This window comes from Camellia sinensis, chromosome 2, assembly GCF_055761805.1.
Source record: "Camellia sinensis isolate YWXY chromosome 2, ASM5576180v1, whole genome shotgun sequence".
Taxonomy (NCBI): Eukaryota; Viridiplantae; Streptophyta; class Magnoliopsida; order Ericales; family Theaceae; genus Camellia; species Camellia sinensis.
Window position 1 is genome coordinate 208,193,684 of NC_138962.1, and position 72,089 is coordinate 208,265,772.

General features: G+C 38.0%; 2 protein-coding genes and 1 pseudogene across 3 annotated transcripts; all 3 read right to left on the reverse strand.

Annotated features, from left to right (window-relative positions):
• Positions 1 to 28,790: 28,790 nt before the first annotated feature.
• LOC145819396 (serine/threonine-protein phosphatase 7 long form homolog pseudogene) lies at positions 28,791 to 30,439 on the reverse strand (annotated as a pseudogene). The gene is made up of 3 exons (XR_014360227.1): positions 29,623 to 30,439; positions 29,337 to 29,543; positions 28,791 to 29,249 (listed from the first exon to the last, which is right to left on the reverse strand). The product of XR_014360227.1 is annotated as a serine/threonine-protein phosphatase 7 long form homolog pseudogene (transcript).
• A 13-nt stretch (positions 30,440 to 30,452) lies between these two features.
• On the reverse strand, positions 30,453 to 33,810 carry LOC145819397 (uncharacterized). The gene is made up of 3 exons (XM_082913382.1): positions 32,989 to 33,810; positions 32,322 to 32,863; positions 30,453 to 30,474 (listed from the first exon to the last, which is right to left on the reverse strand). The coding sequence occupies exons 1-3, from the start codon at positions 33,808 to 33,810 to the stop codon at positions 30,453 to 30,455; spliced, it is 1,386 nt and encodes a 461-aa protein (XP_082769508.1).
• Positions 33,811 to 64,235: 30,425 nt separating this feature from the next.
• On the reverse strand, positions 64,236 to 71,303 carry LOC145820575 (putative disease resistance RPP13-like protein 1). The gene is made up of 3 exons (XM_082916671.1): positions 66,765 to 71,303; positions 66,306 to 66,399; positions 64,236 to 64,501 (listed from the first exon to the last, which is right to left on the reverse strand). The coding sequence occupies exon 1, from the start codon at positions 71,179 to 71,181 to the stop codon at positions 67,039 to 67,041; it is 4,143 nt and encodes a 1,380-aa protein (XP_082772797.1). The 5' UTR covers positions 71,182 to 71,303; the 3' UTR covers positions 64,236 to 64,501; positions 66,306 to 66,399; positions 66,765 to 67,038.
• Positions 71,304 to 72,089: the final 786 nt, after the last annotated feature.

Below are 72,089 nucleotides of genomic sequence, written 5' to 3' on the forward strand. Positions count from 1 at the left end.
GTACAACTCTTACATGGAAGTAATGTTTTGAAAATCAGACTAGTGAACAAATCAGAAAATAGATTGAGTGGACGAGTTATCGGTTCAATCGTCGGGTTAAAGTGGTCCAACCGTGATGTCATAATTATATTATATAATTATAAATTATAAATAAATAAATAAATAAATAAATATATATAGAAATACTCAAATAAAAATAAAAATTGTTACATAGTATTTATTAATAATATTTAATAAGGTCATAATTGATAAGAAAAAGTCACTTGTTTTAAATAAATTAAATTTTTTTAACATGCCTTCCAAACAAATTGATTGAATGTTAGATTTAATTTTGGAGAGAAATGAAATTTTCAACTCTCCATCCAATCAATATGATTCAAATAATTTGATTGAATCCCACATAGAATTTCTCTTTGAAAAATCTTTTTTATAAATAATAATAGACTTTCATAATCCCCTCCAGCTTCTAATAAGACTCTTCCTTATGATAGGAAACTCTTCAAATAAGAGTTTTTAGTCAAAATTTTGAAATATATATATATATATATATTTAAGAAAGAAAGAGAAAAGAAAAGAGGAAAACTTTAAAAAAAAAAAAAAAAAAAAAGTTAAGGATTTTCCAACCGCCGGATCATCTCATAACTGGTACCCGGTCACTGGTTTTCTCAGTTGACCCGATAGTTCTACCGGTTTTCGTAATCTAGGCTGGTTTTCAGCCTACTCCAGCTTTTGGGGTTCTTCCAGGAAGAAACTAGGCTCGGGTCCCCGATTCCATCGGTTCGACCGCCCAGTCCGGTCTGGGTTTTAAATCATTGCATGGAAGAACAATTTGCATCACACACCATGGGAAAGAACTGTTATGATGCACATAGAAAACGACTTTGTTTGGGATAAAGGTTTGGGTTAAAATAGCCATATAAAACAAAATAGGCTATTTTAGTTAAATAAGAAAAAATGATACATCCAACCCATAATCATTTCATTTTTTTTCTCAAAAAAGTCAAAAAAGCCAAAAAGCCTATCTCAAATGAGGCTTTTTAACCCTAGGCCAAAAAGTCAATCCACATCCAAAACGAAGGCTTACACTATCATAAAAATAAATTTTTATTCTCACTATACCACTTAAATGTAATTTCTTATTTTTTGTTCATAAATTTTGTTTGGGTAAAAAATTGGAAAAATTGTACTTTACACTATTTATATTTGCCAATTTTTCTACTCTAATCTTTGGGGAAAAAAAAAATTCCTTCACTTTGACCTTTAATATTTCAAATTTTTTTCCAATATACTCATAAACTAATTTCTGTTTAAAATTAGGTAAAAAATGTCACATAGCTATTACATGACATAAAAATATATACTATTATATTAGGATTTAGATTTGTTTCAAATATGTGAAGTAATAAACTTTTTTATGTTACGTGACTATCAATGTGTTATTTTCTATATTATTTTGGACATGAGTGGAAAAATAAACTTTAGGACCAAAGTAAAAAAATAACTAAACATAAAAAGTCAAATTGTAATGCATCCTAAAAAATTTGAGAAAATATTTGCCTAAAGAAAGAAAATAAGAAGAAAAAAAAGAGAGAACAATTTGTGATCACTACTATGCCTTGAGCGAACAATGAACCCAAATCTCAATTCTTAACTTCAATTTTTCTTCCGGAGGATTATATCAACGGTCCCTCTACTTTGAAATTTATGTTACTTTAATTTCTTACCTTTCAATTGTAATACATTTGACTCTTAAATTTGAATCTAGTTCCAAACAGAGACAATTGAAGATACTGTTGCTCCATTTCAAGAGCAAAATTGTCAATTTAATAAAATATAACTGGTTTGATAAAAATAAATGTCAAAAAATATTTTTGAATGTCAAAAAATTATTTTTGAATGATAAAAAATTATTTCTACGCACCAAAGATAAAATTATATAAAAATGATAAATCTTTTACATTTTTTTTTGTACCAAATTAATTTTTAGTATGTGTTTAGATGATGACCATGTAATGGATGGTTGTTTTTATTGATATTTTTTAATAGTTATCATGTAATCGATAGTTGTATTTATTGTTAATAAATATTTTTGGATGATTATCATGTAATAGATGGTTATTAGACTTTTAAGTGTAATCGATATGTTTAATATATGAAATATTTTTAGTTTTAGATTTTTTGATTTAATAGATTGGTTGAGTAATGACATCGAAGTTGTTGTCATATTTGACTTTTGAAAAAATAGAAACTAATTTAACGAAAATAAATATTAAAAAAAATCATTTTAAAAATTATTTCTACCCTTCCAAAAAATAAAATTATATAAAAATGATGTGTTTTTAATTTTTTTCCACTAATTTAATTTTTAGTTTCTTAGAAAAAAAGGTTTGAAAATAGGTTCTGAAAATCAAACCAAATAGAATTTCATAATCAAGAAAGTTCTAACATTATTCACTAGAAAAAGGCCATTACATTTCAAAAAATATACAAATTAACCAACATAGAATAAGTTTTATGACGACTTTACCCTTGAAATGGACCATTTGCAAAGGAAACATTTTTTATTGTCTTTATTTAGAATAAGATTCAAAATTTAAGATCAAATGTATCACAATTGAAAAGTCATAGACTAAAGTGACACAAATCTCAAATTATAAGGACGGTTAGCGTAATTTGCCCTTTTTCTTTTTATTTTATATATATATATATATATATATATATATATATATATATATATATATATATATATATATATATATATATTCATACCATATATCTAAAGAGTTAATGTCCAAAATATGAAAAAATTGAGTATTTCTATGACTCGACCACCTAATCAATTTTGTTGCACTTAATCATATTAGAGTGGTTTAGCAGTATTAATTAATAAAATAATGAATGAATATAGCGACCCCGGTCTTTTCCCACTTGATTATTGTATCCGGACTTAGGTTCCGTAGATTCTGTCATTGAATAATGGTTGTTGTTGTCCCTTATTTTCTCATTTGGAATTATAGGATGTGTTGGGCAGGTTTGTTTCAGGTTGGTTGGGTTTAGAAATCAAGTGTTGTTGTCCAGTATTTTGGATCTTCGCTCGAGCGAGGAGTTTGTCGCTCGAGCGAGCGGTTGTTTTTGGTTCTTCGCTCGAGCCGGGGTTTGGTTGCTCGAGCGAGAGTTTGCGTCTGGTTTGGACCTGTAGCCTTGCATTCTTGGCTCGAGCGAGCTTTTCTTTGCTCGAGCGAGTTAGTTCATCCTTCGCTCGAGCTATAGTTCCTTCGCTCGAGCGTGTGTCTGGGTTCAGACCTGAGGGTTTGAGTTCTTCGCTCGACCGAGCTTTCTTTCGCTCGAGCGAGCTTTTGAGTTGTTGGCTCGAGCAAGGCTTCCTTGGCTCGAGCATAGTTTCTTTGTGTCTGGTCGCTCGAGCGACAAAGTCTTCGCTCGAGCGAGCTTGTCCAGTTTAAATACACAGCAGCGGGATTTGATCAGTCTTTTTCATATTCATTTGATTCAAAACCCCAGGTTCGACCTCTCTCTCTCCCTACTCACCTTCTCTCTTAGGTTTGATCTGTTTAGAGAGTGTTTCAACCCTAGTTGCTTTATTAAAAAGATAGAGGGAGTCGAGGGCTTCCATTTAATCTGAGCATTTGGCAATTTGGAGCACTTTTGTATTTGGGCATTCATCTCCATCTTCTCCATTCGGGTTACTCTCTTCGAGGTAGGGATTTCCTACTCCATTTTATAGGTTTTGTTCTAAGTTTTGGTATTTTGACATGTTGGGATACTTTGGTAAATTTTGGGAAAACCCTAGTTGTATTATTGAATTAATTTGTATAAGAAATTCATGTAATTGGGAAAGGAGGGTTAAATTCATGGAATTTATTGATTAAATGGCGTAATTGGGTGATTGGTATCATTTGTCTAATGAATTGTTTACATAGTTATTTTCAGTTTAGAAATAACTGTTTTGGGCTATCGGTGGAGGATAGTCGTGATTGTTGTAGACATTGCATGTGGATTAGGAATAACTGAAACTAATCACATTGGTTAAGTCATTAATTTTGACTATGGCATTGATACAGAAAATACGTGTATTGATTGAGCATTGCATTTGCATACATTATTTTGTGTGTGTGGGAGGAGATAGGGGATGTACTCCACGGTTTAGGGGAAGATAGGGGATGGACCTCTAAACCGGATTTTGTTTGGGAGGAGATAGGGGATGGACTCCATTAGCATCACTTTTATGTGTGCTTATTTATATAGAAGTGTTTTATTGATACAGCACTAAAATGTGTATCAATATGGAAGTATGAAGTGTTTGATTTGAGCTTGAGTCTCATTTGTTTGTTGATATTGGAAGGATGTGAATAATATATATGTGATTCACTGTTGTAAGTTTGGCCAGGTTCTGAGCCATGTTGATAAAATTGGAAAGTAAAACGTATCTTTGGCAATAGTGTCATAAGACTGTAAAATGATGTAATTGATTATTTTGGTTGACCATCTGTTGAATGCTATTGCTTTATTCATTGCTTATATGTGGTTTAGTATATTTCTATTGGGCTGTGGCTCACCCTTTATGGGAACATCATTTTCAGGTTCAGGCGATAGACTACCTCCAAAGACTTAGCTTGGGAGGGTTTAGCTTCTGGATTGAAGAAGACTACCATTAGTTAATAGTGGTTATTTATTAGTACATGTAAACATTCAAGCCTAGGGCTTTTCTTGTATTGAGATAGAACTCATAGTTTTGTATCCAAGTGTTGGCTTGGAAAGATGTAAGCCTGTAGGGCATTTTATTAGATGTTACATGTAATGCCTTATTTAGTAATACTCTGATGATTGAATTAATAAATTGTCTTCTTTAAATAATGCATGTCAATGATATATAATGGGTTATTTTTGAGGGCGTTACAATGAATATAAATTCCAAAATTATTCAATTTTGATAAATAAAATTTTAAAAAAAAAACATAATCATTTTTAGCATACTAACAAGTACTGGAGAGATAGCCCAATCTTCTTTACTGAGTTATTTATATTAATATTTTAGTCCATATAATTGGAAAATTCTATTTTATAGCATTTCTGGTTTAGACCCGACCCATTTTGTATTCTGGACTCAGGTTTCATAACCTCGTATGGTTGTTTATGTCTTTTCCGTCTTATCCTTCCTTAAATTTGGTTATTGGTTTGTAGTGGTTGTGTTTGGAACAGGTTGGTTGCTTAGTTTTCAAACCCTTGTTGCCCAGATTTTTGCTCCTCCACTCGAGCAGCACTTCTTGTGCTCGAGCGAGCTTTGCAAACTCTCAGTACTTTGGCAGGTCTGGAAAACTACTGGGAGAGTGTATTCTACACTCAAGCGGTATTTCCAACGCTCGAGCGGGTGGACGCTCGAGCGATGTTCTTCTGTCTGCAAAACTACTGGATGTGTGTATTCTACGCTCAAGTGTCACTTCTTGCGCTCGAGCGGTAATGCCCTTTTTATTTTTGTCTTGGTGCTCGAGCATCACTTCTTGCACTCGAGCAGACTAAGCGTATATCAGTTCGCAGCACCTTTTATATCACTTTTTCACATCTTTTTCTCTCAAAAACCCTAGATCGAGACCCTCTCTCTCTAAAACTCTCATTCTCTCTACATTTTCACCTAGATCTAGTGATCTTTCTACTCATGTGCCTTTGTTAAAAAGGTAGTGCGTATCAAGAGCTCTTTTTTGGTTCGATTAAAGCTTGATTTCAGCGTCTTTGAAGTTTCTTCACCTCTTTATTTGGTTTTCTAAGCTTAAGGTAGGGATTTTCTACACTATTCTATGAGTTTTAACTTAAATATTTGTTGATGTGTAAGAAACGTTAGGATTTGAGTTGATTTTGAACAAACCTAAAGTTTTAGTTTAAAATCAAAAGAGAGGTTTTTGAATAAATGTACGGGAAATAGTTATTGGGGTGGAGGGTAAATAAGAGCCTGTGCTATGCTAAAATGATTGGTTGTGGTACTTGGAGTAGAATTTGGGAAAAATTGGGAAATTTGCCCTAGAATATTCCAAATAATTATTTTGTATAAATAATGGAATTGACATTGGGAATATGAAATTGAATTGATGTCTATATGAACGATGGAGTTTGATATATATTCCTTCTCACCTATGAAAATTTGGATAATTTATTTGTCCTTAGGGTTGTATATCTGTTTAGAAATATCTGTTTTGGGCTATCGGTGGAGGATATCTATGATTGTTGTAGAAATTGTATGAGGATTAGGTAAATTGAAACTAATCTCTTATTGGTTGTCATTGAATATGATTGTATTTCAAATACATTGTATATATATGATGTTTGGGAAGAGAAAGAGGATGTACTCTATGTTTGGGAGAAGAAACGGGATGGACTCTATTAAATTAAGTTGGCCTGTGTGGCTAGGGTGAAAGTCCTGAAAACCGCGCGTATACATAGGTGTCGATCCCGCGGACAAAATTTCCGTAAAATGACAAATTGAAGTGTTTGTATAATGGTTATATATGTTGGAGAACCACTGAGTTGTAGTCTCAGCTGGGTTGTCCGAATAATAATAAACATGACTCATGAATTGAGATGAAATGAATTGAAGTAAATGGAATAGAGATAACATGGATTTGGATATAAAATCCGGCATATTAAGGTTTTGGGAAATATGAATGATTTTACCACGAGCATTGTATATGCGCACATTAATTATATCTTTGCTAAAACTTATATATTGTATTAGATTGTTTCTACTGGGTTTTAACTCATCCTATTTGGGAAAAACCATTTTCAAGTGTTGGTGATATACCTCCGCCAAGGCAGTAGTTTGGAGGGATTTGGAGCAAAAACTTCTATTTTTGTTGTATCTATTTTGTATAGCCAAAGGTTTTAAATTGTATTGAGCTACGCTCATTTTTGTTATAACCAAGCAGCGACTTAGAAAGATGTAAGCCATTAAGGCCAATGAATATCTGTATAACTTTCATTTCTTCTTTTATCTGTCTCTCATCTATATCAAACTCTAATGATTGAAAGCTTACTAATTCAATTATTTCTCTGCTTTTGAGATGGGTTTGTGTATTTATTTTGTGGCATTACATATTTCCACAAACCTACCTATCTCTGTGCACACACTTAATGATTTTTTTTTATTACAGTTTTGTCCTAAAATAAAATTACTAAAGTGTCCTTATCTTCTCCACCAAAACCCTAATTTCTTCATCCCCTCTAATAGCAGTTGCAAATGCCTCAATGTGATTCTCTTCACTTTCAGATCTATGCTTGCATTTCCAGCGAGCTCAAGCACTTTTACTGTCAGATATTCAAGAATTACAGTTGAGTAAACAATAGCAGTGGCTCCAACTCACCCATTGGGAACTATATTCCCACAAATGGAAACAAACGACGAATAATAGCCATCAAAATTAGCAAATAAGAGACATAATAAAATTATATATAATGAAAATTCTTTTCAAGACCAAAGAAGGGGAGAAGAAACAACACTTACAAATGGTGTTAGTTTAGGGTTTCAATGTTAAAGAGATGGATATTTTTGACAAAAAAGGTTGTGCATTGAGTAAAATCACAAAATTCAGAATTAGTTGATATGTGTATTGAGAGAGAATGTAGAACGAGATGTTTTGGTGTGTAGAAATAGAATTACCCCTTACAATTGGATTGGGCTGGGTTTACTATTGGAGAAATTACCATTTAGGACAAATTTTGAAAATTTATTACACATTGATAAAAAAAAAATTATAATTATAATTATAATTATTAATATTTATTATATTTATCATTTTTTTGTAACTTTTTTCCTGACACCAAGAAGTGTAATTTCCCCTTTAATATTTAGGCCCACTTTTCAAACTAATTATTATATATAAAATAATACACATAAATGTTTACTTAGTGTGTGTGATATATATTTTACTTAGTTTTATTTATGTTAGAAAAAAAAAACATTTATAAAGGAAAATGCCTCCACTTAAGATATAATAGTTTTATTGTAAATGTTTGTGCCACATCAATATAGGACCATTAATATTTTGTTTTGTAACATTTGTTTTTTATGGCAAATGTTGACATATGTCTGTGCAGCATTGTTTAGTATTGAGATTTTTGTAAAATATTATTTGAAAATGGTGAAAAAATTAATTATTTTTTAAAAATTTAAGAAAAATTTGTTTTAAATTAATGAAAAATGCCTTGTGTCTATTATTTTAATAGTCTTTTTCTTGAAATTAGGAACACTTATGTATGGTTTATTGGGTGAGCTTCAAATTGTAAATTTTTTTATTTTTTAAGGGTCAAGCTTGGGATGAAATTTTTAAGCCTGTTAGGTCCCTAAGTCTTGTCAATTCCACGAACAAACTTGTGTAATCGAGTTGTAATTTCTGTGCTGTTTTGTGTTGCTCGCTCGAGCGAAGAAGGCCTCGCTCGAGCGAAGGACTACGTCTGGCTGCAAACCTGAAAGAGGTCATTGTGCGCTCGAGCGAAGCATTGGAGGCTCGAGCGAAGAATTGCATCTACGTACAAACCTGAAAGAGTTTATTCCTCGCTCGAGCGAAGACTTTATGGCTCGAGCGAAGGTACTTATGGAAGTCACGCGAGATAAGCTTCTCGCTCGAGCGAGATAAGCTTCACTCGAGCGAGCTTCAGAATCCGAAAATCTATAAGTAGTTGGTTTCTCCAAACTTTAGGATTACTTTTTAGATCTACTTTGAGATTTTCTGAGGTTTTCTTGTGGAGAGATTTTGGTGAGTTTTCCTTGATGTCTTGAGAAGAGTTCATCACTCATGATCTAAAATACATACATCAAGGAGTTGGTTTCTTTAAATTCAAGAGAGAGTTCTTTTCGGTGGATTCCGAAGATTCTAGCGTATAGTTTCAAAAGGTGTTTGATTCTATATGTGAGTGAGGTTGTGGAATCAACTTCAAGATTGATCAGTTCCGAGACGAAGTCGTGGAAAAAGAGTTACAGAAGATTCGAAGACAGATTGACTGAGTTGGGTAATTTGTATGATATCTTTGTAATCTTTTTACTTCAGTAGTGGATTGATTTGTGGCGTTTCGCCCGTGGTTTTTTAATCACAGTTGGAGGTGTCCAATTGTGGTTTTTTCCACGTAAAAATCGTTTGTGTCGATTTATTATTTAATCTGAAAAACAAACAATCTAAATCACTTTCGTAAGTGCTTGTTGATTTAGATTGTGTGTTTTGGATTTTTGGGATTTGGAATATTTTAATCTTGATCTAATCACGAATCACTTAGATTTTCAATTGGTATCAGAGCGGGTCACTCTTTGTTTTTTCAAAACTATAGGAGTGTGATTTTGTGTGATTAGTATCATGGATTCTATTCGTGAAGGTAACTCGACTCATAGACCCCCATTACTTGACGGTACAAACTATTCTTATTGGAAAGCTCGTATGAGAGCATTTTTAAAATCCATCGATGAGAAAGTTTGGCACTCCGTAATCTTTGGGTGGAGTGAACCTACAATCACCATTGATGGGATTGATATTCCTAAACCCCTTGATAAATGGGACACAACCGATTACCAGAATTCGAGTTGGAACAGCAAAGCTCTCAACTCCCTCTTCTGCTCTGTCACACCTGAAGAATTCCGTTGAATTTGCACGTGTGAAATAGCAAAAGAGGCGTGGGATATTCTTGAAACGATTCACGAAGGTACTACCTCTGTTAAAAGGTCAAAACTTCAACGTCTCACGTCCGCCTTTGAAACCCTTTTTATGCGCGATGATGAGACGTTCGATGAATTTTATGCAAAACTCAGTGATATCGTGAATTCCTGTTTCACTCTCGGTGAAAAAATCCCGGAAGCAAAAGTTGTTGGAAAAATTTTGAGGTCCCTTCCCGAGAGGTTCCAACCAAAGGTGACAGCCATTGAGGAGGCTCAGAATGTTGATACCCTCAAGCTCGATCAATTGGTTGGAAATTTGCAAACTTATGAAGCCCACCAAATTTCTAAGAAAAAGCAAAAAGAAAATATGGCTTTCACGAGTGCCCATGAGACTGCAAAACCTCCGGAGACTGAATTTGATTTAGAGTCTGAGACGACGGCTATGCTTACAAAACAGTTTAAAAAATTTTTGAAAAAGAAGCCGAATTTCAGAGCCCCTATTTCAAAAGATAAGAGTAATGACAAACCCAAAACTTTTCCACCAAAACTTGCTTCAAAAACTGAAAAGAAGATTGTAAAGGGGCAAGGGGTCAAGTGCTATGAATGTCAAGGTTTTGGTCACATTGCCCTTGAATGCCCTTCGAAAAAGAATCGAAGGAAAGTCTACACTGTAACTTGGGATGATGAAAGCGGGTCGGAGCTAGAACCCGAAGAACCTGAATCTGGAGAAGACGGGGATAGTGCTTTCATGGCTTTTTGGTCTACTTTGACACCACCTCCTCCAAAGCCAGCAGAGTTAGCTCGTGGTCAGAATTTGCATCTTCCTCCCACCTTTGACGGGAGTAACTACCTGTTTTGGAAAATCAGAATGAGAGCTTTTCTGAGAGCTTTTGATCCAGAAGGCTGGCAGGCCATTGAAGAAGATACAGACAGGGCTGACAATTCGAGCAATCAGAGAGCCCTGATCACTATTCGTGGAGCAATTTCTACTGAAGAACAGCAACGGGTTGTTCGTTGCACAAAGGCTAAAGAGGCATGGGAAATTTTGAGCCAATTCCATGAAGGAGGAAATTCACATTCACCACCATCCAGCAACTTTTCAGTCTTAGTGGCTAGATTGGAAGAGGCAAAGGAGAATGAAGAGCAAAAAGAGGATGATGAAACATCTGATGACAATGATGAGATCAATGGCGATGAACTACAACAAGCTTACGAAAAGCTATATGAGGAATCTCTGAATTTGTCCAAAACCAACGACAAACTCTCTCTCAAGATCAAAACATGTGAGAATGAGAATGTCAGGCTGAAAGGAGAACTTGTAGCAGCAAAGCAGAATATCGTCAAGATCTCGAGTGACAGGCAAGACTTAGGTGGAAAATTACTATCCTGTGAAACTGAAAGGAATGAACTTCTGAAGGTGTATTCCACATATGAAGAAAAGCTTGAAAGTCTTGAGCTGTCACAAGCCAGATTGGAAGAGATAGTCTGTCAAAAGGATGAAGAGCTTCGTCTTGCTAGAGCCACTATTGCCATGTGGAACAAAGGTTCCAAATCTTTAGAAGACATCCTCGGGTCTCAACAAATGGGTTGCGACAAAAGCGGATTAGGCTATGGTGCAACAGCTCACAAGGGACAGGCCTCTACTTCACATGACAAGAAGACTCAAGCAAAGGGAAAATTGAAGGTAGACCAGGCTGATCTCTCTCTTCGTCCACCAAAAGCTGGTAAGATCAACAAAAAGGAGGTCAAACCGGTTTTTATTTGTCATCACTGTGGTAGGTATGGCCACATTCGTCCTTATTGCTATGAATTGTTTGGTAAGGTGTCTCAAAAGAGTAGAAATTCAAATACTTTTTGGGCTAGGAGACAACCTTACATGTCTAGGCGGAATACCAAGACTAAAAAGATTTGGGTGAGAAAAGATGATTTGACTTGTTTAGTTGTTCATACTGCTCTAAAAGCACGTGATTCACACATGTGGTATCTTGATAGTGGGTGTTCTCGTCATATGTCCGGTAACAAATCCTACTTCACCTCCCTTGAAAAATATGAAGGAGAAATTGTTACCTTTGGAGATGGCGGCACTTCGAGAGTCATTGGTAAGGGCTCTATAAGTGTTGCTGGTCTTCCCAAGCTAGATAATGTTCTACTAGTTGATGGTCTTAAAGCAAATCTTTTAAGCATTAGTCAAATGTGTGATTCCCATCATGAAGTATTGTTTTCAAAAAATAAATGTGAAATTTTGGATAAAAAGGGAAATACTGTCTTACATGGGGTTCGCACATCTGATAACTGCTATGGGATTGTTACTACTAATGATCTCACTTGTCACTCTGCCATCATTAGTAACATTGACCTGTGGCATCAAAGATTAGGTCACATGAATTTCAATGACCTAACTAAGATAGCCAACAAAGAGCTTGTGAGGGGAATACCTAAACTGGGTAAGAATTTGAGCCATGTGTGTGGACCATGTCAACTTGGAAAGCAAACCCGTGCCCCTCATCAAAAGGTGAACAGTTTTACAACCAAACGTCCTCTCGAATTGGTTCACATGGATTTAATGGGTCCTACTCGCACTGAAAGCATCGGAGGTAAAAGATACATTTTTTTAACTATTGATGATTTTACTCGATTTTCATGGGTAAATTTTTTAAAGGAAAAATCTGATACGTTTGATGCTTTTCAGGCCTTAGTCTTTAAAATCCAGAATGAACAAGGTCTTTCCATTGATCGTATCATAAGAATCCGAACCGATCATGGTCGTGAGTTTGAAAATAGTTCGTTTTCGGATTTTTGTGATATACATGGAATTAAGCATGAATTTTCTGCACCCATTACTCCACAACAAAATGGAGTTATTGAGAGGAAGAACAGGGTTGTTCAAGAAATGGCTAGGGTCATGCTCCTTAGTAAGAAACTTCCTCCAAAATTTTGGGCCGAAGCCATAAATACTGCTGTTTATGTCATAAATCGCGTGTATTTAAGGCCCGGCACTTTACAAACTCCATATGAATTGTGGAAGGGCTTGAAACCTAATGTAAAATACTTCAAAACTTTTGGGAGTAAGTGTTACATCTTCAAAGATAGAGAGCCTTTGGGCAAATTTGACTCCCGAAGTGATGAAGGTATTTTTCTAGGGTATTCAACCACTAGTAGGGCTTTTAGAGTCTATAACCTGCGAACTTCATCTTTAATGGAATCTATCAATGTGGTTATAGATGACACAGGTGCACCTCCTCCAGCAACAAATGAGGATGATAATGATGAGTCTCCAATCTTGGATACCGAATCTCAAAATCAAGGAGAAGGTGCAGACCCATCATAATAAATGGTTACCGAACCATCCTCACAGGTAAGGCCAAGTCCAAAGAGTGCTCCAAGGGACATCACTCCTGTTGCCCCTGTCACCACAAGTCCTGAGCTTAAACTATCAACTAGGGTGAAACTGAATCATCCAGCTCAACAGGTGATTGGAAGTGTCTCGGATCGAATGAAAACCCGAAGACAGATTCGGGATGAGGTATCACATATGTGTTATGTTTCTTTAATTGAACCTAAGAATTTTAAAGAGGCCTTGCTAGATGATAGTTGGGTCAATGTTATGCATGAAGAATTAGGTCAATTTGAACGTAACAAAGTTTGGACTCTAGTTCCCAGACCTAGAGACATGAATGTGATAGGTACCAAGTGGATCTTTAAAAATAAATCTGATGAGAATGGTACAGTTGTTAGGAACAAAGCTAGGTTGGTTGCTCAAGGCTACACACAAGTAGAGGGTGTTGACTATGATGAGACGTTTGCCCCAGTTGCACGTCTCGAATCTATTCGTATTTTACTTGGTGTTGCATGTTTTCTTGGCTTTAAATTGTTTCAAATGGATGTGAAAAGTGCTTTTCTGAATGGGAACTTGAAAGAAGAGGCATATGTTGAGCAACCAAAAGGGTTTGAGGACCCTAAATGTCCTAATCATGTCTACAAGTTAGACAAGGCTTTGTATGGATTGAAACAAGCCCCTCGTGCTTGGTATGATAGACTCACTACATTTCTTCTTGATAATGATTTTCAAAGGGGTAGTGTGGATAAGACTTTATTTGTGAAACATACTAAGTCTCATATTCTTGTTGCTCAGATTTATGTTGATGATATTGTGTTTGGATCCACTGCGGAACATCTTGTGAAATATTTTTCGGATTGCATGACACATGAGTTTGAGATGAGCATGATGGGAGAGTTGTCTTATTTTTTGGGTCTTCAAATTAAACAGTCTCCTTCAGGTATATTTGTGTCTCAGTCTAAGTATGCGAAAAATCTTGTGTCTAAGTTTGGTCTTGAGTCTGCCAAACATACACGCACTCCCATGAGCACCAGTCTTCACCTCTCTAAAGATTCCTCTGGTATTGATGTTGATCCTACCCTTTATAGGAGTATGATAGGGAGTCTTTTGTACCTCACAGTCAGTCGTCCTGATATTGCTTTCAGTGTAGGTGTTTGTGCCCGTTACCAAGCTAGTCCTAAAGAGTCTCATCTACTTGCTGTCAAACGCATCATTAAATATGTTAATGGGCCTTTGGGGTATGGGGTTTGGTTTTCTACTGATACTACAGCTGAGATTACTGGTTTTTCTGATGCCGACTGGGCAGGGTGTGCTGATGATAGGAAAAGTACATCTGGGGGGTGTTTTTACCTAGGGAATAATCTGGTTTCCTGGCATAGTAAAAAGCAAAATGCCATCTCTCTTTCGACTGCTGAGGTTGAGTACATTGCTGCAGGGAGTTGTTGTGCTCAAATGTTGTGGATGAAGCAAATGCTTCATGATTATGGGATAGAACAGAACACTCTTACTCTTTTCTGTGATAACACAAGTGCCATAAACATTTCAAAAAATCCTGTCCAACACTCTCGCACCAAACACATTGACATTCGTCATCATTTTATTCGAGAGTTAGTGGAAGAGGGCCTTGTTGTTCTTGAGCACATTCCCACTGAGCATCAAAAAGCTAATATTTTTACAAAACCCCTTGATCTTCTTCGGTTTGAGTTCCTTAGAAAGACCTTGGGTGTCATGCTCGATCACTAGAGTGTTACTTGTTTCTTGAGGAGGTGTAAATGTTTGTGCCTTATGAATGCTTGGATGTGATAATCTCATTATCATTAATATCTGTTTACTTGCATCCAATTTTTTTTACACTACTCATGTTGCTTACAAGATCCCATTGTTCATTGGTCATAGCTCATTTTGAATGCCCATGCTCATTAACCTCATGATCTCATTCTGTACACATCCTTGAGATTAATTGCTGCAGGGGTTTCCGCACATGTGATCAAAGTTCTCTATGGACCACTAACAGTGTTTCTTGTACTTTTACTGTGGAATTGACCAATACTAGCATATCATGGGTGATGTTGAGTCTCTTAACCATCTACCATCTGTTTTCACTTCCACGGTTTCTCCCTCAGTTCCTTGAAGTCTGGGCATTAGGAAAAGGCTACCTCAGAGGCACCAACCAGGCCATCCTTTATGATTTCATTCTTCTCTGGTTTGGTTTCCATACTCTTGAGAGTGAAAGCCACTAGTGAGTGCCCACAAGAAAGAAAATGAAAAAAAAAAAAAAGGGACTCTTTGATTGAGGGGGAGCCTCCGCATTTACTCAACAAATACCCTGTGATTCCTAGTGGTTTGACTTTTCACTGTATTGTTGAGTTACTCTTGATGGAGGTCCAGTCATCCGATCACTACTAGGATTAACTCTAGCTCAGTGACCTCTCATGGATTACACACACACACTTTTTATGTGAGCTCTCATATTGGTTTTTGAGTTGTACATTCTCATGTAGCTTATGATCATTGATTATATTTTATCTGCTTTGCTCATGATTTCCAGTGTCATTTTTTTTTAAATTGCAAGTTCGCAGGATTCATGAATTGCAGATTATTTCATCTTAGTATTCCCCTTTGGCTAAATATGATCATCTATTTTTGTTTTCAGGTCTCACCTCTTGATTTTGAGTATAGTGTTGTTTTTATATTAAAAAAAAAAAAGAAAAAAAAAATTTCTTTCTTGGCTCGAGCAACAATTGCCTCGCTCGAGCGTGCTTTTGCCACTGCATTAGACCTGAGAACATATTTTTTTCGCTCGAGCGACCCCTTCTTAGCTCGAGCGACCGCCTGGGCATTTTTATCTCTCGCTCGAGCGAGAAAGTTTTCGCTCGAGCGACCTTTCGCGGTTCAAATTCTGAATCTGTGCCTATTCAGTTCATCTTTTCCCCTCCTTCGTCTTTTCTCTCTCTCTCTCCCCTAGGGTTTTTCGTGGTTATCTTTGCTGCGATCTTCTGCTTTTTTCCCTCTTGATTTCGGAGTTTTTTTTTGGTTCTTCATCATCTATCTCCGATTTCTGGTAAGTTTTTTTTTCCCCTTTCTCCGTTTTATTTTCCTTTTTTATGATACTTGGGTTGAGATGTGGTTGTAGTTGTTCTTTGTTAGACTCTAGGTTTTATTTTTGTTGGTTGTGGTTCTTCCCTCTAATTTTCGAGCCTCACTCTTGCATCTAGGGTTCATGATTTTGTCCATTACACTCTCCATTGTGCTTAGGGTTTACCATTGGGGTTTTGTTAAGAGTTTAACATTGGGGCTTTCATTTACATATACATATATTGCCATTATGTGATTGTAATGTGTTTTCTCTCTATGGTTTCATACATTGATGTTTCGATTCTATAATGGCTGTAATATCTTGTTTTCTCTGTGGCTGATTGTTTGTCTCTTTAGCACTGCTACTCATTTCATTTCTTTTATGCTAATGTTACGAGTTTCCCTGCTTTTCTAACCCCTGTTGGACTAATTTGTTTTGACTGGCTCTCTGTGTTTTGTTTTGGGGGTTTTCTGGTGTTGTTTATTGGATGTTCCTTGTCTTTCTGGGCTCTTTTCTATGTTGCTCTGTTTGGGTGGTATTAGTCATGGCAGAGTCATCCAAGCGCCGTAAAGCTACGGTTTCTCGTTCTTCCTTCAACTCTGAAAAGTTCCCATCTAAAGAAAAATCTAAGTTGTTTAGGGAGTCTTTTGCATCTCGTACCGTACATTTAGAGCGCAATATCCTCCCAAATGCCTTTGAGGTTCTTCCCATTCGGTCTTTATTTGATTCGTTAGGCGGAGATCAAGTGTTGCATTTCTCCGGGCCACAAAATTTGAGTCTCATCCGGGAATTCTATTGCAATATCCATTCCATTCGCAAAGAACTTCCGGCATCCTTTGAGACTTGGGTTAGGAAGAAGTCACTTGTTATCACTGGGGATGTGTTTCGGATTTTACTTGGTCTTCCTGAAGTTCGTAATTGTCATTTTCCGTTTCTTACCCGGTCAGGTGTTGATTTTAATTGTGTTGCTTCTGAGTTATGTGGTGTTGACCGGACTTGGATCACTGGGGATCTCCTTCAGCAAAATGAGTTGCTTCCTCGGTTCCGTCTCTTGAATATCATCGTGTGTGCGAATCTTTATGTCACCACCCATTCCTCGCATATTACTCAGGACCAAGGTTATGTTCTGTATTGTATTCATCACCGACTACCTATTGACCTTCCGGAAATGATTGTTTCAAAAATGATTGGGGTTTCTGAGGGCAGAAAATCTTTGGGGCTCCCTTATGGGTGTTTGCTTACTCGTTTTCTCACTGCCCTTGATGTTCTTTCTTTTGATGATGATGAGTTTGCTTACCCTATCAAACCCATTACTAAATTGACAGTCTCTCAGAGTCAGGCTCATGTGAGGGGGAGTGTGTCGGGGGTTGGGAGTTCTGGTGCAGGTAATGATGATCCCCTTGCCGAGGAGGAGGAGTTTGAGGCCGCCAATGCCGGTGCCCCTGATCTTCCTGAGCTACGTCCTCGCTCATTTCGTGGCCAGCTACAGCACTTTGAGCAGTTTGTTACACGTCGCCTTGATCTTTTGGCTACACGTCTTGATGCTTTTGATGGCCGCCTTGATGAGCAGAGTGCCATGCTTGCTCAGATTCTTTCTCTTCTTCAGTTGCAGCAGCCACCATCTTCTCCTTCTTAGCTTTTGGCATATGCTTCTCTTGGACAGTTTTTGTTCTTACTTTGGATAGTGTTTTTTTTATGCTGTATCTGCCTGTTGATGTTTTTGGGTCACTCCCGGACAAAAAGGGGGAGTAGTTTTGGGGTACTCATGTTTGTTTTGCAGATGGGGGGTACTCATGTTTGTTTTGCAGATGGCTATTTGGACGTTTATATTTATATGTTGTGGCTATTTGTGATATGGATATTGGGCGTTATATGTTTTTATTTTATATTTTATATCTTGATGGTTTGTTTTGTTATGTTACATTTCAGGTTTGATGAAGTTAGATTTCATTCCAGGTTTTCCTCAAGTTTGGTTTATTGTTTCAAGATTTTGAGATTGGTTGCATAGTTGGTTTGCCTTGTGTTGTAATAGTTTTAGCTAGTTCGTTTGCTTTGAGTTGTAATCGTTTTAGCTAGTTCATCTGTTTAGGAAATTGTGTTAGGAAGTTTTGTCCGGGTATTGACAAAGGGGGAGATTGTTAGGTCCATAAGTCTTGTCAATTCCACGAACAAACTTGTGTAATCGAGTTGTAATTTCTGTGCTGTTTTGTGTTGCTCGCTCGAGCGAAGAAGGCCTCGCTCGAGCGAAGGACTGCATCTGGATGCAAACCTGAAAGAGGTCATTGTGCGCTCAAGCGAAGCATTGGAGGCTCGAGCGAAGAATTGCATCTACGTACAAACCTAAAAGAGTTTATTCCTCGCTCGAGCGAAGACTTTATGGCTCGAGCGAAGGTACTTATGGAAGTCACGCGAGATAAGCTTCTCGCTCGAGCGAGATAAACTTCGCTCGAGCGAGCTTCAGAATCCGGAAATCTATAAGTAGTTGGTTTCTCCAAACTTTAGGATTACTTTTTAGATCTACTTTGAGATTTTCTGAGGTTTTCTTGTGGAGAGATTTTGGTGAGTTTTCCTTGATGTCTTGAGAAGAGTTCATCACTCATGATCTAAAATACATACATCAAGGAGTTGGTTTCTTTAAATTCAAGAGAGAGTTCTCTTCGGTGGATTCCGAAGATTCTAGCGTATAGTTACAAAAGGTGTTTGATTCTATATGTGAGTGAGGTTGTGGAATCAACTTCAAGATTGATCAGTTCCGAGACGAAGTCGTGGAAAAAGAGTTACAGAAGATTCGAAGACAGATTGACTGAGTTGGGTAATTTGTATGATATCTTTGTAATCTTTTTACTTCAGTAGTGGATTGATTTGTGGCGTTTCGCCCGTGGTTTTTTAATCACAGTTGGAGGTGTCCAATTGTGGTTTTTTCCACGTAAAAATCGTTTGTGTCGATTTATTATTTAATCTGAAAAACAAACAATCTAAATCACTTTCGTAAGTGCTTGTTGATTTAGATTGTGTGTTTTGGATTTTTGGAATTTGGAATATTTTAATCTTGATCTAATCACGAATCACTTAGATTTTCAAAGCCCAATATTGGACTGGGTTGGGCCAGGCTTGAGCATGGCATCTTTATTTTTTTTTTATATGGTGACCACCTCTTATTAACCAGTGTTGTTAAAACACTTGCTAACAAAACGCTATTTGATTGAGGTGAGGTTGTTGCCTTAAAGATTAACAAAAAAAAAAAAAAAAGAAATATATTTTTAGTGTTTATTAAAAAGTGAGTTGTTTCATAAAATTTGTCAAAAAATAGTATTACAAACAACGTGTCGGACAAATTTTCTATTTTTTTAGAAAAATATAAATAAATAAATAAACAAATTAATCAAATCCTAATTAATCTTCATATCTGCTTTCTTTTTCCTCCCTAAATTCCTCCACAAATAAAAAATTTAAACACAGACTAAAGTTTTATGTTCTTTCACATGAAAATCTCCAATATTTTACATAGGTGAATTATGAATATTTATTTATTTTTTAGATGGTTGAATATTTATTTTTTTGAGTTTGCAATTAATGAATATTTCAAATATTTATGGATCACTACAACATAAAATAGTTTTAGATATTAATTTATGAGAAATGTTAGAGACCCACAATTTGGACTACTAAATTCACTCACAGTGATGTGGCAAGGTAGCGAGACCCTATATAATTGAATATATGACAAATTAAAAATTAATACTTATCAGGCCACATCTTTATCGGTCAAATTAAAAGAACTTTTTTAGGAGTCTCAAACATTTTTTTAAATTTTTTTGTCCCAAAATGAAAAAATTTTGTTAAAAAAATATATTGGGAAACCAATTTCAATTGTTACAAAGGTTATCACTAAAAAGGCATCATGAAAAAGAAAAAAAGAGAAAATGTTCCGGTGATGCTCCGGCAACATTCCGGTGACTCATTTTATACTTTTAAAGTGTAGATTTGGATTTTTATGTCCGAAATAAGAGCTTTGAGAGTTTTCTCTCCCGATTTCGGCATAAATTTTTGAATTTTCAACACCCACAATGGTTCCCTCCTCTCTTAACCTTTTTCCCAATACCATTGTGAGTGTCCTTCCTTCTCTAGCGTCAGCGGTGGCAAAGTTGGGTAGCAGCTACGGGGACATCATCAACGAGGACGGCGGGTTTTCAAGCAGATCTTGCTTTCCAGACCACATCTTTGAGCAGATTGGTGGCTTTTCTTAGATCGTAACTATTTTTTTGACGGATTTGTTTTTCTTGGTTGTTTGTTTTTTGTTTTGTTATTTGGTTGGGATGATCCTTTGGGATCTTGATTATGTACTATTATTGTTTTTTATTAATATAATGTTTTCCGTCTTCTCGAAGAAGCAAAAAAAGAAACTTTTACTGACAAATTTTTAAAATGTCACTAAAAAATGCAAGGACAACATTTTGATTTACTTTTTGAGACAAATTTTTTTATCCCAAAATAATAGTAATTTATCATTATGTCAAATTTTGTCGCTAAAAATACAATATTGACAATTCTAACAATTAAAATATTTTGTTCCTAAAAAATAATTTTGACCATAAAAAATTTTTCTCTAAAACTTTAATTTATTGTTGTCGATGATCAGCAAATAGTTTTTTGTTTTTTTTTGGGTACCAGATAGAATTAATTACAAGATAAGCCTAATTTAAGAGGTAAAATAAAAGCAAACCTAACATACTGCTGAGTATATAATGTTGCCTAGAGTTATGAATTTGGATAGAAATTTAGAGAATGAAAAAAGAAAAAACAGGTGAAATATGAATGAGAGATATAGATACATTTCACATATTTTTTTCTTTCTCTTTTTAAGTTATTATCCAAATTTATGATCCAAACACAACATAAATGAAAACATGTCTTTTTTTTATTCCAACATAAATGAAAACATATTAAGAGAAACCCTATCGTTTACCACATTTTCCAGCAAATACGGTTCATCAATGTGTTTGTCACAAGATAGACAGTTAAAATAAAAGGAGCCACATTAACAGTGACTCATTTTTAGAGTATATATTCAAAAATAATACCTTGTTTGGTTTTGATTGATTTCTGAAAATTGAGTAGTGAATTTTATTAATATTTTAAGTAAATTTTTTACTTTCTAGATGCACATAACTTAAATGTACCTAAAAAGTAAAATATTTTTTTGAAAAAATATTTTAAAATTCAATAAATATACAAGAATACAAAAATTTACTGAATTTTTATATATTTTTTGTATTTGATGATTTTTTTTTTATAAATATTATGCTTTTTAATTGTATGTATGTTACGTGCTTTTAAAAAATAAAAAAAAATTCTTAAAATATTAAAAAAATTCATTAAAAACAAAAAAAATTACAAAAAATAAAAAATTCAATTTTTTGAAATGTGGACTCAATTTTTGAGGCTTTTCCCAATATAAGCCATTTTTGTATTGTATTTCCAAAACTAGGCCAACTTCTGACGGAATTCCAAAACTAAGTTAAAGCGCCATTACTATTCGCGCTTTTACTGTTAGGAGCGCAAAAGTAGATGAACATAAAAATCGCTATTACAAATAGCGACTTTGATTAATAAGTCACTGTTACGAATAGCGCTTATAGTGTTATTCTTTTCCCAATAAAAAACGCTGTTCTTAACAGCGTTTTTCACACAAAATTTTGTTGCCAAAAAACGCTATTGATAATAGTGATTTTAACAAAAAAAAAATTCCCAAAAAAACGCTATCTATAATAGCGATTTTAACAAAAAATTTTTTACAGAAAAAACGCTATTCATAATAGCGATTTCAGTTCAAATTATGTTCCAAAAAAACGCTATTTCTAATAGCGATTTTAACAGAAATTTTTTTCCCACCCAGCGTTTTTAACATAAACTTTGTTGGAATAAAATGCTATTTTCAAGATAAAACAAAAGAAAAAAACATAAAGCAATTATCATGTTAAAATATGTTTTTTTTTCTTTTGTTTTTGTTTAGAATGTGTAATTCATAAATTTTACATAATATGAAAAAAAACCTCTTTTCATATATTAATTTTACATACTATTTTTCATATATATAATTTCAAAATCATATTCATGTAGATATTATTAAGCCAATCATGTTCATTTATTTGGCTTTACTGAAGCCGTTGTCATGTTACATTTTTCATTTTTTCTTTTGTCTTTGTTTTGTTTTAGAAAATGTAATTAAAAAAATTTTTTCGTCTTCACTAAAGTTGTTTTCATGTAAAAATTTTTTTTGCTTATTGTTTTGTGTAATTAATTTTTTTTTTTTCGCTTTACTAAAGTCGTTTTCATGTAATTTTTTTTTTTCTTTTGTCTTTGTTTTGGGTTGGAAGGTGTTATTTAGAAAATTATTTTGGCTTTACGAAAGCCGTTTTCATTTAAACATAAATATATATTTATTCTTTTGTTTTGGGTTAGAAGGTGAGAATGTAATTCAGAAAATCAGTTTAGTAAACCAGTTTAGTAAAACCGTTTTGTACCCGTTTTCATTTATAAAATTTATTTTTTTGTATCGTCTTTGTTATGGGTTAGAATGTGATATGCATGCTGTACAGTTCGAAGCACACCCACACATTGTGCAACTCGACGAGCAACGACGAAGGGTGAGACGCGAAGACCACCGCGGAGTAGGCCAAGAAGACAAAGGCCACAGCGAGAGCTCCTAAAATAAATTTTCTCAACATTTTTGTAATAATACTTAATACATAATATACGAAGTCAGTACTTTACAAAATACTCTTACGGGTATGAAAACAACATAACTGAAGTTGCAAATGTAATAGTTTTCAGTTACATAGGTAGTACAGACATAATTCTCCCACAAAAATACATTATGGACACCATGAACTGAACACACATTACATACATCCTGGACACTCTTAACTGAACACACAATACATAAACATAACAGTTAGATAGAGAAACACCTAATTCATGACCTAATATTGCATATTAATAGCCGTAACATTTGACAGACACAATACATAAACATAAACTTAAACATAGACATAACATAACATAACAGTTATACTTACTCTAACACAGACATTACATATTAATGGAAGTTGTTATATTGCCGAAGTGTAGACATTAACACCTAATTCGCGCTTAAATCGGCAGGTGGCTCAGAGTCTGAACAATCCGAAAGCTCAGCGTCAGAGACAAGTTCAGGATCCTCCATGATAGCCTTGATAGCCGCAACATTTGGTTCTGTTTTGTTCTTCTGGGCATCCTTCTTAAGTATGAGTAGCTGCATATCGCGGGCCAATCTACGACCCATTTGAGAAATCTCACGTTCTAGTGTTTGACATAGTCGATCAACATTATCAGGATCTTCCTTTTGGATCTCAACAGAACGTGCTTTTGGCACCTTCAGTCCTCTTTCCCGACATAATCTTTCGTTTTGCACTTGCTCTATAAATAGTGCGGGCCACTTAAGAAGTCTAGCCTTTGCATAACCATATCCTGTTTGATTTTCTGATGGATCCTCCACCAAACCACATGGATCTCGCTAGTACTTGGGCATGACGAAATGTCGCTTCCCAAACCTATCATGATAAGCACAAGAGGCATCCAAGAAAGGAAATGGTGTTTCATCTTCAGCATCGCCACTTCCCCTTCCCCCTCCTCGTCGTGAACTTTCACCCCTTTGCAAGTTCCTACCACCTCTGCGACCCCCACTCCCTCCTATGAACCATGTAGCCATGCTAATTTTTTAAAACAAATGAATAATAATTTCGTAGGGCGAAATGAGTTGTAAGGTTGTGTCTTCACCTTGAGTTGTAAGGTTGTGTCTTCACCTTTACTCGTTTATATAGTTGATTATGAACGGATAAATGAGAATCCCACATATATGCATGCTGACTGTAAGGTAAATGCATGCTGACTGTAAGGTAAATCAGTAGATTCACTGTTGCCATGTGACTTTCTAAATTGAGAATCCCACATATATCAATACGAGATGAGTTGTCACTGTAACAAAAAAGTCGAGCAAAAAATGGAGAAAACCAAAGCATGTGCACCAAGTCACATCACTTCACAATCCATCTGCATATACGAACAAAATAAGGGCATGGTGACTGTAAGGTAATTCAGTGAATTCACTGTTGCCATGTGACTTTCTAAGTTGAGAATCCCACATATATCAATAACAGATGAGTTGTCACTGTAATAAAAAAAATCGAGCAACAAATCGAGGAAACCAAAGCCTGTGCACCAATTCACATGACAAAGACCATCCATCTGCATATAAGGACAAAATAAAGGCATGCTGTTGTTAAGGTAAGTCAGTGAATTCACTGTTGCCATGTGACTTTCTGAGTTGAGAATCTCACATATATCAATAACAGATGAGTTGTAATAAAAAAAATCGAGCAAAAAATCGAGAAAACCAAAGACTCTGCACCAAGTCACATGACATCACAATCCATCTGCATATACAGACAAAATAAAGGCAGGCTGACAATAAGGTAAATCAATGAATTCACTGTTGCCATGTGACTTTCTGAGTTGAGAATCCCACATATGTAAATAAGAGATGAGTTGTGACTGTAATAAACAAATCAATAAAACCGAAGACTGTGCACCAGGTCACATGACTTCACAATCTATCTGCATATACTGACAAGTCTCTCCACGATTTGACTACTCAATGTGTGAAAAAATGAAGCTTATGAAGCTTACGACCCGCTATTTGTATTTCATTGAAAAGTATGACTATTTGAATTGTTCTTGTCATTTGGGAAGCTATTCACCGACCTACCTGTTATGTTTTATGTGTTGTTGAAGGCGGTAGTTCGATTCACCGAGTTTAGTTTTTTGTCAACCCCTCATTTATTACCGGAGTCATAATTTTTACTGGACTTTCAAGAATTGGAAGGTGACTCTTTCTTCTTTCCTGATGGAGATTGAAATTCGTTGTAATTTCATCCCTATTTCAGCAGCCCCAGTTAAGGGAACCTTTTCTCCGAGTTGCCTGATCTATTTTATGTGTTTTAAGTATTCACATAATTGAACATACATTAATCCATTAATTAATCCAGAACATTCATTAACAAATTGCAATTCAATAAAGAAAGTCATGAACTCATAAATGTGTACTTATAAATGTAGGTATTTCATAAACTTCAGGTTCATAACAAAAATACTTGAAATACATCCGTACGTTACACCAACAACAACGTTGTCTTACACTCCAGGAACGAACATATGAAAGATAACAGTGTTTGATTTCTTATTCGTCATCTGACATGTAGTAGTCAGAGAGATATTTTTCATTGTTGAAGACATTATTTCGCTCAACCATTGTCAAATCTCTGTTGCTTGCTTCTGCCATTTCAGTGGCTAGCTGAAGCATGAAATGTCGACATCTCCGCATCAACATCCTGTTGTTCTCCTTCTTAATTCTGCTAACTGCTTTTTCATAGTCACTCACATTTCGTCTAGCCATGGTCAATGAACGACGATGAGGTACCGGTGCCCCAAAGTTACGTAGATCATTATACAATCCTTCTTGCTCCGTTACCCTGAACGCCCATTCTGCTCGGATACCAGCATAATAATCCTTCGGACTTGAGTACTTTTCGCTCTTGTAGTCATACATAAATGGAGGTAGCAGCCACACTTTCGGATTTCTTTGCCGGCGTGAACTTCCTGCACCTCTTGAAGACATTGTTAATAAAATTAAAAAAAATAATAATAATAGTAATTGTATATCTATTACTATTGTTATGCCTTCAACAAACATCATACTGGGGTATTTATAGACATGATAGTGGTGCTAGGGCACTATAGAATAAGTGATACACGTGATATTATTTGATGTTATTCATTTCATGTAATTTTGATTACCCGTGACTTTGTGTACCTGTGACGTAGTCACGGACGTGGTTGTAAGATAAAATAATAATTGTAGGCCATAGAATCACAATGCTATCCCTTCATATTTGAGCAGTGCGTTGTCAAATAAAACAAAATGCAGTGAGTTGTCACATCGGCACATGAAACTATTTTGTCATGCTTACTTTTGTAATACAATAAGTACTCACTTGGAATTGACGATTTCAGTACGTATAAGTGTTTTCGAGAAATTATAAATGAAATCGAAAAATGAAATTTTCTTTGTATTCAAGTAATATTGTTCATAAACTATCATTGTTTTTCTCACCAACATAAGAAAATGGTCACCTGCTAGGTAAACACGATTGGAACGTTGGTGCCTATATTTTATCTTATTTTCAGTTAATGAACTTCACAGTCATCCGATTTTTATTGTCATTACACAATCGTCCATCATATTTTTTTACCAACATAATAGCATTTCTGCTTCTTTTCACAGTCATAATAATGTGACTTAGATGAATTCTGAAATGTGCGGAAAAAACAAAGCATGTAAGTTGCACTGCAGAAGTCACATGCATCACGTAATGTCAAGAAAAAAGTCACAACGTATACAAGCATGGCAAAGTAAGAAAGTCACATGCATTACTGCATCACTGCATAAAGTGACATGCAGCATTGCATCACTGCACAAAGTCACATGCAGTGATGCAGTCATGCACAAAGTCACACGCAACACTGTATCACTGCACAAAGTCAGATGCATCCCTGCATCGCTGCAGAAAGTCACATACCTCCTACGTACTGTGCCCATTGCAATTATGCACAAAGTCACAGGCATCGCTGCATCTGCGGCACAATAGCCGATGCTACAGGCCGTTGATTCGTTCATGACTGCACAAAGTCGAGTCCTGACAGCCGTATGCACTGGATAAGGTCAGTGGCATGCATGTGATCGAACAGGAAATTGCATACACACAGCTACCATGTGTGTATATGGTATAAATATCGTAGCATACCACAACAAAAGTTTTACAGCTATTTCTACCGATATGATCATGACATATACGGTGGTTGATCTATATTCAGCAATGGGTCGCTATTGGGTTGCAGATGGAGATGAATTTCAATACCCATTAAATCCAACTTTGCGTTACTCACGTGCCACCGTCAATACCATAAGAGCTGAGTGGGAACTTCGCAAAACTCGAGCAAACGTTCTCGTTGAGCTATGCCGTGAAGTTAATCTTAAATTTCCTCGCCGGTTAGCCATGCGTATGCCAACTGACACTCCACAGTTGTTGCAAAGGGCATTGCATCGTATCCGCGACGAGGTTAATCGCATGACCCAACGTTTGCAGAGGTCCGAACTAATGAAGACCGCAAATGAGCGTGCTGAAGATGGGTTAATGGATGATGCACACCAGTACTACGCCTGGAGCATGGATGTTATGTATGAATCTGATATTGAGATGTCAGATGATGATGATAATGAATGAAATTGTTTGGATGAACGCCCAGGGCATTTCTGTAATGCATGCAATTTGTAATGCTTATCCATGACTTATCAATAAAGCGAGATATTTCAATTATTTTTAGCCTTGAACAAACATATTTTTTATAGCTTCTTTACACGTTTTGTTCAAACCAAACGCGTTTGTAATTTATGTTCTCCTAAATTACGGATAATGAGAGAGGGGTAGAGATGTGAAACAGATTTGTGTGATTCATCAATATAAATAAGAATAAAAAATTGTGAAATGATAATTGCGAATAAATAAGTATGACACTTACATCAGCTGTACAAGTTTGACACATACAAACAAAAAAAAAGAAAAAAAAAACCTATATAGTCCATATCGCAACCGCTAATGCCCTAACCTGCCCCCAGTCCCACAACCCCGACCGTGGATCTCCCTCCTCGGTCTCCTACGGTAGACTCTCTGAATATCTGGCACTCTCTCCCCTGCATGCTGCCCTCCACTGACTGCCTGTGGAGCCTGTGAGTGTGAGTGTGACCCCCCCTCTCCTGCATCTGATGCCCCTGATCCTGCCTGTGCCTGTAGATCATATACTGCTGTGAGCTGTGAAACTCCCACTCCCTCGTCTGGTGCAACTGTATCACGATCTGCAGCTGGACCACGACCTCTGCCTCTGCCCGCACCCCGACCTCGGCCGCGACGTCCCCCACGACCATAACCTCTCCCTCGCGCTCTGGGGGGGGCTCAATATGGCCCTCATCATCAATGTGTGAGATGTCAGTGAGAACTGCATCATGTGTACTCCTGGGCGCGGTCGAAGTAGTCCCCATAAAAGCAGGTGGTAACTGGGTGGGTGGGGTAGCAACATCATGCATGAACCGGGGGGCGGTCGAAGTACTCCCCAGAAAAGTAGGATGTAACTGGGTGGGTGGGGTAATAACATCATGTATGAAGCGGGGCGGTGACCAATCAGGGTCAGGGTCAGCATGCTGGGTAAGATGTACGTGTGGGGAATATGGAGAAATGTATGGGGTATCATGTGGTGGGGTGACTGAAGTCGAAGGACCTGCTGTGGCTGGCGCTGAACTGGAAGGCACTGACGTGGACGGGACTGATGTGTCTGGAGCAGCTGCTGCAGTGTGTACACCGTAGTCCCCAAAATGCAGACGATCTACCCGATGGGCATGCTGGATCCCCTCGTACAATAACTCTCTAATCTCTACAAGGGCCTGCAGACCAAGCTGTCCATCACGTCTGAAAATAGCGTCCTCAGCCAAGTGATATGACCTCCCAGCTCGAACCACCTGTAAAAAAAATAGATATATTAGGCTATAGTTGACTGAAAATAATCAATTATGATATTAACAATTATCGGAGATATAGTACGCTACTCACCAATGACTCGAGAGAAGGCCCAACTCCCTGATATCCGGCCTCGGACAGGTGGCTCGGATTACCGACAAGTAGGTGTGTATGTCGCCGATACCACAACATGTAAGGGTCGGGAGAGGGGAGGACCCTATCGCTCCAGTCAGCCTGTACAATAGTGTCGCGACGGGCATCCCACAACTGTATGTATCGCATATGATGCTGACTCCAGTCAGTGCTGGCTCGGCCACGTCTATCCGTCGCATGCAACCGCCACTCGGTGTCACACCGATCCGGCACGGCCTGGACCCGACCAAACTGTCGGAGGACACGATCAGGGAGATGCCACTCAACCACGTCATAACAAATGAGTGGTACTCTCGCCATCCATATATCCTCACCTAGGCGGCAGTAGTCTGGGAGCGTGTGGAGGACATCAGCATAAGGCTGCCAGATAAACTACAATAACGACAAGTCTATTAAAAATCGGTCATAAACGTATACAGTCCATATGACAATTAAAATTTAGGTATTTAAATTTGATACCTCGCCGTCTATCATCCGGTCAAGCTGGTCTCTATACACGACCACTACGTGGGTCGATACGACCTCGTGGCTCATGTCAACCCTCCATCGGCTACCTCGAGGTCCGGCCGGCATCTGCATGTCTCCCTGCCCGATGGGAACCTCACCAGGAGCAACTAGTTGCCGCCTAGCCGGGGCAATGCGAATCAATCTCTCCCACGCCCAAATCTGCAATAGTTTGAACGCAATTACAATACTGATATATGCCATACAATATGAATTGACATGTAATAAAATTCTTACTAACCTGTAGCAAGACAAGGGGTCCTCCGATCTGAGTCACACCCACCTGAGTGGCTCGACATAACATCCTATACAAGCATGCCAAAGCCGCGGCGCCCCAGCTGTACTGGCCGATGACGTCAATGTCTCTCAACAGTGGCAAATACATCAGCTTGAGCAGGTTCTGTGACTTATCAGGGAGAAGTACCCCCCCAATAAGCCACAGAATATATGCTCGCGCATGCTGCTGTACTAACTCATCTGCAGCATCATCTGGAAAATCACCCTGAAAATGCTCCGACAGCCACCTCACCCTCACTCTACCTGTCTGTAAGTCTGCAGGTGTAGGTGCTACTCCCAATAGCTCAGCACATAGCGCTATCCACTGCTCCGTCGTCAATGATGGGTCAAGTCCAGTAACTGCTCGCCCATCAATCCGTAGACCGTATAGGACAGATACATCCTGCAATGTGACGGTGGCCTCACCGGTCGGGAAATGAAATGTATGAGTCTCTGTGCGCCATCTCTCGACGAGAGCAGTAATGAGTGGGTGGTCCAGTCTGATATGGCCTATACGATATACACCATAGAATCCCGCGCGTAGTAGACACTGCAAGACTCTATGGTCCAATGGACAATCCCACAGGCCGGAATCTCCCCGTCGGCATGCCACCACGGTGCGTGACTGGTCCTGCATAACAGAATGAGTATTTTAAATTATAGCATTATCAAGGAAATGAAAAACAAAATGCAGTGTATTTTCATTGTACGCGTAAAGTCCAACAAACGTTATTGCATACCGGGTCCTCCCATATACTGTCAGCCCGATGTGGATGACTCAAAAGGGGGACCTCATCAGGTAGATGTGCCATGAAGCCTGTACAGTTGAAAAATAAATACATTTTGAAAAACTGTATTGGTGAGCATGTAATTTAACTATATCAATTAAGCTGAAATTATTATGTACATGACGACTTGAAAAATAAATGTGGTCGATTATTTTAAAAGTATAAATTTGTGTGCCATTAACATGGAAGCAATTAACTAAAATCAAAATTTTGCATATTATGTGCCCATTAAATATGATAAGCAATTCAACATAACCTATCGTTATCTATGCTTCGGACTAATATAAAAATCTTTTACAAAGTCATTTTACGATATCAGTTACATAAGCTTAATAATGACCAATAACATGTGGATAGTTTTTGTATGTCAATATTTACAAACAAAATGGAATGATCATTTTTTTTTTCAAAACTTCATTATTGATTTTGGCATATTTGACATAACGTCATTATTGATTTTGACATATTTGACAAAATTCGTTACATTTATGGCATATTCGACAACTTCATTATTGATTTTGTAATTTTTGTTTTGCAATAAAGTAAAAAATTTGTAAATTACGTACATGTAAATTACGTACATGTAATTCACAAAATTCTGTAATAAACATTTTGAATGAAGTAGAGAATAAAAACTATGATAGTTGTAAATTTCGTCAAGCAAATAAAACAATTACAATATATAAAGAATTAAACAACAGAAATGATCTATTACAAATAAAAAATGTTCTATTACATGTATGACCCCGTTTACAAATAATGAATTACAAAAGAAAAGAAAATGATCTATTACAAATAAAGAATTACAAAAAGATCTATTACAATATGTAAGTATTACATAGTCTTCATCGACCAAGTCGCGCCGGACATGTTCGCCTGTCATGACCTGTCTGCTGGCACTCACTGCAACGAGCGGTCAAACGCCTATCTGATATGTCCATCTCATTCGGAATACGAGACATAGATGCACGACCCCGTTTCACTTGTCGCAGACGCAGTACATTAGGCATTAAAGTCCACTGCGGATCAGCCCAATAATCTTGATGCGGTATTGGATTGAATTTTGTTTCCCAAACCCTCATGTATACAGGAAGCCTATATACTGGATCAACATACTCGAATGGATTGTCACCGCATTCAGACATTACAGCGAGCATATGAGAACATGGATAGTGTCGTATCTCATATTTCCCACAACTGCACATGGGTTGATTCATCCGCACAATTTGTGTATTGCGACCTCGTCCATGGCGAAAAGATGTTTGCACCTCAAACACGCGGCGTGGCCTATAAAAAAATTATAGTAGAAACTAATGAAGTTCATGTTTTTAGGTGTAGTTAAATTGACAACATAATAACAATAATTTAATTTATATTACAAACTAACCTGTCATATGATATCAACTTGAAAGTATTTGCCCTTGCGATGCCATCCTCAATAGTTTTTTGCATCTGTCTAGGGTATTGGAACTCATTTCGTACATCTAGTTCAGCTTGGGCTCCCATCTCGTCAAAATATTTTACAAGCCGCCGAAATGTAAATTCTACCATAGCTGAGATAGGTAAGTTCCTTGCACTTTTCAAGACGCTATTGAAGCACTCTGCATCATTGCTAGTCAATTCCCCCCAGCGATGTCCACCGTCATACGAAAGGGCCCACTCCTCAGGATTCATCTTGTAAACCCAAGTGATGGCTTCTTGGTCAATAGCCTGTATTTGTTGTAAGTAACCATTACACTTTCGTCGTTGATGAGCACTTCCTACTTTCCATAGAAGTTGTTTCAGCTCCTTATTTCTAAACATAGTGTTAAAGTTACTACAAACATGTCGAAGGCAGTGCCGATGATATCCAACAAATTGGAGCGAGGGATTCAACCAATGCCGCCTCACAGCAACTAAAATACTCTCAGCTCGATCGGATATCAAAGTCACTCCCTGTCGGTCCATGACAATATGTTCCTTGATATTTGAAATGAAGAACGACCAAGACTCCAAACTCTCCTTGTCGACAACAGCAAATGCAAGCGGTAGTACTTTGCCATTGGCGGTGACAATCGTTGCTACAAGCAACACACCAGTGTATTTCCCGTATAAGAATGTACCATCTATGGTTATAACAGGCCTACAATGTCTGAATCCATCGATGACGGGTTTGAAAGACCAAAAAACAAAGTGGAAGACGGGCATAATGGTTGTATTTCCGGTATATCTATGCTTCCATTGCACGATGGTACCAGGATTAGATGTTTGTAATGCATACATGAATTTAGGCAACATCATATATGATTCATCCCAATCTCCGAATACCATTCGAATTGCCTTTGCCCTTGCATGCCACGCCTTCTTGTAATGTATAGTATAGTTCATGGATTTTTTTATGTCTTCGATGACATTCTTAATGGGCATATCAGGTTCGTTCTGCATACAACAATACCTATGAGTCAGATTATTTTGGTGTGAACACTTTAAAGACACAATTTTGGTGTGAACACTTTAAATAAACAATGTGTATATAAATGTAAACATTTATTTTGTATACTCACCGCAACTTGTCCCAAAAGATGAGAAGCAATGTAACTGGAGCTAATATTTGTGTGGTCCCTGTTCGTTCGTGGGTATAAACAATGGTGAGGACCCCTATACTGCTTTATTTCAAAAAGCCCATGTCTCTTACTAAGAGATGCACGCAACCACCATCTACAGTCGTGCTTGCAAGCACACACCCAAACGTCTCGCTTGGAGGTTACGACTTTGTACTCTCGATTATTTGTTGCATGGTACAATTTCACAGCATGTACGAGTTGCTTCTTATCAACGAAAACCATCCCTTTGTCCAACTCTGGATTTTCAGCATTCCAGATTCGGTTACGGGAAACGACATCGCGGTTACTAATGTCAAAATCACCACCCATGTGAATGTTTTCAAAGAAAGGGATTTCAGGTCTAGGTGGAATGGGGGCATTCTGAATATCAACGGGAGCGTCGACATCATCTTCTTCATCATCATCATCATCTGATCCGCCCAATAAATTTTCTTCATCACACATTTCATTCTCATCATTGTCTAGGGCGACATCAGGACCGTACATGTCACTGTCAGCAAACTGCACAAAATTAACCGTTTCAGCCATATTACCAGCAACTTCAACTGGAGTCGTATGATGGCTATAGGTGGGCACATCTTGGGTGTTATTGTGAAATTCAGTCTCGTATCCACCATGTGAACTTGATTCTCCACCATGGACATGAAATGTCTGTTGTGTGTAGCCAGCTGCATAACATTCATTTGATTCATACATAGGAGACTGAAATGCTGTCGTGTCAACCCCATGTGTCAGCAATGTAGTGAACGGATGTGATTCCATCTGTGTTACATTCGGAAGATTCTGTACAACCTCTTTCTGAATTTACACTTCCAAACAATTTGGTGGTTCGAAATTTCCACCGATACTTAAAACGGTGTTCAACGCCTCATCGTCATTTATCGGTAATATTTTGTATTTGCTGGTTGCTTGCCACTGGCGATAAGGATATCTACATTTGAAGATCAATCGGACTGTTTCCCCGTAACTTGCGACCTTGGACATAAACATCTCCTCCAAATTGCCAAGTGTGGTGCCAAGTTGCACCATATATATCCCTTTCGGCTCAGCATCATATGACACACCTTCATCGAGATCCCGAATTATGTTTCCCCCCCAGTAAAAGATAATTGGAACAGTTGCCATATACTTGCTTCAATGAAACAATAAATATTAAAATATCAACAATATACATATATCGAATTGTACTTGTAAAATAAACATTAAAATTTGCAGAAGCCACAAATAAAAGCAACCCTCTAATTTTTTATCAATTTATATTTTCCAAGGTTGAAGGAACTGTAGAGGTGAAACATTAATTCAATTTGTATTTTGTCAACTATATATTTGTGTCTCAACTTGATTATTACTGTTTATTTTCTCATTTTGTTCACTTATTTTTATTCGTATAACAGAACAGCTGAGATTTCATCTATACGTGGAGTTATATATTGTGTCTCATTTACTTCGTATGTGAAGACTCTTATCTTTTCAACGTGAATGTTCTTTGTTGTCATTGCTCTATTGTCTTCATCTAAAAAACACATAACAAGAAGTATACTTGTTGTCTTAATTCTTTCGAATTAGTGGCGAAAAATAAAATAGGTTGAGAGATATTTAGTAGAGGGTGACGCGATTGATTTGGACAATATAAAATACAGGGTGCAAACATTGAGAGAAATTTTTTTAACCTGGTGATGTAATTGTTCAGATTTATGGAAAATATAAGTTAATTTGATTTGCTCCAACTTGTGCCATTACGGACCTTAATGACAAAGTTATTTCCTATGTGAACTAGTAACCCTCGTCCATTTTGTAGAGGGCATAGAGGCTTTCTTATAAAATTAAAACAACAAACTGATTTTGGATCATTTTGGATTGTTCTGAAAAGTAAGAAAAAAATTAAATTTATTTACTCCTTTTTTTTCTTACACATACAAAAACAAAAAAATTATTACAGAGATAATTTATAATGGCCAAAAATTAGAGATAATTAAATTGAAGTTGGTGTTTAAATGTATGGACTACATTTTGGATAGTTATCCATGTGAATCTATCGGGTCATCCGTACCAATTATTTGGTATTACAAAACACATGCTTACCCATCAAAGTGCCAATTTTTTTTTTCCCCTTCTTACGTACGAAATTGCTATGGACTATTAATTAAAATAATTTATTACTCTTTTCATGCATATATTGTAACTACTCTAAATTTATTACAAAGTAGATTTTCCTTTTCAATGGTAGTGGACAATCACAAAGTGAAAAAGACGATAAGTCAGTTCGTTCAATACCCATTTCAAAAACTTTCTCAAATTTTCTTCAGTTTTATAAAGTAAAATTTTAATTTGTACTAGAATAATATTATATGTATTACAAATTCAGCTCATTAAATGTTTTAATCATATTTTGGCTGCTTGACCCCAAATATAGTGAAATAAACCAAACGAAATTAAACCAAATTTTTTTTTTTAAATCAAATACAGTCAAATTTAAATATTTTCAGAAACCAATACAAATATTTCTTTTCAATAAAATAGAGTCAAAATTAAATATTTTGATAAACCAATAAAAATATTTCTTTTTAATAAAATAGAGTCAAAATTAAATATTTTGAGAAACCAATAAAAATATTTCTTTTTAATAAAATAGAGTCAAAATTAAATATATGAATTTCGGATTTTTTAATCGCAATTCTTAATTAAAAAAATTACTTTTAAAACCCTAATTTCCTTTTAATTCCTCTTCACAAGCAAAAAAAAAACAATTTCCAATTCAACAAATGTACGTTGGTTTATTCAATATTCAAAATATAGACATTTTCATTCACAAGCATAATTTCAAAATTCTAATTCCTGATTTCAAATTTAAAAATATAAACATTCGAAATATTCAAATTTATTCAATATTCAAAATATTTTTCTTTTGGGTCCAATGCCAGTGGTGCAATACATAGTAATTAATGGGTGGACATTGGAGATTCTTCTTTCTACTAATAAACCCACTTCGCAAAAGTATGAAACAAAGAACTAGCTTGTTGGTCAAGAGTCTTGCACTTTGTTTGGAGCTCAAGGATGGACTCTCCCAATTCATGCGTGTGTCTTTCATCCTTGCATTTGTTGGTTTTATTATTGTATGTTTGTCATTATGTGTTAGACTTTTATAGTTGAATGTTTAATTTAAGAGTAATATTAGAGATCTTAAAAGATTTATCAAAATTTCTACTAAATGTCTCACGTAGGACCCATACCATGCAGGTCCCATGTAGATTCCACACCTACGTGAGACATTTAGTAGAAATTTTAATAAATTTTTTAGGGTCTTTAGCATTTTGGTTAATTTAATTCAGTTTTTATGACAATTGGAATGAAAAAATTGGTGAAAAGTCTATTTTGATGGGTATATGCGGCATTAGGTCAATGATTAATTTATTTTATTGATAAGGACATAATAATAAAAGGTTTTGGTCGAAAAAAAAAAACAAATTATTGTTTTGAAGATTTATTTATTTATTTTTATTTATTTTCACTCTTGTGTAGTTATACCCTTACACACCACAATCACTCGGCTGTCGCTAGATAGTCACAGGACCATCATCGGAAAAGTCATCGACAGTTGTGGTGATAATTTGGACAAATGAGTGACACGTGAATAGATAAATGACAATTAGATAAATTGAGATAACATGATCTTTTACGTTGTTGTTGTTCTTATAGTCCCTGTGCCTTGAAACATTCGTTAATCAGATCCAACATATAATTACTTTGGATTTTTCTCATATTGAGATCTCAATAAGAGAGAACTTGAGGAGCCTATAGAGCCCATCACAAGTTCCGTTTCGATGATTCGAACCGTTTATTTTGTAAAATCCTACATTATCACATTTTAGTACCCTTTTGGGAACTTTATTTTTTTAGTAGCTTTTTAATGTTTTGGTCTTTTTATGAGGTGAAAAAAATTAATGTGTTTGGAATTTTTTTTTAATTGAATAAATAGTTGTGAGGAAAAAAATGATTGATATATATGATGTGATCTTTTACTTAGACTTTGTTTGGGAAGTGGGTTGGTTTTTTTGGCTTTTTTAACTATTTTAGCCTGGGCTAAAAAGTTTGGTTTGGGAAGGACTTTTTGACTTTTTGACTTTTTTGACTTTTTTTGTGAGAGAAGAGTGTAAGGATTATGGGTTGAATGTGATATTTTGTTTATTGTGACTAAAATAGCTTATTTTATCTTTTGTGGCTATTTTAGCCAAAAAAAAGCCCAAAAAGTCTCTTCCCAAATAGAGGCTAATAGGGTTGAATTTGTTAACTTTTTGATTTTTGATTTTTTTTTTTTTTAGTAGTCTTTTCAGCCAAATATTTTAACCAATTCACCTCTGGTCAAACGGACCTTAATTAGCAAATCCCATGGGACTTGAAGGCTTAAGCACATTATGACAAGCGTCTTTTTAACATCTGCCCAATGTATTTAATTATTTTAACTATCTTCATTTGTATAGGAGAATGTAAAACATAAATAGAAATAAATATGATGAAACTTAGATATTTTTGTACATAGACAAAAATGTTCTCACATTTGAAATAATGAAATTAACTAATTTATAAAAAAAACATAACAAAATAAAATGATAGTACCCTCTTGAATAAAAAAACAAAAAACATTAATATTTCATTATAAATAAAATATAAATTTATAAATCATATAAATAATATTACTTTCTTTATTTGGAAGCTCATTTAACTTGAAACAATTCTTTGAAATAGATTGTTGAATTTCACTTACAATTAGATTTTAATCTATTAATTTTATAATATTAGAACCAAAAAAATAAAATCCATTGATGCTATAATATTACAAAAAAAAAAAAGCATTTCAATTTATTCCAAAAAATAAAAAACCAAATAAATAAAAATACTTTATTTAAAATTATATAATGACAGTATATGTTTCAAATTAAAAATACTTTATTTTGATAAACCAATAAAAATATTTCTTTTTAATAAAATAGAGTCAAAATTAAATATATGAATTTCAGATTTTTTAATCGCAATTCTTAATTAAAAAAAATTACTTTTAAAACCCTAATTTCCTTTTAATTCCTCTTCACAAGCAAAAAAAAACAATTTCCAATTCAACAAATGTACGTTGGTTTATTCAATATTCAAAATATAGACATTTTCATTCACAAGCATAATTTCAAAATTCTAATTCCTGATTTCAAATTTAAAAATATAAACATTTCGTCATTTCAATTCTCAATTCTCAATTCTCAATTCTCAATTCTCAATTATATGCATTTCATAATATCACATTAACAATTATTATAGCGACCCCGGCCTTCTCCCATTTGATTATTGTATCCGGACCTAGGTTCCGTAGATTCTGTCATTGTATAACGGTTGTTGTTGTCCCTTATTTCTCATTTGGAATTATAGGATGTGTTGGGCAGGTTTGTTTCAGGTTGGTTGGGTTTAGAAATCAAGTGTTGCTGTCCAGTATTTTGGATCTTCGCTCGAGCGAGGAGTTTGTCGCTCGAGCGAGCTGTTGTTTTTGGTTCTTCGCTCGAGCCGGGGTTTGGTAGCTCGAGCGAGAGTTTGTGTCTGGTTTGGACCTGTAGCTTTGCATTCTTGGCTCGAGCGAGCTTTTCTTCGCTCAAGCGAGTTAGTTCGTTCTTCGCTCGAGCAATTGTTCCTTCGCTCGAGCGTGTGTCTGGTTACAGACCTGAGGGTTTGAGTTCTTCGCTCGATCGAGCTTTCTTTCGCTCGAGCGAGCTTTTGGCTTGTTAGCTCGAGCAAGGCTTCCTTGGCTCGAGCGTAGTTTCTCTGTGTCTGGTCGCTCGAGCGACCAAGTCTTCGCTCGAGCGAGCCTGTCCAGTTTATATACGCAACAGCGGGTTTTGATCAGTCTTTTTCATATTCTTTTTGATTCCAAACCCTAGGTCCGACTTCTCTCTCTCCCTATTCACCTTCTCTCTTAGATTTGATCCACTTAGGGTGTGTTTCTATCCTAGATCCTTCATTAAAAAGATAGAGTGGGTTGAGGGCTTTCATTTAATCTGAACATTTGGTAATTTGGAGCACATTGGAATTTGGGCATTCATCTCTATCTTCTCCATTCGGGTTATTTTCTTCAAGGTAGGGATTTCCTACTCCATTTTATAGGTTTTGTTCTAAGTTTTGGTATTTCAACATGTTGGGGATACTTTGGTAAATTTTGGGAAAAACCCTAGTTGTATTATTGAATTAATTTGTATAAGTAATTCATGGAATTGGGAAAAGAGGGTTAAATTCATGGAATTGGGGAATTCATTGATTAAATGACGTAATTGGGTAATTGGTATCATTTGTCTATTGAATTGTTGACATAGTTATTTTCAGTTTAGAAATAACTGTTTTGGGCTATCGGTGGAGGATAGTCGTGATTGTTGTAGACATTGCATGTGGATTAGGAATAACTGAAACTAATCACATTGGTTAAGTCATTAATTTTGACTATGGCATTGATACAGAAAATACGTGTATTGATTGAGCATTGCATTTGCATACATTGTTTTGTGTGTGGGAGGAGATAGGGGATGTACTCCACGGTTTAGGGGAAGATAGGGGATGGACCTCTAAACCGGATTTTGTTTGGGAGGAGATAGGGGATGGACTCCATTAGCATCACTTTTATGTGTGCTTATTTATATAGAAGTGTTTTATTGATACAGCACTAAAATGTGTATCAATCTGGAAGTATGAAGTGTTTGATTTGAGCTTGAGTCTCATTTGTTTGTTGATATTGGAAGGATGTGAATATTATATATGTGATTCACTGTTGTAAGTTTGGCCAGGTTCTGAGCCATGTTGATAAAATTGGAAAGTAAAACGTATCTTAGACAATAGTGTCATGAGACTGTAAAATGAAGTAATTGATTATCTTGGTTAACCATCTGTTGAATGCTATTGCTTTATTCATTGCTTATATGTGGTTTAGTATATTTCTACTGGGCTGTGGCTCACCCTTTATGGGAATATCATTTTCAGGTTCAGGTGATAAACTACCTCCAAGGACTTAGCTTGGGAGGGTCTGGCTTCTGGGTTGAAAAAGACTACTTTTAGTTAATTGTCTTTAATTATTAGTACATGTAAACATTCAAGCCTAGGGCTTTTCTTGTATTGAGTTAGAACTCATATTTTTTTGTGTCTAAGTGTTGGCTTGGAAAGATGTAAGCCTGTAGGGCATTTTATTCGATGATACATGTAATACTTTTATTTGGTAATACTCTGATGAATGAATTAATAAATTGTCTTCTTTAAATAATGCATGTCAATGATATATAATGGGTTAATTTTGAGGGCGTTACAACTTGGTATCAGAGCGTACCGGGTTTGAATACTTTGGGTACGTGGGAAGTGATTAGTATCACATTGGGTTCGTCTCGTTTGTTAGAGGCTTAGTGTAATGTTATATGTTTATGTGATTATGTGGGTCTGGAATGTAGTTTCTAGGATGTTGATTGGACCCTTGAGTTTCTTGTAGTCTTGTTGGAAAGGCACTTGATCACTGCTGCTTCCAACCGGAACTATAGTAACGCATTGGGACTATCATTATCCGGGAATGAAATTCGTAGGTGCTTATGTGATTATGTGCTTACGTGGAATGAATTATTGTTGTCCATTGCATTAGGACGCGAGTGTTTAGCTTCGGCACATTTATTAATGTGCTAATGTCTTTGTTTCCTTTATTAGGATGTCAGGACGAGGTCGAGGACGCGGTAGGCGTGGTAGGCCGGGTAGGCAGGAGGTGCCTGTGCCAGAGGAGATTCCGGCAGTTCAAGAGGGAATTGGCCAGGCCAATGTGGCCGAGCCAGTAGGCCAGCAGGCTATGGGCGCTCTAGCCCGAGAGATAGCAGGGGCATTCAGGGAGTTAGTAGGCATTCTCAGGGCTGAGAATCAAGCTCAGGTTGTTGTTGCTGATGCAGGACCTTCCTTTCTGAAGAGGGAGTTCTTCCGGTCTAATCCGGATGAATTTGTGGGTGATCCAAAAGAGCCGCTTAAGGCAGATGAATGGCTCGAACAGACAACGAAGACGTTTGAGATGCTTGGCATCGAAGACGAGGGGTTGAGAGTGACCTTGGCATCTTTCCAGTTGAAGGGGGATGCGGGTCAGTGGTGGAAGTTTACTAAGGGGCGTATCGGAGGTACGTGGGAGGCTTTTGTGAATGCTTTCCAGGAGAAGTTCTTATCTCCAGCAGTCAGGGAGAAGCTGCGAGACCAGTTTTGTCAGCTTAAGCAGGCAAGTTCTTCAGTGGCCGAATTTGAGGCTGCATTCACTAGTTTGTCCAGGTTTGCACCTGAGTTGGTGGCGTCTGAGGAACGCCGTTGTATTGAGTTTGAGAAGAAGTTGAGGCGTGGCCTCAAGCTGAGAGTTGAGGGAACTATGATTCGGGATTATGGGCGTATGGTTGATGCTGCAGCCCATATGGAGATCATGATGCAGGAGGAGGAGGAAGGGCAGAAGGGCTCCAAGAGGAGTCAAGATAGTCAGAGTGATGGTAGGAGACAGAAGGGTTTTAATCCCCAGCAGTCTCAGGGTAGCTTTGCTAGATCGACTTTTCCTGTACCGAGTGCTAGTTCGGGGAAAGGCAGTCAGGGAGACATTACCTGTTTCAAGTGTGGCCAGCTGGGCCACAAGTCTCCAGTTTGTCCTCAGAGGGGAGGAGTGCAGAGAGCAGCATCATCTTCGGCTCGATCTCAGAGCCAGAGTCAGGGTAGAGGTCAGCCACTCTCGTGTTATCAGTGTGGTCAGCCAGGGCACATGAAGAGGTATTGCCCACAGTTGGGTGGCACACCTGGTGCATCTGGTATGAGGCCGATTCAGGGTCAGCAGCCAGCTCAGTCGGGTCAGGCCTCGAGGGCTAATCAGGGGGCTTCATCGTCCCAGACAGTGCAGCAATCTTATGCTCCTAGGGGTGAGCAGGTTGATCAGAGGTCGTCTGGGCGCGTGTACGCTATTACCGCGCAGGATCTTGTACCGGCTCCATCAGTTGTGAGAGGTACCTTCTTGTTTTGCAACTCGGTTGCTAATGTTTTGATTGATACGGGTGCATCTCATTCCTTTGTGTCTGCTGCATTTGCATCTGTTTTGGAATTGGAGTTAGCACAGCTAGCATCTCCTATATGTGTAGTATCACCTCTTGGGGGTGAATTGATTTTGAAACAAGGTGTTAGGGGTTGTGATATAGAGGTTGATTATCATAGAATCCCATTTTGCTTTGTAGTTATGCCGATGAGGGGTTTCGATGTTATTTTGGGTATGGACTGGTTATCGTCATACCGGGCAGTTATTGATTGCTACCGCCAGAGGGTCACTTGTTGTACCGTGAGCGGAGAGTATTTTCATTTTCTGGGGGACCGGGTTGGTGATGTGTTGCCACCGGGGTATGTTCCGCGAGGAATGAGTGAGCTTAGTGGGCTACTTGCTAACCTTTTGATTAGTGAGGATAATGAGACTCAGATTGTGTTGCCAAGGGTGGTTTGTGAGTACTCGGATGTCTTTCCCGAGGATCTTGTAGGTTTGCCACCGCATCGGGAGATTGAGTTCTCTATTGACCTAGTGCCCGGCACGGCGCCGATTTCCATGGCACCTTATCGTTTTGCCCCAGCCGAGTTGGTTGAGTTGAAAATCCAACTCCAGGAGTTGCTAGATAAGGGCTTTATACGTCCTAGTGTTTCGCCATGGGGGGCACCAGCCCTCTTTGTTAAAAAGAAAGGAGGCGCTTTGAGACTTTGTATAGATTACCGGAAATTGAATCGAGCTACGGTTAAGAATAAGTACCCTATGCCTCGTATAGATGATCTGTTTGACCAGTTGAAGGGTTCCCGTTGTTTCTCTAAGATAGACTTGAGATCGGGTTACCACCAGTTGAGGGTCAGGGAGGAGGATATTCCGAAGACGGCATTCCGTACGCGGTATGGCCATTATGAGTTTTTGGTGATGCCATTCGGGCTCACCAATGCACCGGCAGTTTTTATGGATTTGATGAACCGGATCTTCCGGGAATTCTTGGATCGGTTTGTAGTCGTTTTTGTGGATGACATCCTTATCTATTCGCCTTCTGAGGAGGAGCACGAGGCACACTTGAGGGTGGTGCTTGAGTTACTTAGAGCCCATAGGCTGTATGCCAAGTTTGGGAAGTGTGAGTTCTGGCTGAGGGAAGTCAAATTCTTAGGCCATGTGGTATCTGGTGAAGGAGTGTCTGTTGATACATCCAAGGTAGAGGCAGTGCAGGATTGGGCACAGCCTAAGAGTGTATTTGAGATCCGCAGTTTTCTGGGATTAGCTGGGTATTACCGTCGGTTTGTGAAAGATTTCTCCAGGTTAGCATCACCGTTGACTAGACTGACTCGGAAGGGAGTCAAATTTGTATGGAGTGAGACTTGTGAAAAGTCGTTTCAGGAGTTGAAAGTTAGACTGACTACCGCCCCAGTACTGATTATTCCAGAGAGAGGGTTGGGTTATGCAGTCTATTGTGACGCCTCACGAGAGGGTCTGGGTTGTGTATTAATGCAAGAAGGGAAAGTAGTTGCCTATGGTTCACGTCAGTTGAAAATTCACGAGCAGAATTACCCTACGCATGATCTAGAGTTAGCAGCTGTGATATTTGCCTTGAAGATTTGGAGGCATTATCTTTATGGTGAGAGGTTCGAGGTGTTCTCGGATCATAAGAGTCTGAAATATTTGTTTACACAGAAAGATTTGAACTTGAGGCAGAGGAGGTGGATGGAATTTATAGAGGATTATGACTTTGAGTTGCATTATCATCCGGGAAAGGCCAATGTGGTGGCCGATGCCCTTAGCAGGAAACCTATTGGTGACATAGCTAGTATAGCCATCCGAGAATGGGAGATATTGGGTGCACTTGGGGAGTTTGATTTACTTCTGGGCGAATCCATTGAGGCTGCGGCCTTGTTTTCTGTTGTTGCACGGCCTACACTTGTAACTCGAGTGTTAGAGGCTCAGAGAGGTGACCTTGAGGTAGAATCTCTCCGTGAGAAGATTTCCGGTGGGAAAGTTGAGAAGGGTTTGACGGTGTATTCCGACCTGAGTGTGAGATACCGAGACCGTCCGTTTGTGCCGGAGTCTTGCCAAGAGGAGGTACTCCAAGAGTTTCATCATTCACGTCTTGCGGTGCATCCGGGGGGCACTAAGATGTATCGGGATTTGGGTCGCCAGTTCTGGTGGCGGGGTATGAAGAGAGATGTGGCAGCTTTCGTGTCTAAGTGCCTTACTTGTCAGCAAGTGAAGGCTGAACATCAGAGGCCAGCGGGTTTGTTGCAACCCTTGCCTATTGCTGAGTGGAAGTGGGAACACGTCACTATGGACTTCGTTGTGGGTCTTCCGAGGACTCAGCGGGGTAGTGATGCTATTTGGGTGGTTGTAGACCGGTTGACTAAGTCGGCGCACTTCATTCCTATGCGCGTGAGAGATTCGGTAGATCATCTTGCCGACTTGTACATTCGGGACATAGTGAGATTGCACGGGGTCCCAGTGACGATCGTTTCAGATAGAGATCCTCATTTTACTGCCAGGTTGTGGCAGAGTTTGCAGAGTGCCTTAGGCACTAAGTTGACCTTTAGCACGGCTTATCATCCTCAGACTGACGGACAGTCCAAGCGTACTATTCAGATACTTGAGGATATGCTTCGGGGTTGTGTTCTAGACTTTAGTGGATCGTGGGAGAGGCACTTGCCGTTGGTGGAGTTTGCCTACAACAACAGTTTCCAGTCTAGTATCGGTATGGCACCATTTGAGGCCTTGTATGGCCGACCGTGTAGATCTCCTGTTTGTTGGGCTGAGGTGGGTGATGCACCTCTGTTGGGTCCGGATTTGGTGAGGGAAACGACGGAGAAAGTTGAGCTTATCCGTAAGAGGCTTGTTACAGCACAGAGTCGTCAGAAATCTTATGCCGACCGTAGGAGGAGACCTTTGGTATTCGAGGTGGGTGATCATGTCTTTCTGAAGATATCACCTAGACGGGGTTTGATGAGGTTTGGGAAGAGTGGGAAGTTGTCCCCTCGGTTCATTGGTCCGTTTGAGATCCTTGAGAGGATTGGCGAGGCTGCTTATCGTTTAGCTTTGCCGCCGCAGTTGTCCGGAGTACATGACGTGTTTCATGTGAGTATGCTTCGGAAGTATGAGCCAGATCCATCACATGTGTTGGATTGGACCGATTTAGTGGTTGATGAAGATGTCTCGTATGAGGAGAGACCGGTTCGGGTCTTGGATAGGCGGGATCAAGTTTTGCGAGGCAAAACCATCCCTTTGGTCAAAGTTTTGTGGAAACACCACGGAGTGGAAGAAGCCACTTGGGAACGTGAGTTAAAAGTCCGCGAAAAATATCCGGACATGTTTGTTGATTTGTAATCTTATAATTAGATTCTATTTTATTGTTGAACTTAAGAGCTTTGTATATGTCTTAAGCTGTAAAACATTGAGTTTGTATTGGTACATGGATGTATCTTGAAACTTGCTTCATTATAGAAGTTTAGTGTAATATTGCATCTGTTGAGTATATTGTTGAATGGGTTGTATATATCATGCGATTGAATATGATATGGGAATTGTTAACATTGAAAGGAATAATGCATAATAATGATACAGGTTGAGATATATGTTGTGTTATATGTATAATGTGAAATGCCTCTTGATAAAGAGATGAAATGACCAGTTTTGGGTCAAGATGTTTACTAATGAATTGTAAAAAAAAAAGGAATCTGTTTTCAAAAACTTATGCTTAATTTCGGGGACGAAATTCTTTGAAGGGGGGGAGGTTATAGCGACCCCGGCCTTCTCCCATTTGATTATTGTATCCGGACCTAGGTTCCGTAGATTCTGTCATTGTATAACGGTTGTTGTTGTCCCTTATTTCTCATTTGGAATTATAGGATGTGTTGGGCAGGTTTGTTTCAGGTTGGTTGGGTTTAGAAATCAAGTGTTGCTGTCCAGTATTTTGGATCTTCGCTCGAGCGAGGAGTTTGTCGCTCGAGCGAGCTGTTGTTTTTGGTTCTTCGCTCGAGCCGGGGTTTGGTAGCTCGAGCGAGAGTTTGTGTCTGGTTTGGACCTGTAGCTTTGCATTCTTGGCTCGAGCGAGCTTTTCTTCGCTCGAGCGAGTTAGTTCGTTCTTCGCTCGAGCAATTGTTCCTTCGCTCGAGCGTGTGTCTGGTTACAGACCTGAGGGTTTGAGTTCTTCGCTCGATCGAGCTTTCTTTCGCTCGAGCGAGCTTTTGGCTTGTTGGCTCGAGCAAGGCTTCCTTGGCTCGAGCGTAGTTTCTCTGTGTCTGGTCGCTCGAGCGACCAAGTCTTCGCTCGAGCGAGCCTGTCCAGTTTATATACGCAACAGCGGGTTTTGATCAGTCTTTTTCATATTCTTTTTGATTCCAAACCCTAGGTCCGACTTCTCTCTCTCCCTATTCACCTTCTCTCTTAGATTTGATCCACTTAGGGTGTGTTTCTATCCTAGATCCTTCATTAAAAAGATAGAGTGGGTTGAGGGCTTTCATTTAATCTGAACATTTGGTGATTTGGAGCACATTGGAATTTTGGCATTCATCTCTATCTTCTCCATTCGGGTTATTTTCTTCAAGGTAGGGATTTCCTACTCCATTTTATAGGTTTTGTTCTAAGTTTTGGTATTTCAACATGTTGGGGATACTTTGGTAAATTTTGGGAAAAACCCTAGTTGTATTATTGAATTAATTTGTATAAGTAATTCATGGAATTGGGAAAAGAGGGTTAAATTCATGGAATTGGGGAATTCATTGATTAAATGGCGTAATTGGGTAATTGGTATCATTTGTCTATTGAATTGTTGACATAGTTATTTTCAGTTTAGAAATAACTGTTTTGGGCTATCGGTGGAGGATAGTCGTGATTGTTGTAGACATTGCATGTGGATTAGGAATAACTGAAACTAATCACATTGGTTAAGTCATTAATTTTGACTATGGCATTGATACAGAAAATACGTGTATTGATTGAGCATTGCATTTGCATACATTGTTTTGTGTGTGGGAGGAGATAGGGGATGTACTCCACGGTTTAGGGGAAGATAGGGGATGGACCTCTAAACCGGATTTTGTTTGGGAGGAGATAGGGGATGGACTCCATTAGCATCACTTTTATGTGTGCTTATTTATATAGAAGTGTTTTATTGATACAGCACTAAAATGTGTATCAATCTGGAAGTATGAAGTGTTTGATTTGAGCTTGAGTCTCATTTGTTTGTTGATATTGGAAGGATGTGAATATTATATATGTGATTCACTGTTGTAAGTTTGGCCAGGTTCTGAGCCATGTTGATAAAATTGGAAAGTAAAACGTATCTTAGACAATAGTGTCATGAGACTGTAAAATGAAGTAATTGATTATCTTGGTTAACCATCTGTTGAATGCTATTGCTTTATTCATTGCTTATAGGTGGTTTAGTATATTTCTACTGGGCTGTGGCTCACCCTTTATGGGAACATCATTTTCAGGTTCAGGTGATAAACTACCTCCAAGGACTTAGCTTGGGAGGGTCTGGCTTCTGGGTTGAAGAAGACTACTTTTAGTTAATTGTCTTTAATTATTAGTACATGTAAACATTCAAGCCTAGGGCTTTTCTTGTATTGAGTTAGAACTCATATTTTTTTGTGTCCAAGTGTTGGCTTGGAAAGATGTAAGCCTGTAGGGCATTTTATTCGATGATACATGTAATACTTTATTTGGTAATACTCTGATGAATGAATTAATAAATTGTCTTCTTTAAATAATGCATGTCAATGATATATAATGGGTTAATTTTGAGGGCGTTACAATTATCAATTATATGAATTGATGATTTACGAATTTCATCATTCCAAATTTCAATTCTCAATTCTCAATTCTCATATTTATGATTTATTTAACAAATTCACAAAATTAAAAAAATTCCAAACCCGATTTATGATTCAAAAGCATAAAAATTCAAATGCATTACAACACTTAATAATGTGAACCCTAAAATGACATCCTAATTTGAACATTCCTAATAATGTGAACAATCTAATATCGAACCCTAATTTCATCACCACAACCACACGGACAAAGCATAAACATTCATAACCATATTCAATTTCATAACCACAATGATAAAAACCCTAACATTGACAGAAAAATACATTTAATAATTCCAAAAAATTCAAAAACTAACCCTGATTCCAAAAAATTCAAATTCATATAAAAACCCTAACATTGACAGAAAAACCCTAACCCGTATGCCAAAAAATTCCAAACCTTAATTTCATAACCACAATGATAAAAACCCTAACACATTTAATAATTCACAAGTAAAACCCTAACATTGACAGAAAAATACAACACATTTACAAACACAAAAACTAAATACATAAAATTAGGGTTAATGTCATACCACAGAGAGAGAGAGAGAGCAGAGACAGAGAGCGAGAGCGAGCTGAGATGGAGGAGCGAGAGCAGAGAGAGAGAGAGCGAGCGAGAGCAGAGAGCGAGAGAGAGCAGAGAGCCAAAAACCTAAGTCTGAAAATCTGCAAAACGTATGCAAATGAGAGGGAGGGGTTTGTTCGTATATATGAGGACTTTGAAAACGCTGATCTAAAAAGCGATTTCATTTAAATGAAATCGCTATTAGAAATAGCGTTTTTTTGGCAACAAAATTTGAACTGAAATCGCTATTAGAGATAGCGTTTTTTCCGCAGAAAATTTTTTCTTAAAATCGCTATTACAAATAGCGTTTTTGGGCAATTTTGAAAAAAGCGCTGTTAGGAAAAGCGTTTTTATCCGCAGACAAACAAACACTAGAAGCGCTATTTGTAATAGCGACTTATTAATCAAAGTCGCTATTTGGGAAAAGCCTCCTCAATTTTTTGAAACCAAACAAGGTGAAGGTTTGTTTTAGCCGGACAATATATCATTATAATAATATAAATTTTGATTTTTTTAACAAAGGCACCCCAAAAAAAATAAAAAAAATAAAAATCATAAAATGGTTGTACATTTATTAATAACCCAATTTTCTTAACTCGTGCCTTTAGGTCATGTTTTATTCACAAGACTAATAGTAAAAGTATTAATAATCCCATAAAATTAGTGTGGTATTTACTATCCAATTGGATTAGTATGATAAATTATCCCTTGTCTATTGTTTGATTTGCATTTGATAATAAAACATATGAATGTCGGATTATAACTATATTTATCTTCTTTTCCAATCTTACCCTCTGTCAATATTTCTCCACAATCTTTACTTTATCAAAATTTCTTCATAAACGTGGTTTTGAAAAAAATTATAAATAAAAGCAAAATAAAAATACAAAATACAAAGACCATGTTTTGGTTTGTTTTTTTAATTGTTTTTAAAATATAAACTAATTTGATAAAATAAATATCAAAAAAATTTTAAAATTTTTAAAAATTATTTTTAGCCTTCTAAAATATAAAATTATATAAAAATAATAAGTGTTTTAATTTATTGGATTAATTATCTATTGGATTAATAATCCTAAAATAAAATTTCAAAACAAATACAAGATTATTAGGTTCATAAATTAATAATCTCAATCCTATATATTAATTTTGTCAATCAAACACGCCCAAAAAACACAAAACTGTTTTATGGAGTGTTTTAGGATTTTGTCCATGGTATGGCTACATGATGAAACTCACCAAATGAGTCAAATAGTATTTCTTTGACCATTTTGAAACATTTTGGCATTGATTGGGTAATTTTATGTGGTTGTCCTTTTTGTTTCGAGCATCATTCACAACCATAACCCAAGGGCGTGGCAAACTTGGTAAAGCCTTGAGGATTAAGATTCCAGGTCTCAAGTTCAAAATTTTTTAAGTTAATCTCTTGGCCGTAGTATAATTTGTTAGAAGATTAGTCTCTGTAAGAGGGGGCTAATTTGAGCCCACTAAATTATTTAGGCCCAATAGCCCAAGATTAGTGAGCCCGAATTTATCGCAAGTCCAAGAATCGGTGGGCCCAGATTTATCGCCATCAAACGGGTTGAATCGCTCTAAGCCTCGAAAGGGTTCGGATCCACGAACCTAGAGACTTACTCGGGCCCGAACTCGAAAGGATATTAAGAAAGCCTAGAGATCCGAGGCACTCTAAGCCTCGAAAGGGTCCGGATCCACGAACCTAGAGACTTACTTGGACCCGGACTCGAAAGGGTATTGAGCAAGCCTAGAGATCCGAGGCACTCGGATTCGAAAGGGTTCGGATCCACGAACCTAGAGGTCCGAAACACTTGGCTTCGAACGGATTCAGACGCAATCTAGAAGTCGCTCCATTAATGAGTCCCAGAACACTTGCGGGCTCGGAGCTTTCCGGGGTCTACGTACTAGAACCATGGGCGTAATGGAGTCCGAACAAAGGACCCGATCCCGAGGACGGTGAGTGGAGATAAATTCACTCTTCGGTTAAACTAGCCTATACCCGGGTCGAGGTGGCACGATCTAGGGGGTCCCTGAGACTTGGCAATATTTGCGGCAGGGCGTTCTCTTGAACTACCCCTGACCCTTATGCAGCAGGACGTCCTCTGGGACTACCCCTGACCCTTTGGGATGATTGGGGATCATTGGTTAGGTGTGGCTAAGAAGAAGGGTTCGCCGAGAGGTTGATCTCCTCTTCGGGGTTTTCTCATCCTCGAAGAAGTCACCTCTTCAGAGAGGTCACCTTCTCGGACAAGGTGGTTAGAGAGAATATCCCCCATGTGCCTTGCACATGGGTTCCATCCTACATCATGAGGTGCCTATAAATAGCACCCACCCATAGCTTTACAAGAGATGAATTTTTGGAGAGATGACTCTGGGGAAAGAACTAATTTCCCATCTCCATTATCAACCTTGAGAGTGAAAGTGAGAGATCCATGGGAGAGCCATGCCATTATTCTATTCTTTAGCCATTTTGCCTTCTTCTTCACCCAATCTCTTATCTCCATCATCTCCTTTGTTTTTGTGTTCCTAAGTTGAGATTATTGAAGAATCTAAGCCTCTCATCATATTCTAGAGAATTCGAAGTTGTTCTTCAAGGATCTTCGAAGATCTTCGAATTTTCCAACTCCTTTCTTGAACCCTCTCCTACATTTTGGCGACTCTACTGGGGAGGCGGATTGGTTAATGGTCTCAACGAGATCTGGAATCCACACAACTCCAACAAGGATGGCAGGAGAAGATGAAGTTCACCAACAAGGATCCTCTAATGGTGGTGATGACAGAACCATGGCTCCAGATCAACCACTTTTGCTTGAAGCCATTCAAGGACTTCAAAATACTCAGCAAGAGATTCTTACCACTCTTCAGAATCTCACTCACACCATGTTGGTGATGAGTTCTAACTTTGCACCGGCGCCAGACGGAAATCAAACTGGTGGTGGAGTTATTCCCGCCGGAGCGCAAAATCAAATCCAAGGAGAAGTAGGCCTCAATCAGCCTATGGCTCATGGCAACACGACCACAGTAACACATGCTCAAACCACAGTAGGCGACAGCAGTTTGCCCATGCCTGGGCTCCATGGCGTGCCAAGCCAAGATCCAATGGTGACTAGGGGAGTTTCTGGTGCAATGAATGGCGCTCCGGCGACTGTTGGTGTCCAGGAAAACATAAGGAGCATGATGGCGCAAAAGGGAGCTCTGCCCGTACCTAATCTTGTTACGCCACCAGTAAATGTTACTCAAGTACCAGCCGGGCCTCCTTTGGTGCCGACAACAAATCTGCAAGCACAACCCGGTATAGCGGCGCCGTACGGTGGACTTTACGGGCCTCAATTCAATGTCCCATCACCAACTGGCTTGTCTATAGGCGCTGATGGCCAATATCGTCAAATGTCCTCACCAATGATGAATTCGCAGCACCAGAATGCCCAAGTCGCCCCTAGCTCAGTCTTCAGGTCCATAAGCCAAGTCCCGGGAATACCACCATCAAACTCTCTCCCTCAACAATTTCTCACTCTCGCCGATGTGCAGGCCATGTTCGATCTCGAACGGGGCAAGAGGACCTTACCCTCTTTGTCTGATCCAGACGTCAAGCCGCCTTACCCCATTGAGATGCTAAGCTATCCATACCCTGAGGGGTATACAGTGCCGAGGTTCATCAAGTTCGACGGCAAACAAGGAAATGCCCGAGAACATGTTGTGCGATTCATCGAGACTCTGGGTATTCATGGTTCAAACCACGTCCTCCGACTGAGAGAATTCTCTAAGTCCCTTATTGACCGAGCATATAGTTGGTATGTTAATTTGGCCCCAAACTCTGTCCGAAGTTGGGAGGAAATGGTTAACAAATTCCACTCCAAGTTCTTTCAAGTGGCGGAGAAGGTGACCACACTTACATTGTGTAAAGAGAAGCAACAAGAAAGTGAAGACATCCTTGACTACGTCAAAAGGTTTCAGGACAAGGCTGTGGATTGTCATGAAGCAGTTGAGGAGAGTTATCTGGTTCAAATTTGTCTAGAAGGGGCATTGAGCAGGTACAAAATGTTTCTAGTTAATCACAAGCTACCCACCTTCTCGGCATTAATAGAAGCAGCTCGGAACATTAGCATTCCTCAGGCTCAGGAGTCCGGATTTAAAGCCAGTTACAAGACTAGTTTCAAGTCGTCTTGTGGACCTATCGTTGCTGCTGCCTCTGCCCCAGATACCCGAAATTCTCAAGGAGGAGGTCATAGAGGCCAGAAGAGGAAGCAATATAATGGTGAAAAGGGGAATGTTTCTTATCCATGTGGAATCGAGGAAGTAAAAGCTCTAGTTAAGGAATGGGTGGCTGACGGAGAGCTAAAATTGCCTTATGTCGAAGAAATGCCATCAAAAAAGGACCGCGAGAGCCCTGAATTTTGTGTCTACCATCGTACATTGAAACATCCGACAGAGAAGTGTTGGACTCTCAGGAAAATCTTCAGAGATAAAGTCGAGGCAGACGAATTGAGGTTCAAAAAGCGAGGGACTCAAGACATTCGAGAACAACCATATCCTCAGCACCGAGACAAGGGCAAGAATGTTGCTATGATAGCTTATGAAGGCCCGATGATCGAGGCTATCGCCAATCTCGATGACGATGATTGTTATCTAGACGATATCCTCGAGCCAGAGGGTGAGCAAGTTTACTATGGAAGTGCTCTCGATCCAGAGGGCAGAACATTTATGACTCATGGCGAAGATCCCTTTGATCCAGAAGGAGGAGAAGAGTACTACGGAAGAGGAGGACACCATGTTTATGTGGCATCTCATTTTGAAGAGACCGAGGAGGTGGTTAACTACGAGCCTCCAAGAGTGGAAAAGATCCGGATCACTATGCCAAAACCTTGCAAGACTGTGTAAAGTTCAAGCAGTTCTTTGACCAGCTTGGACTTTCCAGGGAGGCAAGAACGGAAATCACCAAGTCTATCATTAATATAGCCGAGGCACACCATGAGGAATGCATGTCGACTGAGGGGTCTATCCCGAGGAAGGCAAAAGAGCAATCTAGTGCCATTACTTTCTCCGAGGCTGATCGGAAGTATCCTTTTTCTCATAATCGCCCGCTTTATGTGACTGCTTTTATTAACGGAGTTGAGTTTAAAAGGGCCTTTCTAGATAGTGGAGCCTCCATCAACATTATGACTCGCGCTACTCTAGAAAAGGCCGGAATCTCTGAAGAACGCATTGTGAAGCAGCCGATAGTCATCACTGGCTTCGGTAGAGAAAGGAGAGTTACTATCGGATGTGTAACAGTTGATTAGCCGTCGGAGAGATTCACTCGGCCACCAAGTTCCATATTATCGATTCTGAGGCAAATTATCACATCATTTTAGGGAGGACCTGGATGCATAGATATGGGGCTGTACCATCAAGTTATCATCAGTGTGTTAAGGCTAAATGGGGAAAGAAGACGGTGACAATTCAAGCTACAGAAAGGCCTTTCGAGATCCATGAAGCTCATTATTCTGATGCCATCTACTTCACTGAATTGGCTGTCGAAGAAGTTCCCACCACCTCTAAGCCTCGAGGGGTCAAAATTTCTCGTTGGGAGGATATCAAAGATGACAAGGAGTCGATGGCAGAATCAAGTAAGCGGGCGATGTCTAGACCAGAAAGTCCGCCTATTCCTCGGAAGGTGATGAAAGTCCGAGAAGGAGGCAAGATGGTGTACTATTTATGAAGATGCGGGGAGTCGGTTTCTTCAGTCACCGACTCCAAGTCAAAAGAAGAGCCTCCTGACAATGATATAGTAATAAAGCCTGAAGTGGCTCCAGAATGCATGCAAGATGGGCCGAAGCCTCAGCCTGAACAACTTATTGAAATAGATTTGAGTGATGGACAAGATACACCAAGGTCGGTATTCATAAGTTCGAGCCTTAGCCCAGAGAAGCGGGAACAGTTGTTAAAGTTGATAAGCCGATACTCAGATGTGCTTGCTTGGTCATATAAGGAAATGCCCGGACTAGATCCTCACCTAGTCTCCCACTATCTTGATGTGTTTCCAAACTCCAAGCCAACTAAGCAAGCTGCTCGAAAATATCATCCAGATCTCGAAGAGAAGATTAAGGAGGAGATTGAAAAACTTCAACAGGTTGGTTTCATCCGGCCAATACAGTACCCCATGTGGTTAGCAAACATCGTGCCAGTAAAGAAGAAGAATGGCCAAATCAGAGTATGTGTAGACTTTCGAGATTTGAACAAATCTTGCCCGAATGATGAATTCCCTCTTCCTCACATCGACACCCTCGTAGATACTACCTCGGGACACCAGATGTTCTCACTCATGGATGGATTCAGTGGATACAATCAGATTAAGATGGCTGAAGAGGACGCAGAAAAGACTGCTTTTAGAACACCTCTCGGAAACTTCTTCTATACAGTCATGCCTTTCGAACTCAAGAATGCCGGTGCAACTTACCAAAGGGCTATGACTGCAATCTTTCATGACATGATCCATCATGAGGTGGAAGATTATGTTGATGATCTAGTGGTAAAATCCAAGAAAGAAGAAGACCATCTCCGAGACCTTGAGAAGGTATTCAAGAGGTGCCAAAAATTCAAAATGAGGATGAATCTTCTCAAATGTGCTTTCGGGGTGACGGCCGGGAAGTTCCTCGGGTTTCTTGTACATAGGCATGGTATCGAGGCAGATGAAGACAAGGTCAAGTCTATCAAAGCAATGCCTCCCCCAAATTCTCAGAAGGAGTTAAAGAAGTTCCTCGGGAAGGTGTCTTATATTTGGAGGTTTATCCCAGCACTGGCAGAGATCTCTGCGCCTTTCGGCTCTTTATTAAAAGGAGATGCCAAGTTCGAGTGGAACCAAGAGCACCAAAAGGCCTTCGAGAGAATCAGGGCGGCCTTGACCTCGCCTCAGACCATGATAGCCTCGCAGCCCGGGGTCCCTCTAATGTTGTACCTAACTTCAACCCCCAAGTCCATAGGGGCATTATTGGTCCAAGATGTAGATGGAGCAGAACGCCCGGTGTATTATATCAGCCAGAAGATTCGAGGAGCAGAAGTCCGATATACTCTAATAGAGAGACATTGCTTAGCTTTGGTATTCACCACCCAAAAGCTCAGACATTACTTCTTAGCACATCAGATTCAGATTGTTACTAGGAGTGATCCAATCCGATACCTCATCAGCAGGCCTGCTATAACCAGGAAGGTGGCAAGATGGTTGTTAACACTGGGTGAATTCGAGATCACATGTGTAGCCCCTAAGGCGATTAAAAGCCAAGCCTTAGCTGACCTCCTTGCTCAAATTCCAAGTGGTGACTATGAACCAGTGAATGAAGAAGTAAGAGGAGAGGTGCATGCAGCTATGGCTTCCGAGGAAAGCTTTTGGACATTGAGCTTTGACGGTGCAGCAGCCGGAGGTAAAGGAGGAACCGGGATAGTCCTTGCAAGCAAAAGTGGGGAAAAGTTATATTTGTCTTATAAACTGGATTTCCATTGTTCGAATAATGAAGTCGAGTATGAGGCTCTTATGTTAGGCTTGATAGCACCTGAGAAGCACAGTATCAAGAAGATTCGGATTCGGGGGGACTCAAGGTTGATAGTGAAGCAAGTTTCAGGACAGTTCGTCTTAAAGGAGCCTGCCTTGGCCACATATCGAACAACAGTCCGAAGGTTTCTTGACAAATTTCAGAAGGTCGAAATAGAGCATGTGCCTCGTTCCGACAACAAGTTTTCAGATGCCCTCGCTACATTAGGGGCAGGAGTTGATATCCCAGAGGAGGAGGCGACAATTATTATCAAGAAGAGAATAGAGCCTTCGATAATACCTGAAGACAAAGGCCTTCTGGAGGACTGGAGAAGAGAAGTCCTCGAACAACTCAGAAGCAAAGTTGGAAAATTGACTATGGCTAAGCTTGCCCAATTCATAATTATTCAATGTGAACTTTACTTCCGAGGAGGTACCGGATTCCTAGCCCGGTGTGTTGGCCAACAAGAAGCAAGTTTCCGACTACAACAGATTCATGAAAAATCCTGCGGGGATGGGGATATCAGTCTGTACAGAAAGATCTAAAGACATGGCTATGATGGTATATGACGGCCACAACCCGAGAAGCTGGTGAAAGCTTCCCAAATGATCTTGCAACTCTAGGGGCAAATGTCAACATTTCGTAAAAGAAGTCTACCTATGACATTTACAGTTTGCATTTACTACATTGTCCATGAAGTTCTATCTTTCTTATGTTATGAAGAAATTTATTTCCTCCATATTATGTATCTCCATTAAAAGTTATTTTCTCTACATTGTATATCTTCATTGTGTTATGTTGCTTGAAACAGTTTTCAATTTTTGTTGCCCCTCAAAGAAGAAAAAGGAATGCTAGACTCAGTTACCAACCTGAAGGGAGTTTTTCTTGATACAGTAGAAGTATACTTCCACTCGGACCTCCGAAGAGCAGCCATGGCTTCCATCAGTGCGAGTCTCAAGGATCTTTCTTGCTGAAGTAGAGCGTATGCTCCCACTCAGACTTTCGAAGAACAGACCTTGTTTCTATCAGTGCGAGCTTCGAGGATCTTTCTTGTTGAAGTAGAGTGTGTGCTCTCACTCAGACTTTCGAAGAACAGACCTCGCTTCCATCAGTGCGAGCCTCAAGGATCTTTTTTGCTGAAGTAGAGTGTGTTCTCTGCCTCAGACTTTCGAAGAACATATCTTGCTTCCATCAGTGCAAGCTTCGAGGGATAGCCTTTGCTTCCATTAGCTGCCGAAGTAGAAGTGCGCATCCACTCGGACTTCCGAGAGACAGCCTTGTTTCTGCTCGGACTTCTGAGGGAAAGCCTTCCGAGGGACAACTCTTGCTCTCATTAGTGCGGGTCCGAAGAACAGCCCTTGATTTCATCAATACGAGCTCCGAGGATCTTTCTTTTCAAAGTAGAGTGAACTCTTACTCGAACTCCCGAGGGATAGCCTTTGCTTCTATTAGCTGCCGAAGTAGAAGTGCGCATCTACTCGGACTTCCGAGGGACAGCCTCGTTTCTACTTAGACTTCTGGGGGACAACCTTGTTTTCGCTCGAACTTCTGAGAGACAATCTTTACTTCTGTTGGTGCAAGCTTGGTAGACTCGGTTATCTTCTAGAGGAGTCTTTCTTGCCAAAGTAGGGTGTGTGCTACCTTCGGACTCCCGAGGGACAGTCTTGCTTTTGTTCGAACTTCCGAGGAACAGCCCTTGCTCTCATTAGTGCGGGTTCCAAGGGCCCCGAGGTCGTGGATTTCAATCAAGAATTCATTTGCCTGAAATAGCAAATCCAACAAATGAGACAAACAATATCAATTTCAGATCATGATTCAGGCATTATCAGAATGGGGGCAACATCAACAAATAATAATTATCTATTTAAGCTACAACAATTTTATTACTCTGAGCAATGTCATGAAAATGCAACAATCAAGTTTTTGTCTCTCCGGGCTGGTTCCTCTCAAGCCGACGTAAAACTACAACGGTCACACAAAATTTTGGCATCAGCTATGTATTTCCCAAGCATCCACAAGTTAAACAAACAACAATATATCATCTTTATTATTCAACGAGGTATTTCATCATATCAACAAGTCCTACGATGAATTCTACATCAGGAGTTCGAGCATGATATCTAATATTCTCGGGGTTGCAACAATCAATCATTCGATAACAAGATTTATATACAGTATGAGGGGTTTATTTTCTCGGGTTTCATCGACAACAACAATAATTATTTTATTCGCCCCATTTAAGCAAAGCTAGCAACAACACTCACGTGGATTATATGTTCTTCCTCAACATCAATAACTCATACAAGATTCAAGTGGGTCATTCTCTCTCATATTACAATATTCAATATTAAAGACCCAGTTTATACAAGACTCTGACTCTAGACAAACAGAGGTAGCAAAACCCAAATTGTTTACATGTCCAAGTGCATAAACTTAAAAGCCATCAGAAATGGAGAGTCAAATTTCAAGGGTTCTAGAAATTTGTTCACAAAACCTGTGAAAGCCAAATAAAGATGGGTCAATGGAAAGCTAGAATCGGCATTAACTATTTCAGAAGTGAAGAAGACAAATCCCATATATATTTTTGCAAGCCCAAGTTCATGAACAACAATATATATATATATATATATATATATATATATATATATATATATATATATATATATATATATTCAAGAATGGGTTTCGGCAATCTAAAATAGCAACACAAAGAGGATGGGCCGATGACCGATGCCGCGTTGAGAGGGCGGCATGGTCGGCATTGGCTAGATCACAATTGAAAACAGTAGGTCGGCGGTGGCACGAGCTGTGCAGTGCTAGGCAAGACCACACACGTCGCGTTGAGTGGGCGGACGTGTGTGGTCAATGTCGGACAATCCGAAGCCGGAGGCAGCAGTGATGTCGCAGCGGAGTTGGTGACCACACACGACGCGTTGAAAGGGCAACGTGTGTGGTTGGCACTGGAACAACCAGGCAGACCGACACCACGTTGAATCGGTGGTATGGTCGGCGTTGGCAGGTCACGGCTAACAGTGATGGATTTCAGTGGGCGAGAAGGCATATCGACAGACCGACGCCATGTTGAGTGGGCGGCGTGGTCGTCACTGGTCAGTTGCAGTTGGGCACGAGACAGACAAGCCGCGTGAGTTGAGGTGGTCATGCACAGAGCAGCGCCGTGGTGGGTTCGCGCAGAAGCCGACGGTGGCGCTCGAAGGGTTCAACATCAGACCTGTATGTATGTCAAAATTATTGTCAAAATTATCGACACAGGTTCAAGATTCAATAGCATGGATTCAAGACAACAAAGCCAGATTTCTTCAATAAAATTAGCAAGGATTCAACATTGATTATTCCAATATTCACACACAAAAAAAAATTAAGATCTCTTCATCAAGATGTGCAACAGCAGAAATTTATGGGTTACATTATCCAAAAATTTATAAATCAGAGTTTATACAAATAAGAAGTTCAAAAATGGATTTCACAAAATGTTTGCTCACGGATCAAAAATCATAAGAAGAAGAGTATGTTTGAAATCAGAGAAATCAAGAGTGAGAGGGATTTGAGTTTTCTCATAGATTGGATGTATGAGACAAAACTTAGTCACAGCCTGAAGAAATAAAGAACAAGATTGGTAGAGCCAGCGCCGGGGACAGCCAAGACAGGTTGGCAGCAACGTGAGCACTGATATTTCGAGAGCCAAATCAGTCAGAGGAATTTCAGGCGGCTGGACCGACCAGCGACACGTTGAGAGTGCGTCATGGTCAACGCCAACAGTGACTCTCACGAAGGCCGGCGGTGGTGGCTTGTGTGGTCTTCGATGATTGTAACAGTGGGCAGTGAACAAACAGCAGCAGTCACGGTATTGCAGCAGCAGAACCATCTTGAAGAAGAAGGGAGCTGGGTTGGTCTCTCTCTGTAGAGAGAGATAGAGCCGAAATGACTCTGTTTGCCGAAATGGGTCTTTGCCAAAAAGAAGAAGCTGGGTCTCTCTTTTTAGAGAGAGGAAGTGTGCTGCCGAATAGGTCTTGCCTAAAAGAGTATTAGGGTTTTTGTCCTTATCTCCAAAAAGAAAAAAAAATTATATATAAAAGAAAAGGCAAAGATTTGATTATGAAGATGACCCTCAAAAGTGCCAAGGCTAAGGCTATATATATATAAAATAAGCCTACGAATATTCTGGAGCATTTTTCGGATTTGAAAATTGTATAAATTTGTTGAGGAAAAGGTCAAGTCAAGTTTGACTAAAAAAAAAAAATTGGGCTTTATACACTAAAAAATAAAAAAATATATATATAAAAAAATAAATAAATAAATAAAATAAAATGTGGCCTTATCTTGTCAAAAAAAGAAAAAAAAGAAAAGAGAGAGTTATTTATTTATTTTTTATTAATTATCAATTTTATCCGTAATTTACAGTGAGTCCTCAATTTTATCCATAGATTTTACCGAGACTAAATATTTTCGAAGACGTAATGCGGAGCATGGCAGATAAGGTAAAACTATGCATGTCTGAGAAAATTACAATTTCTCATACACGCAAGGGGCAAATGTAAGAGGGGGCTAATTTGAGCCCACTAAATTATTTAGGCCCAATAGCCCAAGATTAGTGAGCCCGAATTTATCGCAAGTCCAAGAATCGGTGGGCCCAGATTTATCGCCATCAAACGGGTTGAATCGCTCTAAGCCTCGAAAGGGTTCGGATCCACGAACCTAGAGACTTACTCGGGCCCGGACTCGAAAGGATATTAAGAAAGCCTAGAGATCCGAGGCACTCTAAGCCTCGAAAGGGTCCGGATCCACGAACCTAGAGACTTACTTGGACCCGGACTCGAAAGGGTATTGAGCAAGCCTAGAGATCCGAGGCACTCGGATTCGAAAGGGTTCGGATCCACGAACCTAGAGGTCCGAAACACTTGGCTTCGAACGGATTCAGACGCAATCTAGAAGTCGCTCCATTAATGAGTCCCAGAACACTTGCGGGCTCGGAGCTTTCCGGGGTCTACGTACCAGAACCATGGGCGTAATGGAGTCCGAACAAAGGACCCGATCCCGAGGACGGTGAGTGGAGATAAATTCACTCTTCAGTTAAACTAGCCTATACCCGGGTCGAGGTGGCACGATCTAGGGGGTCCCTGAGACTCGGCAATATTTGCGGCAGGGCGTTCTCTTGAACTACCCCTGACCCTTATGCGGCAGGACGTCCTCTGGGACTACCCCTGACCCTTTGGGATGATTGGGGATCATTGGTTAGGTGTGGCTAAGAAGAAGGGTTCGCCGAGAGGTTGATCTCCTCTTCGGGGTTTTCTCATCCTCGGAGAAGTCACCTCCTCGGAGAGGTCACCTCCTCGGACAAGGTGGTTAGAGAGAATATCCCCCATGTGCCTTGCACATGGGTTCCATCCTACATCATGAGGTGCCTATAAATAGCACCCACCCATAGCTTTACAAGAGATGAATTTTTTGAGAGATGACTCTGGGGAAAGAACTAATTTCCCATCTCCATTATCAACCTTGAGAGTGAAAGTGGGAGATCCATGGGAGAGCCATGCCATTATTCTATTCTTTAGCCATTTTGCCTTCTTCTTCACTCAATCTCTTATCTCCATCATCTCCTTTGTTTTTGTGTTCCTAAGTTGAGATTATTGAAGAATCTAAGCCTCTCATCATATTCTAGAGAATTCGAAGTTATTCTTCAAGGATCTTCGAAGATCTTCGAATTTTCCAACTCCTTTCTTGAACCCTCTCCTACAGTCTCAAATTGTTGTTATCACAGCATTTAGTGTGGATTCAATACTTCCTCACTGGAATTTGTCTTGAGAGGTCGGGACAAGTTCACAGGTTATAGTATCTTAATTCGGAATGAACAACAGGACACCTTAGTGATCTCTGCAAGGGGTGCTGCCCTGAACTTACAGGAGAGTGGGAAGATTTTCCTGTAACCAAAAAAAAAAAAAATCATTCACAACCGTATACAGGTTTATCAAAGACAAAAAAGAGTGTCCTATGGAGAGAGAGAGCCCACAACCCTTCCTAAATTTGAGGTTCTGGACAATATATATTTTAAATTTTGAGTAAATTACAAATACACCTCTTGAAATTTGCTTAAAGTATAAATTGTCTCCTATGATTTTAAAAATTACAAATACCCCATTGTCAGAATTTTTTATTTAACAGAATTGATTAAAAAAATGAAATTCATATTGCTCTCTAATACAATAATAAAATTACCTAAATTATTAATTGAAACATATTTCTAATATAATTAAAAACTATTAATTGACTTCATGATTTATTAATAAAAGGGGCAATTCATTACAAAATTAGAACCCTCACGGGTGGAATGTAATTTCTAAAATCATAAAAAGGTGATTCATATTTTAATCAAAAAAGAAAAAAAAAATTGACCCCATTATATGCAAGCACCAACCACAATGAAAAGCTGAGGAGGAACCAACCAAAGGCCAAAGCAGAAAGAAAGAAAAAGAAAATAAAAAACAGTTCTTGAACAATAGTATCAACTACCCAATGAAAAAAAAAAGGGACGAAAATTATAATGGTAGTCCTTGTATTTTGGTTCGTGTATTATTTTAGTCCTTTTAATTTCAATTAGCTTGATTTTGATTCTAAATTTATAATTTGATCCAATTGATAATAATTCTTAGTGTTTTTCTTTTATAAAAAATACACACATAAGTGTCATATATTATATTTTTAAGAACAAAATTATAAACTTACTAAATTCAGTTAGTTAATCTCAACCAATTTAGTGATAATTTTTCTTACAAAAAAACTAATCATATTATCAATTGAACCAAATTGAAACAAAATGAAAAATTAAGGGTCAAAATTGAGCCAATTGAAAGTGTAAGGATCAAAATGACACAATGAATAAAATATAAGGACCGCCGGTGTAATTTGTCCCAAAACAAAGAAAGAAGAAGCAAATTTTACTTCAGCAATGATACATATTTTAATTCAAGAGTTCTAAATAGAGTTTTAGTTAGTTGGCAGGTCAAAAGAAGATAGAAAGCACTAATGGAAAGCAACAATAATTATACATGGGCTAGTACCACATAATGAGAGTTCTTATTTTAGAGTTACCAAACATTTTTTATTTTACTTTACTCCTTTTAGTTTGACTCATGAACAATTTATCTCTTAAACATAATTACATAAGCCCCATATGATTGATAGACCAAAATATATTGTCAAGTCCATTAACGACTTAAGGAAAAAAACTAAAATACTTTTGTATATAAAGAGCTTTAATGTACAAATCATAAATATTTTCGTCATTTTTTGAGAGTCGAAATTTTTTCTTTAACTAGTGTGCTTTAATCCATATGCAATTTTTTTTGAATAATTAATCCGTATGCAATTTATCACCTGGCATTTATAAATGAGTACATAACTTTTTAATGTCTTGACACGAGTTTCTCACTGACAGTTAATTTAAATGTAGTATTTTATGGCATACTTTAGTTCACAAATTACATAAAAATTTATGTGAGTATTTCTAAATGATAAAGGAAAAATTGCAAATAAATCAAACTACAATAGAATAGAGTAAAATTTGCCACCAAAAAAAAATTCATGCACCCAAAACAAAACAGAAACGAAACAGCCGCAAAACATCAACCCAAAACCTCCATTTGCAAAAACAACCATAGTCCCTTAACAAGGCTTTGTGACTACTCAAAAATTATAGACAAAATCTCCAACATAATAGTCCTTGAACCCAAAATGCCACTCTCATCTTGATAAGTTCTGGAATAAGTTCCCAATTGGGTTAATCCTCATCAGAAACCAACTCACTTCAACTCTTTATGATTTGTGAATTAAAACTCATCACTAACTTTCATTAACCAATAAATCAACTTAAATACCTTTTTCTTATTCTTTGAATTAAACTCACCAATTTACGCCTGTGGTATAGATTATGTACATGAACTCTCTGTCAGTTCAAAATATAAACATGCATAATTCACAAAACTACAAAGAGTTCAGTAATTATTTTTAAATGACGGAAAGATTAGGTACACATAGCTAATACCACAAAAAATATAAAGTGAAATTTGTCTTAATGTTAATTATCCAAAGACTCCCTGAAAAAAATTGTCATAAACAATAAACCATAAACATTGTTTTAAATTTTAATAAAGCCAACAATGACAAACGATTATCCATTGTTTTAACTTACAAAATTAATCAAACCAAACCAAACCAAATCAAATCAAAACTTACATAACATAGGAAAAATCTAAAACAATGTTTCAAATTTTAATACAAGACCACTGCTATAAACAATCATCCATTGTTTATCTCATATAAACAAACCAAAACTTACATTACATACATAGCATAGAAAAAATAAAAATAAAACATTGTTTCAAATATTAATACAAGCCAACAACCATAAAAATTATCCATTCTTTTGACTTCAACACTATAGGGAATTTTAGCACACCATCTGGAACATTCTAACCTACAACAGAAAAACAAAACAATGTTTCAAATTATAAGGCAAGCCAACAACTATAAACAATCACTCATATTATTCAAATACAAGTATACGATAGCAAAAATTAAAGAATGAGAATGATTTGTTATAATTTTTCTCTGATATGGCATGATCAGGTTATCAATGTCTACCTTAGTATTTACTTTCTAATAATAATATGAAGACAACTCAACATAAAATTATTTATGGAATCAGCAGTGTTAGAGGCCTCGAATTCGAGGCCTCAAATTAGCCTCGACAGCAATTTTTTTTTTTTTTTTATTTAGTTTTTTTTAAGGGTGGTTTATGTGAAGGAATGTGTCAAAAAATTAGACATTTCACACCAACTCATCGTATAAAATTATATGAAATTAATAAAATTTAACCAACAACCTAACTAATCAGTCAATTTTATCACTCAACCAGTCCAATCTAATTGACTGATCAGTTAAGCTGCTGGTTAAATTTTGTTAATTTTATATAATTTTACACGATGAATTAGTGCGGAATGTTTAGTTTTTTTGACACACCTCTACACATAACTACCTTTATAAAAAAAAAAAAAAAAAAAAAAAAAAAAAAAAAAAGCCAAACCAACATAGCCCAACAAATAGAAGAAAAAAAAAACTCAGCCTGTATAGTTTGATAAAGTAAGTGAATTAGGTTGGACTTTATCAAACCATACAGGCTGAGCTAGTGTGAGATGTCTAATACACATAACCACCATTGCAAAAAAGAAAGGAAAAAAAAAGATAGAAAAAAAAAATTTAAAAAAACCAAACACACAGCAAAAAAAAAAAAAAAATTTGAATTTCGAGGCAATTTCGAGGCCTCGAATTCGAGACCTCAAGCATTAATCTTATGAAATCCATATAACTAAAGGGTTGTTTGAGATGATCTAAATAAGTGTACTTTTTAATTTTTTATGAAATATGGATTGGATTTGAAGTGATGTGATAAAGAGATGATGCGACTCAAATAAGATGATATGACTTAAAAAGGATAGTGAGTTTTTGACTTTTTTAAATTATGACAAACAAGGCCTAAGTTTGGGCCTTGGTGATTCAGGTTAGTCAAGTCTTAAACCAACAGCTGAATCAATCCTATTAGATCTACCCAAAGTAGTCAAAAACCCGAACCAACCCAATCCCATAGAAGTCGGGTTGGTTTGGTTCTCAAGTTTTTTTTTGAGTCTTTGTGCACCCCTAGTCTTTACACTGTGGGGTGGTGCATTAGGGAAAATTATTAGGTGGCCTCAAACTACCATGTGGCATTATTTATGTGGCACCTTGACAAATAAAAAATCACAAAATAATTTTGATGGATCATCCCTTGTCATTATTTAAGAAAGGTGAGTCAACATTATTTCACCGTAAATTTTTTTGTTACATCATTGATTCAAAGCATCGCATGAACAATGACACTTGATACTTTGAGATTACTAAATATTTATCTAATACATAACCCTCTTGAATATATAGATAGCTAGACAAATAGATAAGATGCCCAAAACATTAATGTAGTCCACAATTTTCCAATATTGATTTATGTGCAGAATTTGAAGCAGAATCAATTTCAAACCCTTTTTGACTCAAATCAACAAAATGCTAATAGCAAAAACTATTAAATGAAATGAAGAATTTTGTTAAATTGACAAACTTCATAGATGGTTCTATTTCAAGAGTTCAATTTCATAGGTGGAGAAACAATTTTACAAAATTAAAAAAAAAAAATTAAAAAAAAAAGGAAAGAATATGTGAGAAACAAAGTTAGATTTGGCGATACTTACATTAAGTGCGGGAAGAGCAGGAAACAGAGAAACCTCATAACAAACCCTTAAAATACATTGAAAATCGATAAGCCATCTCTCATTCAAAAAATTGCTGAAAATCAATAAGAAAAAAGACATTAAAAATTAGCAATGCTGGAAAATCTTTGCTATCAATCAAATTGTTTGGCTGAGTTTTTTAAAATATGAAAAAGTAAGAAAATCAAAAATCAAAAACACTCATCGTTTTTTCATATGATTTTCTATTTTTGAAAAAAAAAATATTTTTTAAAATCTGAAAATATTTTTTAAATGTTTATTATTATAAAATTAGTTTCTATTTTTTTGAAAAGGACAAAAATAAAATAAAAATAAAAAATAAAAAATAAAAATTGAAAACTTAACCAAACACTTTTTTTAAAAAAATTTATTTTGTTGAATGATATTCTATATTTATGTATTTATTGCAATACAGGGTACCTGGCAATTTGACTGCTTGTATTACGGTGGGAATCTCCACACGGTTTAGAACTTAGAATCACCAATCATCATGAACGGCGACATCAGGGATGTGAGCTAAGTGGGGCCAATATTTGCCTTTCCCCTTTTCAAACTTCCCTTTTAGTTTCCGACTTCCCCAGATCCGCAATTCCTTAATGCTGTGTTTGGTTGGGAGATTTGGAGAGGGATTTGGAAAGAGAAAGGGAAAAGGTATGTGAAACTATGTGAAATATAGACATGATTTATTCACATTTCACCTACCTTTTCCATTTCCCTTTCCAAATCCCCTCCCAAATCCCCCAACCAAACACAGCATAAGTGAGGGAGGCAGCCTTTGCACTGGTAAAGATTTGAGCCTAGGGCAACCACTGATCCAAAGTTGTTCAAGAGAGGCGAGGTTTTGAAACAACTTAGAAGATAGCTTCTCCAGATTTCGGAATTCCTTGATGTGAAGAAAGATTAGAGAGGTGGGCAGTAACATCCCATCTATCGGAAAGCTGGAACCCACCGGATGTTCTTCTTCTTTGCCTTCAAACAGCAGTAGTCTAGTAAGAGAGGATAAATTGAAGTTGTTGTTCCAATGTAAAATATTCATACACAGGTAGTTGATGCTCTGCAATCCGTGTGGTAGGGCCTTCAGTTTCTTGCATCCTTTGATATTTAAATTTGTCAGATTTGTTGCGGAGTGGAACCATCCTTCCGGAATGTCCTCCAAATTCTCACACCCATATAAGTCCAATGCTTTGAGATACCTGAGATTATTATTATTAGGAAGGGCATCTGGCAAGTATTTGAGCCTATCACAACCACTGATCCAAACAGACTCAAGAGATGGACAGTTAATTTCCATCCCCTCTACTAGCAGTGCCTCCAACTTTTCACAGTTCAAAATCCAAAGCTGTTTGAGTGTGGGTGGTAGCCCCCCACCTCTGCACGATATCAAGCATGTGAGGGATGGACAATCACCTACCTCTAACACTTCAAGATTATTGTCATTAATCTGCGTTATCCACCCGAATAAGGATTGCAGAGCCTCACAATCATCTATCTTGAGATTTTTCAGCGTGCTGGGAAAACCTGTCTCCGGAAAAGAGCTGAGACTTGGACAATGAAAGACACGCAACTCTCGAAGAAAAGTGAAGGTATGCAGCAGTTGTGGCAGTTTCTCCAGCTTTTCACAATTACCTATTTTTAGATGCTCAAGCCTCACTATGCAAGACAATCCTTCTTGTTGTTGTTGCTGATGTTGCCCTTCATTTTCTTCATCCTCATCTTCTTCAAACAATGAAACAAGCTGGGGGCAGCCTTCAATTTCCAAACGTCGGAATGCAGGGAGATTGTGTTGCTCTCCCGTCTCATTCTTCCACAGTGTCTTGAGTTCTTCACACCTAGTAATCTTGAATGCTTCGAGTTCCATCAGCCCATGAGTAACCCATTTCGGCAAGAGCTCAAGTTTTTTAAGCATCCCAATGCTCAAGGAAGTCATTGAACTCAGATGCTTAGACTTTGCATTTGCTGATATCACTTCATCATCAACCATGCTCCTCATCTCAAGGACCGCTCGAAGGCTTGTTAGAGGAACGCCATTCATAGCCAGGGAGGTTAATGATGGGAGGACAAGGCTGGAAACTTCAACTAGGAATTGCGGGCACCCCTCAATAGCTAGATTTTTCAAACAAGGTAGACCACTGGGCAACATTTTGACAAGTTTAGGACAATTTTTTATGTAGAGCACACTAACATGTGTAAATGTTTGAACTTCCTTATCATCTTCAAAAGTATACCAATACTCCCATTCTGGCATATCCATAAAGCTTAAAGTCTCTAGTAATGGAAAAGGTTTGGCACCACCGTGCCCATAAAACTCACGACCCACATGCTTTAGTGCACTCATTCCTTTAATGTAAAGATTTTTAAGAGAGGGTAGTTGTCCGAGTGGTGGTAAGAATGCACAATTTCCACAATCGTCTAAACTTAGGTGAGCCATATTGGAGAATAAAGGATCTCCTATCCAAGTTGGAAATCTTGTACCAAGGTAGCCTTCGATATGGAGCTCTTTTAAATTCTTGTGGGGTTGTAGCATGTCAAGCACTTCTGTTTCAACTCTTACATCTCGTGAATCATCCGAGTGCACACTCCATTCCATTGATAACACATCTAAGCCCTGCTTATCATTTAAATTCGCCTCTCTTGCATCTAATGGAACCACCACGTTCTGTAACCCAGATAGGCAAAGCTTCCCCCGAAGATAAATCAAATTTCCCAACTCTCTTAACTGATGCCCATTGTTTTTAGTAACAATGAAATTGGACAGTGTTTGAAGACTAGCCAACTTACCTATTCCCAGTGGCATTTCTTCTAAGGAATGTGCATCTGTAGTATCGAGATGACGTAGGTCAATTAGGTTTCCCAAATCTGATGGCAACTTTTTTAGATTTTGACATTCTCTTAACATCAATGTTTGCAGATTGTAAAGAGAGCCTAGTGATTCAGGTAATTCTTCAATGCAGGTGTAGGATAGGTTAAGATACCGCAGATGTTTCAAATCTCCAACCGAATTTGGAACTTCTGTGATGCGATATCTACTCATATTGAGCACCCTCAAGCGTCGTAGCTTCGGCAATAGATTAAGAGGAACATTGTTTGCCAAATAACAATGCCCACGATATGGTGAGTTAAATGGTAAGAAGGTCCGTAAATGCATGGCTCTGTCAAAGATCTCAAATTTTTTCATACCCTCATGGACCTCCTGCATGTAAGATGAATGTCGAGCTTTCTTTATATTTTTGCATTGCTTCTGATCTTTCAATCTATCCTCCAATCTAAAACAAGTATCTCTTGCAACTGCTCGAGCCAAATCATTGATGAGGTCGTGCATCACAAATTTAGTGCTTTTAATGGTGCTTTTACTGGTACTTGATGGTTGGAAAAAAGACCTCGACAACAATTCTCGAAAGTACTCACATCCTACATCTTCCATTTGCTTCTCTCTTTGTTGTTGAACAAAGCCCTCCGCCATCCACAACAAGACTAGCTCCTCTTCCTTAAATTCATAGTCGTTGGGTATTATTGAGCAATATGCAAAGCATTGCTTCAAATGCGAAGGGAGATGATTGTAGCTCAATCTCAAAGCAGGTAGGATATCACTTTCTTGATGTGGTAAATCCCATATTTCACTACGCAATACATTAACCCATTCCTCATATCGTTCTTTGCAACGTAAAAGGCCACCGAGTGTCTTAGCAGCTAGAGGCAAACCTCCACATTGCTCCACAATTTTCTTACCAATTGATACCAAATTTGGATTTGCATCAATACTTGGATTCACAAAGGCATGTTGTGCAAACAACGACCAACAATCTTCATCTGATAGGACCTCAATGTCATGAAGTTCAACAGCTCCCATCATTCTTGCAACATCTCTGTCACGTGTTGTCACCATGACTTTACTCCCTTGGGCTCCATCACTGAAAGGTTTCTTCAAAAGATTCCAGTCATTGTATTTTTTGTTCCAGACATCGTCTAAAACAATTAAGAACTTCCTTCCAGCCAAAGCCTTCTCTAGTTCAACTTGAGCTTGGTCCAAGTTATTAAAACTACATGTTTGGGAAGTGACTGAATCATAAATAGCTTTTGTTATTCTCAGAATGTCAAACTCATCTGACACACAAGCCCATGCTTTCAAATCAAAATGCTCCTTCACGGTTTCATGGTTGTATACCATCTGCGCGAGGGTGGTCTTGCCAATCCCACCCATACCCACAATGGGAATTACACCAACATTGCTATGACTTGATTCATCCCCCCTTATGAGCAGCTCAATTATCTTACTCTGATCATGTTCTCGGCCATAAATGCGACGTTCATCAATTAAAGATGTAGACTCTGGTCTTTGCCAAGTCTGAGTCGTAGGTGTAGGGGTGGTTCCAATAATCTTAACCAAATTAAGTTTCGAACATCGTTCAAAAATATCGCTTAATCTGGTATTGATCTCCTTAATCTTGGAACTCATTTCGCAATGAAACATGACAGAAGTCGGCTTGAAATTGATACAAGAAGTGGGGATGAAGTTCCATACCTTGCTGGAACTAGCCTGGGTCGGCTCTGACATCAGCTTCCGTCGCCGCAAAGCTTCGGTGGAGAATTCGTCCACTAAATCATCTAAATCATATGCCAAATCCTGGAGATCTTCCAGCCATTTGTTCACGGCTTGATCGGTCAATTGCTTACCCTCTGCGTCAGTGAGAAGTGCTTGAATTTGGGAGAGAGTGTTGGTCCAATTGCTCAGCTCGGTATGGATGCCGTCGTGGTGGAGAAATTCCAACCAATCACCAGAGGCCATCTTGTCAAAGAGCACAGTGATGAACGCACCGAGGAAGACTTCTACGATAGCCATGGATTCCAATTGCAGATTTTTCAGTAAAAGCTTTAGAATTTGTGAAACAATAACAAAACAGGACAGTAGTAATGCCAATACAGAATGGTGGGTGGATTTCTCTCTCTCTCTCTATCAACATCAATCACAGTGGACAGAAGAGGAAAGTGAGTAAGAAAAAGCAGAAAGTAGAGGGCCCCTTTGAGTGAAGTCGAAATTACATTATTGGAGAGAGAGAGATAGGTCAATAATGGCATCCGCTTTCGGTGGCATGGACCCTCTATGGAGAGAGTCTTACAGTTTTTATTGAAAAATAAATAAATAAATAAAAATGAAGAGCGTAAATTCCAATGACACTGCCTCCTATTTCTATCAGTGCTGTCATTAAAAAAGGATAATTATTTTAGGTCATGTTTGTTGGGTGGACATGAGCTTGGGACTAGACTAATAGTCCAATAAAATTATTAATCCGATATTTGGTTAAACAATTGAAGTACGGACTAATTATTTTAAACTTGATTATTAGTTAAGATAGGATACATAATCCAACGGATTCGTAGTCCTAAGACTATTAGTCATGAGAATGCTAATCCAGTCCGCCCAAACAAACATGGCCTTAAAGTCTTAGTCATGGTCGCATGATATTTTGAGGTTGTTTGAAATGATCTAAATAAGTATATTTTTTAATTTTTTTTAAAAAAATATGTAAAAGAATAAAAAGGTAATGTAATGAAAAAAGATAAAAAAAATAAATTATTTTGATATTATCAAACTTAGCTTTAAGGGTTGGTTTGGGATGTCTTAAAAAAGTGTACTTTTTATCTTTTTACGAAAAGATGTGCAGAAAAGTAAAGAGATAATGTGATGAAAAAAAAATTAAAAAATGGATTATATAGTCTATGCCAAACAACCCCTAAATAAAAATTTAA

What these genes read in the sequence shown, in the direction of transcription:
- LOC145819397 (XM_082913382.1), bottom strand. Translation starts at nt 33,810, where the DNA reads ATGGAATCACATCCGTTCACTACATTGCTGACACATGGGGTTGACACG. An exon ending in ATCTTTTGGGACAAGTTGCG is followed by an intron (nt 32,864 to 32,988) that starts GTGAGTATACAA and finishes TGTTGTATGCAG; the next exon opens with AACGAACCTGATATGCCCAT. An exon ending in GTTGCTGTGAGGCGGCATTG is followed by an intron (nt 30,475 to 32,321) that starts GTTGAATCCCTC and finishes TCAACTGTACAG; the next exon opens with GCTTCATGGCACATCTACCT.
- LOC145820575 (XM_082916671.1), bottom strand. Translation starts at nt 71,181, where the DNA reads ATGGCTATCGTAGAAGTCTTCCTCGGTGCGTTCATCACTGTGCTCTTT.